At 37.6% G+C, this 72,089-nt stretch overlaps 1 protein-coding gene across 2 annotated transcripts; it reads right to left on the bottom strand.

The window, feature by feature from the left end:
* Positions 1 to 25,998: 25,998 nt before the first annotated feature.
* On the bottom strand, positions 25,999 to 65,963 carry slc7a11 (solute carrier family 7 member 11). Of its 2 annotated transcripts, XM_066720145.1 has the most exons (12): positions 65,332 to 65,962; positions 53,469 to 53,595; positions 52,885 to 53,000; positions 47,356 to 47,481; positions 46,944 to 47,043; positions 45,603 to 45,647; positions 35,665 to 35,788; positions 31,335 to 31,438; positions 30,338 to 30,434; positions 29,906 to 30,055; positions 27,130 to 27,304; positions 25,999 to 26,295 (listed from the first exon to the last, which is right to left on the bottom strand). In XM_066720145.1, exons 1-12 carry the CDS (start codon positions 65,603 to 65,605, stop codon positions 26,243 to 26,245), a joined length of 1,491 nt encoding a protein of 496 aa, XP_066576242.1. In that variant the 5' UTR covers positions 65,606 to 65,962; the 3' UTR covers positions 25,999 to 26,242. The 2 variants fall into 2 exon arrangements, with proteins under 2 accessions (XP_066576242.1, XP_066576244.1); XM_066720147.1 differs by lacking the exons at positions 30,338 to 30,434; positions 31,335 to 31,438 and having other exon boundaries at positions 65,332 to 65,963.
* Positions 65,964 to 72,089: the final 6,126 nt, after the last annotated feature.

The raw sequence follows: 72,089 nt of genomic DNA, 5'->3' as shown, positions 1-72,089 counted from the left end.
GAGCAAGGAGATTATAAAGAGGCCAATTGCAATTTTGCAAGAGATACAGCCTTTAATGGCCAAGACTGGACAAAGTGTGCATGTAACACACTACACGAAGCACTCCAGACATTTGGCCTGTATGGTAGGATGGCAAGAAGGAAGCCTTTAATGAAGAAAACCCAACTGAAACACTCAGGAGTTTCTGTAGCCATGTGGCAAAAAGTTTTGTGGTCTGTGACGAAAATTAAATGGAATGTTTCAGCCTAAATGCAAAGCGTTATTTTAGGCATAAACCCAACACAGCACATCACCCAAAGAACACCATCTGTGAATCATGATGGAGGCAGCTTCATGTTATGGGGATATTTCTCAGTTACTAGGGCACTGGATAGAAAGGAAAATGAATGGAGAAAAGTACAGAAAAGCTGAAACTGGGACAGAATATGGTAAAATATTGAAAAATCCCAACAGACTTTAATTGCTGCTTCCAATAGGTGCTTCCAACAAGTGCTTTCAATCTACTCAGGGGGGTGGAGACTTATCCAATTGTATTTCAGTTTTTGTATTATTAATATACACTCACCTAAAGGATTATTAGGAATACCTGTTCAATTTCTCATTAATGCAATTATCTAACCAACCAATCACATGGCAGTTGCTTCAATGCATTTAGGGGTGTGGTCCTGGCCAAGACAATCTCCTGAACTCCAAACTGAATGTCTGAATGGGAAAGAAAGGTGATTTAAGCAATTTTGAGTGTGGCATGGTTGTTGGTGCCAGACGGGCCGGTCTGAGTATTTCACAATCTGCTCAGTTACTGAGATTTTCACGCACAACCATTTCTAGGGTTTACAAAGAATGGTGTGAAAAGGGAAAAACATCCAGTATGCGGCAGTCCTGTGGGCGAAAATGCCTTGTTGATGCTACAGGTCAGAGGAGAATGGGCCGACTGATTCAAGCTGATAGAAGAGCAACTTTGACTGAAATAACCACTCGTTACAACCGAGGTATGCAGCAAAGCATTTGTGAAGCCACAACACGTACAACCTTGAGGCGGATGGGCTACAACAGCAGAAGACCCCACCGGGACCACTCATCTCCACTACAAATAGGAAAAAGAGGCTACAATTTGCACAAGCTCACCAAAATTGGACAGTTGAAGACTGGAAAAATGTTGCCTGGTCTGATGAGTCTCGATTTCTGTTGAGACATTCAGATGGTAGAGTCAGAATTTGGCGTAAACAGAATGAGAACATGGATCCATCATGCCTTGTTACCACTGTGCAGGCTGGTGGTGGTGCTGTAATGGTGTGGGGGATGTTTTCTTGGCACACTGTAGGCCCCTTAGTGCCAATTGGGCATCGTTTAAATGCCACGGCCTACCTGAGCATTGTTTCTGACCATGTCCATCCCTTTATGACCACCATGTACCCATCCTCTGATGGCTACTTCCAGCAGGATAATGCACCATGTCACAAAGGTCGAATCATTTCAAATTGGTTTCTTGAACATGACAATGAGTTCACTGTACTAAACTGGCCCCCACAGTCACCAGATCTCAACCCAATAGAGCATCTTTGGGATGTGGTGGAACGGGAGCTTCATGCCCTGGATGTGCATCCCACAAATCTCCATCAACTGCAAGATGCTATCCTATCAATATGGGCCAACATTTCTAAAGAATGCTTTCAGCACCTTGTTGAATCAATGCCACGTAGAATTAAGGCAGTTCTGAAGGCGAAAGGGGGTCAAACACAGTATTAGTATGGTGTTCCTAATAATCCTTACGTTTTCCCACTGACAAAGAAATGATCAGTCTATAATTTTAATGGTAGGTGTATTTTAGCAGTGAGAGACGCATTTCATAAAAGTTATAAATTGATTTGCATGTTAATGAGGGAAATAAGTATTTGATCCGCTATCAATCAGCAAGATTTCTGACTCCCAGGTGTCTTTTATACAGGTAACGAGCTGAGATTAGGAGCACTCTCTTAAAGGGAGTGCTCCTAATCTCAGCTCGTTACCTGTATAAAAGACACCTGTCCACAGAAGCAATCAATCAATCAGATTCCAAACTCTCCACCATGGCCAAGACCAAAGAGCTGTCCAAGGATGTCAGGGACAAGATTGTAGACCTACACAAGGCTGGAATGGGCTACAAGACCATCGCCAAGCAGCTTGTGAGAAGGTGACAACAGTTGGTACGATTATTCGCAAATGGAAGAAACACAAAATAACTGTCAGTCTCCCTCGGTCTGGGGCTCCATGCAAGATCTCACCTCGTGGAGTTTCAATGATCATGAGAACGGTGAGGTATCAGCCCAGAACTACACGGGAGGATCTTGTTAATGATCTCAAGGCAGCTGGGACCATAGTCACCAAGAAAACAATTGGTAACACACTACGCCGTGAAGGACTGAAATCCTGCAGTGCCCGCAAGGTCCCCCTGCTCAAGAAAGCACATGTACAGGCCCGTCTGAGGTTTGCCAATTAACATCTGAATGATTCAGAGGAGAACTGTGTGAAAGTGTTGTGGTCAGATGAGACCAAAATCGAGCTCTTTGGCATCAACTCAACTCGCCGTGTTTGGAGGAGGAGGAATGACCCCAAGAACACCATCCCCACCGTCAAATATGGAGGTGGAAACATTATGCTTTGGGGGTGTTTTTCTGCTAAGGGGACAGGACAACTGCACCGCATCATAGGGACGATGGACGGGGCCATGTACCATCAAATCTTGGGTGAGAACCTCCTTCCCTCAGCCAGGGCATTGAAAATGGGTCGTGGATGGGTATTCCATTATGACAATGACCCAAAACACACAGCTCAATGCAACAAAGGAGTGGCTCAAGAAGAAGCACATTAAGGTCCTGGAGTGGCCTAGCCAGTCTCCAGACCTTAATCCCATAGAAAATCTGTGGAGGGAGCTGAAGGTTCGAGTTGCCAAACGTCAGCCTCGAAACCTTAATGACTTGGAGAGGATCTGCAAAGAGGAGTGGGAAAAAATCCCTCCTGAGATTTGTGCAAACCTGGTGGCCAACTACAAGAAACGTCTGACCTCTGTGATTGCCAACAAGGGCTTTTGAAGGGGTCAAATACTTATTTCCCTCATTAACATGCAAATCAATGTATAACTTTTTTGAAATGCGTTTTTCTGGATTTGTTTGTTGTTATTCTGTCTCTCACTGTTAAAATACACATACCATTAAAATTATAGACTGATCATTTCTTTGTCAGTGGGCAAACGTACAAAATCAGCAGGGGATCAAATACTTTTTTCCCTCACTGTAAATGTATGAACCTCTGGGCCACTGACATCAAAAGTTCAAGGGGTGTACACTTTCTATAGGCAGTGTGTGTGTGTGTGTGTGTGTGTATATATATATATATATATAATCTGAATTCCCTTTTCACCTAACATCCTTGTTAAAAGTCTGTGGTCATGGTTAGATTTATTTAAGCTGAAATGTGCTTACTTCTGGGATAAATATGTTCTGAAGCTACCATTGTGTCCTTGAACTTAAACCTTCTACTCTCTGCTGACTCATTATCCAGTATCTACCTCAAACTACTATCTTAAACTGTGTATCATTCCTTCAAAGTCAGCTTTCTGGAGACTGTAATAAAGTTCAGTTGAAAACAGTATGATTTCATATTCCCAGCGGTTCCTTATTGTCCTTTGATTAAATTTGTTGTATGAAAAATAATAATAAAAAAACAATACAATATAAAGCACTTATTTAACATTTTCTGATTCACTATTCATTTTTCCGCTGCAGTACTGTATTCCAGTACTGTGATGTTATTTTTAATCGATCTTTAGAGGTTATAATGCTTGTAACTCTTTCATAGATACTAAGGTTATAGAACTAAGGCTTTCCATATTGCATAGGTATTGAGAGTTGAACAGTTTCCTACCCAAATATCCACATTGACAATATAACCGAAAGCTTCATGATTTTTTCAGACTGATCAATGTAGTAGCAAACGGTGGTGTGATTCAGTCATCAAACCAGCTGAGACGTGAATATTTAATTAAACTTATATCTAACTCAGAACTGAAAGCGGTCCTCGCTGATTCAGTTTACAGGCTATTGATTTCCATACAGTTACACAGGCAGTTGTGGAATGACTGAATAAGTTTGAAGTGGACACTGATGATATCAGTGTATTTATTTCTGACAATACGTCCTACATGTCCAAAGTATACAATCAAGTGCTTTAGGGATTACTGCCAAACTAACAAGAAATAAGTACACATACTGATATATATTCGTTCCATGCATAGTATGTGAAAAATGATACTTCACCCGCCATGATTATTGTAAAACAAATAACATAAAACTGTACATTTATGTATATGTTTCTTAGTGTGTGTGTGTGTGTAGTTTATATTTAAGTGCACATATTGAAGTGTATATTGCGCTGTACATTTTGTAAAGCACATATTGCTAAATATGTATTCCCCACTTCCACTTTAAGTATAGTTTTAGGCAAAGGGAAGTGGGAAGAAAGTGTGTTTATTACATTGTATTTGTGTATTTACTTTAAATCTTTTGAGAAGCTGGACATTCCTTTTAACTACTCCTTGTCCTGCAATCAAGTTATTTCCATCAAAAAGACCACTTTCCCAAATTACCGAAGAGATTATAACCGACAGGACCAGTCACCTTCCCAGTCTATCCTTGATCCCTCACAATAATTTAATGTTATTCTGTATTATAAAATAATGCTGAAATGTTCCAATTACACAGATAAAATGGTTTCAATCAATCATTTATTGTGTCTGGATTCTCCTAGTGGTATGGAGGATCAGGCAGCATTAAGATTATAAAAGCAGAGAAACATGTATAATTTCCCATTAAGCAAAACATGATATTCAATGTGACAAACGCATTGTGAAGTAGCAGATTTTGATTTTTTTTAAACACTGTCTTGGCATGAAAATGTGCTTAAAAACAAACAAAAAATAAACAGGAAGGAATAATGAAAAGGTCTACTTTGTCATATGAGATAGGCACATTTGTTACTGTTCCAGCAAGTTCTGCACAGCATGTTCTCTGTTTGTGTCAGCGTACCATTGTAAGATGTTGCTCTACACCGAAGGTTTCTTGTTAGAATGACAGAAATGCAACTCAAACACAGCTTGGGGAGTAAAGCCTTGACAACTTGCTGTGTTTCATAGGTAGGAATCAAGCCATTTCAGATGTGGAGATGTAGTCAGGCAATTGGCTAGTAAAGTAGTGGTCAGTGTTGTCAAAAACTAGAGAGAGAGCAATTTCATAGACCTACCATCACCAGGGACAAGTGCAGTCCTGGTATATCATTAGTATTTGTTAACACAGCTGCCTGATTTTATGTGCTCATCTGGCAAGACCACTTGAAAGATGTATTTTGCAGGAAGATGCTGAAGTGTCTGTCTTTCCAGCAGCTTTTATAACTCCTTACCCTGAAAGATAAGACTGAAACCAATTGGATTTTTTAAAAGGAACCACACTACTGTGATTTAATACACAGCCAAGAAATAGATAGCATGCTTTCACAAACATAATTCTTGGTTAGATCAGATCAAATCAGATTAATCAGATTAAATCTAAACTTGTCAGTAGGCCAATTGTGCTCCAATCATTCACTACTTGTGTTTGAAACTTTCAGTTCAATTTTTATGTTTTTCCTTCTCTTGTTGTTTTTATTAGTTGTGTTTTTCTGAAATCATCCAGATCAATAAAGTTATTGTTTGTATTTGAAATGCTTCATAAACGTCAAACAATGAGACATATAAAAGAAGATTTCAAAGCATTTTGTGGCTACAGTGGTTCCTTAAACATGTATAAGAAAGTACTTCAGCACCCTTTGTAATAAATGGTATGTCAATATTTCTTAAGAATGTGAATGGGATACAAATACATGCCATACTACAGTGTGGTAGGAATATGAATACCTCCAGTGATGTATAGTTCTGTAAAAAGTAACTGGACTTGAATAACGCTTAAAGTTGTAGTCACAATACACACATATACACCCACATATACAGCTCTGGAAAAAATGAAGAGACCACTGCAAAATTATCTGGTCTTAATATTTATAGGTATGTGTTTGGGTAAAATGAACATTTTTGTTTTATTCTATAAACTACTGACATCATTTCTCCCAAATTCCATATAAAAATATGAATGGAATGGAATGACTGCCATACATGTAGAGATGCTGATTTAAGAAAAATTTGCAGTGGTCTCTCTCTCTCTCTCTCTCTCTCTCTCTATATATATATATATATATATATATATATATATATATATATATATATATATATATATTAGGAGCAGCAGCAGCCTACATCGATCTACTGTTGGATGAAGGCCTCCAAGATGTTTCCACTTGCATTTACAGTATATGTGTGTGTGTGTATATATATATATATATATATATATATATATATATATTATATGTGTGTGAGTGTATCCTTAATATATATTGACAGAGTTTACATGTGTGTTTTAACCTTACTCGAGACAAAGAAGAAATTACCCTCTCTATCTCTGGGTTTCCATGGTTTTAGCTGCGTGGCGAGCTGCTGTTTACCTGATGTCATGCAAATTAAGGGCAAAGGAGTGAATTCATATTTAAATTAGCTCTACATACAGTTCTCCTTCTGTTTTTGAGGGAAAATCACAGATAGGGTGGTTTACTGTTCGGAGAACAGTACTCAAGACATTTCCATCACAGATTCCATGGCTGTCATGTGACAACATGTTCAAATTAAACAGTGTGCAGCTGTGGCTTGTGCCTCACATCTAGTTGTTTTACTGATCTTACTCGAGTGGGTTTTCACATTACTGATGGAGCTAGGCATTTATAAAGTTAGGATTACAACATGATGTACAGTACTGAACAGTGCACAACAGACCCACAACAATATAGAGAGCATAATGATAATAGGAAACAAAAAATAATAATAACAACTACATCTTACTTTACCTTAAAACCCACAATAAACTGACCAGTAATCTTGCAGATTTATAATAATTTATAATGTGGCCATTTAAGGATATATATGATTATCTCAGTAGCTTTTACACGTGGAATTCAGGTTTCCATGTGGAAATGGGTGTGTTTTAAATGTGTTTTCATCATTTTAAAGTAATTTACTCAAGTATTTGGGATTGACCCTGTCCTTCTCTGGTGCTGTTTTTGTTTGGCCACAACCCTGATTCTCTGCAGTTTTTGGGCCAAACGTGCACGTGCATCATCACTTCACGAGTCAGAAACACTGCATGTAAACTCCTTCATTCATGTTGAACTTTTTGACTGTTATGGATACACCTAGATACAACTCACTGTACAGCTTGATAGGATTTCTTGCTGAATGGTTGTACTCCTTCTTTTTATTCTTCATCATATTATTAATAGTAGAAGTAGCAGTAACAGTAGTATTGAAGCAATGGGAAAAACCTATGTAATTGTTTTTTATTGCATGCATGTTTACAGTATGACAGATAAATAATCTAATATGAGGATTTAAACTAAATGTAAAGGCTAATGAACAGTTAGCTTAGGTGTAAGCAATCACCTTCAAAATTACACACCAAGTTAAGTGGCCTTCAGCTGTATTGTATTCACATGATTTCAGGATAAATTAATCAGATCTTGTAGGTTCCCTCTGCCAGGTAGTGTATTTTAAAGCACAGACTTAACTATGAGCACCCTGGGCAAAGTTGTTGAAAGGCACAGATCAGGTGATGGGTATAAAACAAATGAATATTCCATAGAGCACGGTCAAGACAATTATTGAAAAGTGGATGGCACCAGCAAGACCCTGCCTAAATCAGGCTGTCCATCCACACTGTATCAAGAAATAGACTGATCAGAGAGGCTACCAAGAGGCCAATGGCAACTTTGAAAGAGCTACACTCACTCCTGGATCCTCTGCGATCTGGCTTCCGCACAGCTCACTCCACTGAAACTGCTCTCTATTGGCAGTCACTGACTCCCTCAGCTGTGCTCAGGCGGCCTCCCTCTCCTCAGTCCTCATCCTCCTTGATCTCTCCACAGCATTTGACACTGTCGATCACTCCATCCTCCTCTCCTGCCTCGCTGACATTGAAATCTCTGGAACTGTTCTCACCTGGTTCTCCTCCTACCTCAGCGACCAGACCTATGAAGTGGCATGGTGAGGTTCCTCATCCTCCCCCCAGCCTCTCCTCACAGGCGTACCCTAAGGCTCCATCCTGGGCACCCTCCTGTTCTCTCTCTACACTCGCTCCCTGGGCCCCCTCATCGCATCCCATGGTTTCTCTTACCGTTTTTAAGCAGATGATGCCCAGATCTTCCTGTCTTTTCCTTCTTCTGACCCTTTCATCCCATTTTGCATCTCTTCCTGCTTGTCTGCTATCTCCGCCTGGATGCACTCGCACCACCTCAAGCTCAACCTTTCCAAATCGGATCTCCTCTTTTTCCCCCCTCTTCCTCACCTTCTGCTGATCTCTCCATCTCAATCCCCTTTGAATCCACGACACTCTCTCCTTCTTCTTCCACTTAAAACCTAGGAGTCACCCTAGATCCCGCGCTCTCCTACACTCAGCACATCACCACGCTGACACACACCTGCAGATTCTTTCTGAGCAACATACGCCGAATCTGACCTTCCTCACCAACTACTCAACTCAGCTGTTCGTCCAGTCACTGGTCCTCTCCCGCCTGGACTACTGCAACTCCCTCCTGCCCGGCCTGCCTGCAACTACTACCCACCCACTCCAGCTCATCCAGAACTCTGCGGCTGGTCTGGTATTCTCTCTGCCCTGATTCACACACGCTACTCACGATACCGGCACGCATTCAGTTCAAGACATTGACCCTCACCTACCTCTGTCTCGACCAAATGGAACAAGCTACCTTCAGTCCCTGTCTCTCCATTCAGACCACTGCGGTCTTCCGGTGCCAGAAGACTAACTCTACCTCCTCTCCACTCCCCTTCCTCCAGAGCCGCTCCTTCTCATCCCTGGCCCCTAAGTGGTGGAACGACCTTCCCACTGAAGTCAAAACAGCAGAGTCCTTGACCTCCTTCCGGCGCTTACTCAAAACACATCTTTTCAGACAATACTTGTAATTTTAGTCCTTTACTCTCCTGTAGAATAGCACTTTACGTTTTAACATGCTTCTTGCATCACTTGTACTCATATTATTTTGATTTTCCCTTTGCTCCCTTTCCTGTAGCCCTTGACTGTGACCTAACATCATGTCCGCACTTAGCATTTACTACCCAGGAAGACCTCATTTACTGTATTCACTTGTGTAAACTGGAATTTGTAAAATGTATTATGCTTTGAATTGCTTTGTATTATATAAATCTGAATTTGTAGTGTTTGATGCCTTGTACTGAACTGTATTTTTGCACTTTGTATTGCGCTTATGTTTTGTAAGTCACCCTGGATAAGGGCATCTGCCAAGAAATAAATAATAATAATAATAATAATAATAATAATAATACAGACTGTTATGGCCAAGACTGGTCAAAGTGTTTATGTGACAACAAGCACTCCACATATCGGCAGTGAGTGGGGCACTTAGGGTAGGATAGAAGGGGAAATTAATGGAGCAAAGTATAGAAAAGACTTGAGGAAAACCTGCTGCCCTCTGCAAGAAAGCTTAAACTGGAATGGAAGGTCACCTTTCACCATGACAATGACCTGAAGCACACAGCCACAACTACAATGGAGCGGCTAAGGAACAACAATGGAAAGTCCTTGACTGACCCAGTCAGAGCCCAGACCTAAATCCAATTGAACATTTGTATTTTAATATATATATATATATATATATATATATATATATATATATATATATATATATATATATATATATATATTATTTAATGATTTAAAGTCTTATTGTTAAACATATTGTGTTTACAGTATATAAGTACTTAAAAAGTAGTTTAAGCAAAAAGTAGATATTTAACTCAATATATACCTTTGGTGATACTTGGTTCTTCACTTAATTTATGCCTATTATTTTGATTACTATGAAGGCAAAAATATAAAATTAAGGCTTGTTAATCAATAGGTGGAGAACTAAATGCTGGAGAACAATGTAAATTGTATTGATCAATCTTCAGTCACCTTGTTGTAAACTAAGAAATAGAGGTGGTCACCCATCAACATGTGCATTAAGCACTCTATTTCTAAAAACAATACCCATTAAGATGTCAAAAAGCAACAGGCAACTGTTTAAAAAGTGCACGATTCAACTTGCATTCAACCTGCATTAATGTTTCTTGACAGCGCTGAGGGAGCCAGTCAAACACATTCCAGAAAACTAGGAGAAGATTCCTGTCGCTGCTGTTGTATTGAAAGGTCTGTCTAATATTTTTAGACCCTGTTGCATGGTGAAAAAATCAACAAAAAGTATGTATTCATAACTGAGTATGACATAAAATGTCAAAAACTCAGTGGTTTGTATCTTTTTTGAAGCCCCCTTGTGCTTTGCTCCAGAGGTCTACTGTAATAACATATTTCCAAACCTGACATTTAATCCATGCAAACAAATCACCTTGGGGGCCACCTGCTCAGACCACTATGTATTTATAGGGCCAAACATAGCAGGCATAACAGAGGTACTAGATTGTACCTACTTTTGATTTCTGCAGTGGAAAAGAGTTACTTAAAATGTAACTGCATTTGTCATTCTTAATTCTTCCATTGTGTACGATTGTTTCCTTTGTTTTAACACTGATGGTCAAAATAATGGAGAAACCTGGAGACCAGACTGAGATTCTACCAAGAAGGAAATATCACTACCTACTTAAACAGCTAAAGTATAAGTTCCCTCCTCCATCCATTTTGAGATACAACAGTAGAGCTGCTTTCTACTGGCATTTTATCTTAGCAACTCCATAAAACTGGCATCCATTTTCATAGTTTTCATTTCCCTAGAAGTCTGTGAAGTCCTAGAAGGCTGAACATGGGTTTTAGAACTAACTGAGACAAGAGAGATTTTAAGAGCTTGAAGGAGCCAGCAGCACAGTCTCTGCTTCTCCAAATAGCAAAGCTGAAAGACAGGTAAGGGAGTTACCAAGGCTCAAATGAAGTAAATAATTTTAAGACAAGGAAATGATAATGATTGGTAAAAAGAGAAATGGAGAAGAGAGTAATGAAACAAGATATGAAAATATCACATGCACGTAATAATATGAGGATTTATTGTTAGTTTGCTGGTGAATAATCAGTATATACCCTACATAATTGTACATTAATATAGTGTATGTCGAATAGTATCTATCTGCAAGGGAGCACTGTCATTCCATTTTTCAATACCATACAGCAGTACTCTCAAGATGGATAAAAGGTTTGTTTTCAACACGATGATGATGCCATCAAACAACCACACTAAACCTAAATTACTGAACTCTTTTAGAAAAACAACAGATTTTCATATTCACGCATTGGTCTCACTAATGCCCTATTAGTAGCCCAATTTAAAAAGTGGAATGAGCATTACAGAAGAGTGTGGCTTACATAGATAGCTCTGGAAGATGATTTGGACTGAATTGCCAAAAATAGACAGTTCTGGTAATAAACTGCTACAGATGTGTGATAGCTGTAATTGCTTAGGAAGGAGTATATTTTGATAAGAAACATTTGCAACTTAATGACAGCAAAGAAATACCCACTGAATTGATTCTCTTTCTTCCTCATTAACACTGAGATCCATATGCAAAATAAGTGCATTAAGATTATGAATGCAGTCTGAATAAAAATATAAAATGCAAGTATTACTATTTTCAATGGTACAGTCAAAATCAATGTCTGTAGTGATCTACATATCAAAGACAAGCACAGAATCCCAGATAAACTATCTGTGTTTGCTTGGTGTTGGATGCATTTCTTCAGCAAAAGGGATACAAACGTGAACTGATGATACTGAGCCAATGTTATCAAACAGCCATTAAGTAACTACAGGTGAAGTAAGAGACATAAAATATGGGGGTTCTTCAAAGGCTACAGTGTGTTTCTGGATTCTGACCCATTCTGAGATAATTAGTCACTGAGTTTCACTAAGTGTATATTAAATTATTAATCATTACTATCTTTCCCAAGCCTTTAACAAGTGATTAATAAAAGAGAAATATAATAACTGCAGGATTTGATTTTGGGCACACCATATCTGAAGCATCACTTACACATTATATCTTATTTTTAAAAAAGTCCACCTATACTCAAAGGTTTATTACACAACTGTCTGAGAATAAGTCCAAAGTCTGACCCTCCGCTAATAGCAAATCACACACCTGAGCTCAGTGCAACTTTTGATTTTGTCAGAGGCTTCTTAAAAAAACCCTCCATGAAAGACTAGGTTATAGTATGCAATAAGTGGGTGGTACATAGTTTTGATTTAAACCCAGCCTTTAACTCAGTTGATAATAGTTCTAATCCATAGCCAGCTGACTAAAAACCTTGGTACAATAGTTATTGAAAACAGTACCAAAATAGGTATACATTTGCATGATAGAAGAGCAATACAGTGGTAAAATCATAGAACATACAAGTACAAATGCAGGGCTCATTCCAGGATTTTCACAGACAGATTTTAACTGGTGCTGACAGGTGATGGACAATTGCTTCACCTCTTGAATCATGCCTAAGGCTGTAACATGTGAAGGTTTTATATCCCCCATAGATGAGTCACTGTAACTTTAGTAAGAGAATATTTCTATATTTATAAAGTTAGTATATATATATATATATATATATATATATATATAAACATTCCCCCGTTTGCGCTTTTAATTGGTTGTTCCATGAATATAGAGCCATTTGTGAAACAGTACTGATCAAAGCATATTTTACCATGATAAATAATGTAAAATGCATTATTGTGTTGCAGAGCAGCAGCTCCAAACATTCATATGCCTCTTGTGTATAAATGTCATTGCATGCAGAAAATTATCTGTAATTAAAAATGAAAACTTAACAGAAATTGGCTAGGCCCTAGGTGTGTGATATATAATAAGTTAGTACATCATGAAAACATCATTAATACATTATTAATTATATCTCTTAAGAGACTCCCTTCACATGTCAAACTTATATCACAGTATGTGATTTTGAATGAACAAAATAATGTATGATATTTTTATTTGAGGGGTACATTCAATGAGAAACACGGCAGAGTTGAGTTGTTTATACTTAAAATGACTCCTACGTGGAGATGAGCTGTGTTGGTGCATGGGGATATGGTGTCCATACAAACCAGTCTGATTTAGTGTCACCCCAAAGTGTTATAGTGAAGTGAGGGCTATTAAAGACATGGGTATTCATTTTTCAAGAGCGCTCTAGCAAAACATCACTAATCAAAGTGCTATAGCGGGGACGTGTGTATATATTTATATATAAATATACAGCTCTGGAAAAAATTAAGATACCACTTAACATTGATTTCTGAACTTGGAGTGATCTCTTAATTTTTTCCAGAGCTGAATATACCTATAGATGTACTTAAATATACAAGTTTGAAGTCACTTAATAGGGTGTTGATAGAGTTGGAAAACACGGTCTCGGGCATCGTTCCAGAATATCCGCAAAAGGCTTGATTGGGTACAGATATCGTGACAGACAATGCCATGACATAACATTGAAAACAAGAGTTTTATGCTCATTATACAATTTGGCTGACCACATGTGCACTGTACATAGTAAGTTATTTATTTTGTTTAGCTTGTATAAAGGCAATGGTTCTTTTATTACATATTCACACTGGTATAAAAAGTTCGGCACAAGAATGAATTCCAATGAGACATTTAAAAAAAAATCTCAGTGAGTCTGTGTGATATGTAGGAATTCAAAAGCAACATTGTTTTTATCAGAATGTTTATACTTCCTGAAGTGTAAGCAGTCTGCAAGAGTTACAAGCTAATTTTCTAGTCAAACATAATGTAGGTATTAGTTACTGTCCACTATACATGGCAGAAACACCAAGAATGAGTAAGCTAGCCTCGACTTCAGATGATGCACTGTATGTTCTTAATAACTGTGGTAAAACACTAGTCTCCAAGGGAGGTCTCTCTGTTGCCCAAACCTCTAGGACAAGTCCATTTGTCTGCTGTAGAAAGAATAATAAGCTCTTATGTTGGCACCTTGTTTGAACTCATCTATCAGTTTGACAGAGAGTTGAAAACTGAGGAGTAGACTATTCTACTGAGATATGCCTGGCCTCCATATGGACACAACCCTGCATGATTGTATATGAGTTATTTATATGATGTATATTAACAGTAGAAAATTACAGACAAAAGGAACAAGTTGCATTTCTCACTGCAGATTAAAAATATATATATTTTAAAGAATAGTAATAATGTACGTTCTGGATCGTTCACTAGCACTAATTATCAGCAAGATTTCACCATCATTGTACTAAAGAAAACTATATCTGGAATACTACAATGTGGTTGATCTTTTTTTTCATCTTGTGATAGAAAAGTACACTAATATATAAGAAGTAGCTACAAAAGTGTGAGCAATGCCTTTTTGACAGTAACATGAAGTCCAGATAAATGGCGTACAACATTTTCTGTTTTATTGCAGTATGTTCAGAAGTCAGTTACTTCTTCTGACAGAGTATACTATAAATATAAAATGCCTGGCCATGCATGTCTAAAGGCAAGTTCAATTTAAACTTCATAAAAGGAGCACACAATGGAAAAGATGTAGTAGGGAACTGTTTAACCTCAAGTGAATTGATCTTTTACTCTGATGCCAAATGTGAAATGAAAGTGACCTTAAAGGCAACTTAGCTGAACTTGTGCTGAAAAATGAATGGCAATACTGTATGTTCACCATGCTGGATATGAAATGTCAGTGGTGCACAGCAAAGGAAGTGAGAAAGTAATGCAGTGCAACAGCAGGAGGTCCTTATGGGCTTTTATTTGAAGAAAGTTTGGTTTATAGTTTTTATTTTCACAGTGCAATTCATGTTTCAAAAAAGATTTATTAGGGAAAGCATAGTTTTCATTTTAGCTCTTGTGTCTGTTATATGTTTATTTAAAATGTTTCTTTCAGGACAGCTTTTTTTCCTTTAAAGTTCATCATTTAGGATATTTGAGAAATTATATAGACATAGGTAGTCATTCTATATATATATATATATATAACACATCAACAACATTACTTGTCAAAATATGATTATTTCAAATTATGTGATTTTTTTTAAGGATGATGTCCTTTATATTTCAGGAAAGTATGTTCTTTTCAGAAGGGTGTTGAAGGGAATTGTATTTAAAGAAACTAGACAAACAATGTAAAAATAAATACATAAATAAACTATGTAGAATGCTTTTTTAGTTATTCAAAGATTGATTTGTCAGATATCAAAATATTTTGTTTGAATGCACCCCACTTCCCTTTACTCCAAATACACTGCAGCCAATTTTCCAGAACTATCTTTTCCATACCTGTGTTGTCTCTGGTGAAATATGTTCTTTCAATCATTTATCCATCTTTCTCGTCTATACTTGCATATATAGACAAACACAGAAGTTATACTGTGAGCAAATGAAAAAAGCCATTCATGTTTGACAAGCCTGCATAATCTGTGCAAATCTTTTATGAGCTGATAAATCTTACCATTTGAGTATTCTTCCAGTAGCCTACCTAAGAGCCAGAACAGAAACATCCTGAAGGAGTGCTTAGTAAAGTTGATACTGTTTTTCTGTGTTACTATGGGATTTCTCTTCAAACACTAACTCCTAAAATCTGATTGGCAAAATATACTGTGGTGAACCTTAACACGTCTGCCTTCAGTTTTCATAATTAGCATGAATACAAAAATTAGCTACATTGGCTCGTTGAGAAGAACAGAAAGCAAATGTTTTTACAGGGTTGCTGAATGTGCTCTATTTTTACGAGACGGTGCTGAACTTCATGCTGGAGACTACTTTGCAGCGGCTCTGATAAGCCAGTTGTAAACTGATGATCCATCGGAACTCATTACCAAAGACATGCATTTATAACCAAGGCAAATATGCAAATGTTGGCATTTCCTCCTTGTGTCTGCGAACTGACCAATATTTTAATGAGATAAAGAGCTTACACCCTTCATACATGATACTAGTTTAAATGTAAAGCCATGGCACTTCATTGTATCATGTCCACATCACTGTCAATGTATCAGCGATAACAAATCTTGGTGGCTTTGTACTTTAGTAAGTGTATGTATGGAAGTGTTTTAAGCCTGCATACTCATTTTCTAGCTCACTGTGATCTGTTTCCCAGTGTAGTAATCTTGATGCTGGTAGTACACAGTATGATGCATTTACATTGTGTTCTCAAATCTGAATGTGGTTTGTAGGATTTTCTACTTTTAAAGAAAATACAACCCTTATAATGAATTGACTCTGAACCAAAAAAACAAAACAAAAAATCTTTTAAGCTTTTGCTTTCATTTGTAGAGAAAATTGCCAATGTAAAGTCGTATTCACATTTAAACTTCTGGTTTTCATCACTTACACTGTGTCTCATGAGAGTAGTCATCTTTTCATTGTAACACATAAGAATGTTTTTTGTTTTTTTGGATCAGGCCACAGTATTTTTGGATTGTAAGCTTGACAACACAGGTTGTAGTGTTGTGAGTGAAGACGTTGTCCTCTTACTAACTGGGTTATATTATTGCCAGTTCTGAATAAGCATTAAGTGCAATGGTGCATGGCATTTGGTTTTATAAACAAGATCTCTAAGCTCCACACAGAAGAGTCTATAGGTGAGCACAGCCATCACAACACAGAGGCATTATCGGTAATATGGTAATATGCACACAGCATGATCAGCATTACATTATTATGACTTTCATCACAGAATTAAGGTATATGTTTTTGATGTCAAATAAATAAATATCAACTTAACACACATTCAGATCCTCTGCATCCTCAAGAAAAATCCTCATTTATTTGATTACGATTTCACTGTCATAAATATTCTGGATACAATATTATTTTGTAAAATACTGATTTCGCAAACAAACACTGGTATTTAGAAATGTTCCAACTATCAACCTAATGCTACAGAACACTTGACAGCAGAATTGGACACTGATTTTCAATTGTCTCTGCATTTTTCTATCATGTATAACACTTGTTTAGCACTTGAAATGTAAGACTTTGCTTCAGTGGTTTTATTTGCAGAGTTGAAAGCAAACAAAAATGCATTTCCTTTATCCAACCATGAAATCTAAATACACCGTCATTATGCCAAAAATGTCAAAATGTACTTTCCAATAATACTACTATTTTCTTTTGTCATCATTTGCTGTGAATGTATGGGTTGAAGTGTTGTTTTTTTCGTGTTCTAGTTGGTCAGATTCAATAATGATCTACTGAAATATTTACTAAAAGCACTATTTTAATATTTAATTATATAATTTATATGAAATACTTAATTTTCCACATCCAAGATAACAATTTAAGCCTCATTCCCGATACTTACAGTAGACTACATTGGGCTAAATTTGAACCATCTGTCTCTCCTTATACATTTCAAATGGTATACTTTTTGAGGTAAGTCACAGATGGCAGCACAGAAAACAAAAGAAATATAAACATTAAAGGATATAATATAGTATACTGTAGGTAAGAAAGGTGATGGCCCAAGAGTACATAAATAGCTAGAGATTTGTTTTTAAAGGGTTTTGTTATTCTAGCTGTTCCCAGCTTTATTATTCAAAAAAATGCATTATTATTCTAAACGACGTTTATATACAGTTACTGTTGATCATACTCCTGATTAGTCAGCAATAATAATATGTTGCTGAAGGACAGCTAGCTTTTTATTTCTCCTTGTATTGACTATAACTGTGTTTCTATGTCTGGTGTTGATAAACTCAAGTTCTGTTGACAGCCCTTTAGGATGGTTGAGCAAATCTCTTTCGGGAGAAAACATTTATAGTTTTGGTATTCTGTCTATGGAATCTTGGTCTCATAGTTCATGTTTTTCTAAAGAGTAACACCCCCCACATATGAACCTATACAACACAATCTGATACAGCCTTATAAACAGCCTTCAACACAATACATTAGATTTGTAGGCTTCAGTTTGCTTGGAGCACATACCATCCACTTTTGTTTCTTATGAGCAAATCAAGATATACACACTTGATCTGGATTTTCTTAATATCATATTTTTCTTAAAAGGTATTTTATTAATACAATTAATATATGAATGTATGTGTATGTTTGTAAATGATAATAAACAAATGACCTACGCATGAAGGCAATGCTTTTTCTTTTCTCTTTTTTGATATACATTTTGATTTCCAGTTCATGACTTTCCAGATTGTGTTGTTAGACCATATAATGTGAACTGAATGCCTGATAAGTTATTCTATTGTGAAGCATTTGGGTCTTGTATCACACAGTAAAACTGACACTATTTTACTTTCTGTTTTGCTAGTGGAATCAGTCTTATTATTCTGCATCCTTTCTTTGTCCGTGGCCTTCACTGATTTGATTTCTTTGCCATTCCATTCTGAAAGTTTATTGTTTGCTTAATGACATAGAATAATTGGCTTATGCCAGCATAATTTCATCAGCAAAGGACTGAGTATAGCAAATGTTATTTTTGAACAGAGATATCATTATGGAGGCAATTACACTTACTTTGCACGCTGTTTGATTATAAAAATACAATTTAATCAAAACATGATTGTTACAAAAACTGTTATAAAATGGCAGCCTGATGAATATAGTTACTCTGCTCTTCTGGATATAGCTTCTGAAAACTGACATACTTGCGGTGGGATGATTATCTCAGCACATTAAACTAGAGATAAAACTTCAAAAGCATATTAACCAGATGGACTGTAATCAACCAAGAAAGATAATGTGAAGAAATTGTTATTTAGAATATCCTTAAGGTAAAGTCAGGAAGGTTTCAAAATCCATTTTCTTTCACTTAATTAGCACCCATAACCCTTTTGACTTATCCTCTTATCATACCATAGTATAATTTCTCATATCTAATTACTTTCCTTAACTTAAATGACTGGACAAAGAGCAAAATCATGATAAATTATTTTCTTCTAGGTTGTCCAGTATTATGAGATGTACATACAGAACATTTAGTAAACACATACATATATACATACATACATACGTACATGCATACATTCGTATTTGAACCATGCAATGCAACAACATAATTAAACACAGGGACAAGTTATTTTTCGAGCCTCCAAAGAGATTGATGGAAAATTAAATAAATTTTTAACAATGCAACAATAAATGCATTTGTGACATGTTTTGGAGAAGAATGTTTAGTTTAGGCTAAGGCATACTATTTCCAGTTCTTGTTAACACGTAGTATGTTCTTTGTGTGTTTCCCAGTATCAATGCTTGATCTACACTATGGCTCCCCCTTGTGACAGACTTCAAATGCAACCAGTTAATGTTTACCAGAAGTTCGGATCTCTTGATCATATCTTACAAACATAACACAATTAACTAAGCCAGTACCATTGAGCTTTTCTCATATTCATTGCATATTATATAATTATTCTACGTTATTGTGAATTGAAGGTGAGTTTTACCTTTAATTTGTCTTAAGGGAGTCTCCCTTTAGGGAAGTGCTGAATGTCACAGACTAAGTTCACTGCACATAGGTGTAACAACCTGTTTTGCCACAGCTGGATAGGACTAATCAAAGTTGGGAACAATTTTTTCTTTCAGAAAACCAAGGTTGCATCCTCAACCCAACATTATCATTCAATTGAATGTGTGCCCACGTAGTCGCAAGGGAGAACTAATGGGCAGAGACCGCAGGAAACACACAGTGGAACAGCGGAACACCACGTCCAAAGGACAAGTGCGAGCATCAAACAAAAAGAGCAGAGAGGAACTCACATCTGCTCTGGCAGCATAGCAGAACTAATTACAGGCAATGTAAGGGATGGAGCAGATTTCAAACATTCAGCCTGTAAAAACATGTGTGCAGCGTAGACCAGCTTGCCACAGTATAGACCTCAGTTAAGTGTACACCCCCAAAAAGCACCCAAGAGGTAGCCAGTTGGAATATGCTACTAGTTGCTGAGGCACCTGGAGGCTAGCTGACTCATAAGCCAAATAGCATCCACAATCCTGTGGGACAGGTGTTACTTTGACAATCCCTGTCCCAGTGTGTGATAACCATGGTGGACAAACAACTGATCTGTCTGGCACAGAACACATGTCCTGTCCACATAGCACATCAGAATCAGAGGGAACATATACAGGAGGCAGCGAGGCCACTGATGGACCAACATTTCCATGCTGTAGGATTGAGAACCACAGTGGGCAGTGTGCTGACTCTTGCGAGTTGAAAAGATCTGACAAACCGAGCTCTGGTAAATGTATTCAACACCTATGGATTGAGGCGCTATTTTGACAATATATTGTGGTGCTATTTTGATAAATAAGCCGAGGGGCTGTGCGAATACAGAATGAATCATCGCTCCATCATAACAGGAGAAGTGATGTGGGAGTCCGGAACCCCATACTCACTCAGCAAAGACTTCAGGAGCTGGAGTCCGAGTCTAATGAAAAATCCACTGTGAGAAATCCTCTCTAAAGCACCCAGGAAGGAGCAGATGCTGCCATCCAGTCCACGACTGTGAGATTTAGAGAAGAATATCAGGTATATAATAATATATATGTATATATAAAATACTATAAACACTAGTGGTGTGGAGTGAAAAAACCCGACACACACTGACAAACTTCTCTTGCGCTCATTGAAAAGGCAAAAGAGAGGTTTTGGCCTGTGCACAGTGAATATGAATATAGCCTGTGACAGGGTATGGGCCAAGGGGGTCACAGCCTATCAGCAGCTTTGCTATAACTGCTTCCTTCTGTAAAGAAAAGACAGTCTCTTGGGAACTGTTTTTTAATTGAAAAATAACTACACATAACAAGATGAACTGTCCAGTAATATACAAGTGTCCATCCACAGAAGCTGAATATAGACTAGTTATACTATAGTAACAAAAGTTAGGATAAGCACCACTTGATAATGGATTGCAGCAGAGGTCAAGTATTATAGTTTTCTTTTGAATGAAAGACATAATGACTGTTAGTATATACTGTCATATTTTGAGAAATAGCTCACTACTAGAATGGTTATTCCCAATATATCTATCAATACTGTCATTTTAACTGAGGGTGTAACAATGGTTCAAAGTGAATAGCTCTGAACAGTTTTCATTGCCTGCTCAAAGTACTGACAACTATCCTATAAACCACTTCTGGGGTCGACAGAAATGCACCAGGAAGAGATCACAGAGACCAGCTTCTTTTGTGTTACTGGAAACTACATCACAAGTAGTCCATCTATCATAAAGGCTGGCAACAATACATGCACAGGTAATATTCCCTCAACAATTCTGGTAATGTTTTACATATACAAATAAATATAAAGATACAACTATACATAGACAGATAAAAATTGCCTGCCAAAATAACTGAAAATATACATGTTTTTATGTAATACAAATTAAAATGAATTCATAGTATTCAGTTTTTTTCTTTTTTTCTTTTAAGGATTTTGCTATCCTATATACTAAGTATAGCACACAGCATTTAATATCTTACCCTGCCATGGAATTACTTATGGGATTCCTACATATACATTAGCTTAATCATTCTCCTCAATTGCTCACCTGTCATGCAATAATACACCCAATGAACCACTAAAACAGCAAGAATACATTTACTAAAGGCTTTGATGATCTTTTTCCACATAGCATTGCAAATAACTTTCCGGGAAATTAACCGGAGTTCAGTGCAGGACGCAAATGGTTTTGTTAGTGGTGCTGGGTCTTAGATTTTCATGATGGTTTCATAGACAGTTTGTCTACTGTTGAAATATTTGCTTCCATTCAGTCCCATCTCTGATGGCAATTATAAGATCACCATGGTAAAGCACCTGCCAAGAAGTTCCTAAAAAATACCGCAGTGTATGGATTAAGCCACTAATTGACTTCAGTTTTATTCCTGTAAAGAAGGGGATATCACCATGAAATAGTGTGATTATTGATAGTATGCATTCAAAAGGAAAGTAACAAAAGAAAATGCCATGTTCACTGTTAAGACTATTATTTTAGACAAGCAGCTTCCTTAAATCACTGTGTAATTTAACATTCAAATAATTACCACAATGATTTTCTATTTTTTAAAAGGTTTAGAAGAACGTATTCTGCAAAGAGTAATTCGATTAATACGTTAGATAATAGAAGCTTAGAAAGGATGTGTCTTTTCAGTCCATGGATGAGTCATAACCAGGGAAAGGAGGATGCTTCTGTAGTGTTGGTGGGCAACTATGTGGTACTGTTGGGGAAGGGAAATTCCAAACCAATGCACTACTATAGTGTTGATTTCACATGGGACTTTAATTTGAGATTTTAGTTTCTTGTGAGAATTCTAAATTCTATCCCTGGGCCTTGTTTTTAGTGCTTAAACTGGTGCCTAAAATAAAATCCCTACTCAAATTAAGTTTGCTAAATGCCCCACTTATTCACCTCATCTGCCAGAGGGTGACGCACTTCAGTGTTTGATGAAGGGAGTCCCGTTTTACCTGCAAAACACAGTGTGGTTCTCTGCAACTTAAAAACCCAATATCAATATATATTTGAATAATATTTCAAAGCGTAAACAGAGGTTATGCATAAAAGCATCAGGTCTTTGATGTGCATGCCTATTTTATTCCCCTGTGAGTGGCATGATGCTACCAAGACAAACACCCTGCATTTATTTGCATCTTACCTACAGCTATAAAACAGTCACCAGTGCCAGAAGCATTGGGACACACCTTTAATTGTATACCTACTGAAAACATCTTGGCTAGATTGCTGTGACTCTTCTGCTGAGGCTAAAGAAACTGAAGACATCTGTACATAAATTAAGGTGACCGATGCTGAAGCTTACTCAGTTTTCTTTTCAGTTTCTTTTTCTTGTTGTGTTTTTGGCAATACAGAATAAATCATTCCATGCTCATTCTGCTATATAGTGCAATTAGCATGCAACACATACAGTGGCTGAGATAACAATTGGCCAGATTTGCAAACTGAAAGAGGCTTCAACTGATTAGCAGCATTGAACCTGGTAAATGAATGGACTTCCAGTATTTTCAATATCAGGTCTCTCAAACATTTCTCTTTTAATGTAATGACAATTTTGAACATCTTCATTAATCATAATGCATAATCTTAATGCATATTCATGTGTTTCTTTCTTTCTTTTTATATAAGATGAACTGTATTGACTTTAATTAATGTAATGCAATGTAGTATACTCCAGACAATAGATTGCCTATTCAGAACATAAATAATGGCTTTAGATGTAGTCCTGGAATAAAGTACCTATGACAATAAGTTTAAAGACATACGCTGCACAGTGTCTCCAGAATAGCTTTATAATATGTATATAAACGTGGGCAGAATCGAATACAAAGATACAGAGATGTGACAATGGTGAATTTCCTTAAGTAGGTATACCAGCCAACACAGAGTACATTAAGTGACTAATACTTCTGTGTTGGTGTGTCGGAGCAATGGGGAAGTGTTCGTTTTTGAAAGGTTTCCGACCAAGCATTAATTTTGACAAGGAGCACAAAAAACCCTATTCAATTACTTTATGTTTGTTCTTGCTCCTGTAAATGCAGTATTTTGAACAGTTTGTGTGCAGAATTGAGGCTCATTGGTTTGCACAGGATAATCAGTGATTAGTGGACAGTGAAAAATGCTGTCCAATCAGTAGCAAGTAGCCTTCTTTTTAAGAAAGCACACCTGCATCAGTCACGCTTTTTGTTTTGATGAATGGCCTTGTAATACAGCAGTACCAAAAAAAGCAAGAACACAACCCCAAGCCAAACACAAACAGAATAATGCATTAGCAGCAAAGAATTACAAGAAAATAATTCCATCCTCCAGCATCAAATGCCACAAGAACATTTGCTGGAGTGTTACAGGCCAAAAAATGTAATTACTGTCACAGACAAACATTTCCACATACTTTGCAAATAACAGACATGTGCACACTGTTGCCTGCATATGTAAAACATAATCAAATATGTTATTAGTTATGTTATATAACTGTGTACTGTATACTTCACAGCTGTTTTTGCCATTTTTTGTGATGAGAGGGCCCCGGGAAGCTAGTTATGTCTAATGCTTTCTAAGTAACTGGTATAGGTAGTTTATATGTGTTAAATAACATTCCGTTATGGGTATTAAGCCAATGCCTGGAATATTTGCATTCTATGGGTAATGTGAACCTCTACAACATCTGTGAAAACTGTTACTCTAGTTAAAGTAATATTGGGATAAACCTGGATAAATATTTTTGAACAATGTTAATATTGGAACTGATGCAGGATAGTGCCCAATGCCCAACATTATTTGCAGCATTGTTGCAGCAAGATTGTGTAACCCATGTTAATATAAGCTTTGTGTATTTCTCCTGAGGGGCCAGGTGCAGTAGTTCTGTGTAACTTTTTAGGGAAAAAAACATCCAAGGCCATATAGAGAACAGAAGCCAAAGGATAAGTGTGTTAAAGTTTGGAATTCCTCACTGACGACCAATGGGAGTTATCTTCTATATGATAGTATGTTCTCCGGAGCGCTTTGTTATAGCTGAAAAAACTATTTTAGTATTATTCTAATTAAATCTAATTAATTAAAAGTGTCCCTTGTCTGCCGATCTATTGATGGAGTACATTTCTCCATATCAGGAACTATAGTTTCTATGCAGGACACCACAAGTGATCTCTGAGGGCCCTAAATCCCACAACACACTGATAGGGACACAGAAATATTTAATGTCTGACCTAAAGGCACATGTTGTGCTGGTTGGTACCTTTTTTCTTGTACTTGGGTACTGTGAAAGAATAATAATTTTGAGATAGCATTTATTTTGCCCATTGCAATCAAATACTGACATTATGCTGGGTTTGCCTCTCTTCCATTACATATCAATCTCTAGATAGATATAGACATCACCTGCCATAGGAGCCTTTGATTGTCTGGGTTCAGTGTGCACACTGCTTACAAACCTAAAGCATTTACCCTGTTGGGTTAGGGTGCCTGGGATTAACATCATAAGTGTTCTCATCATTGCTTTTAACCTCGTAACTCACATAATTATGTCACCCTTTAAAAACACAGTACCTTGATACGCTAAAAACACATTGTATATGGAATCTGCAAAGGATTTTTTTTTTCTTAATTTTATTTTAATAATTTTCACAGTAAATACAAACTACAACATTTAATAGCTAATACAGTGATAATGCAACATTTTGTAGCAGGGGGTGGATATTCACTGGAACATTTGGGATACAATTTGATTGATTGTCTGAGATAGTGTTAAAAGCCTAATGATACCACCAAGCTAGATTAGACAGTATGTCACAATTTTGTATTAATGAGGTAAGGCCAACTTGATACCAGGAAAGAGTATGACATTGATTCATGTTTCCATCACTTATATTGAGTCAGCATTGTGCAAACAAATTGAGAAACACAGGAGTTTTCCATGGGCATTGCAGCCTGCAGATTTGATTAAGTGAGTTCAAATAAAGTACATTTGTACAGCAAAATAAATAAAAAATAAAGGGCGTTACTGGCTTTAAACATTGTGTATTCTGTTTCAGTCAGGTTTGCAATAATTTCCACAACAGTGGAGGAGGGAAAAATCTTACAGTTATAGTTAAATCTTACAGTAAATCCTAAAACAATTACTCCTTATTAGTGACAAATTAGTGTATTGCATAATTTTTTGACTGTTATATCTTTCCCATTGTTATCTCCAGTGGTTTCCCTTTACCTGAGTGCATGTTTATTCTTAGACTTGTTAATCAAATTTTGTAATGTTTTAACTGGACTGTAGTACTGGGGCAACGGGAAATGGAATATATACAACATAGAGTTACACCAAGATTGTTGTCTTGGTTTGTTTCATATTTGCAGTAAATGGGCACATATAATTTAGTAACATCAACATCAACATTCAAATATACTTTTGTGAGTTTATTCTGTAACCTACTTCAATCCTTTGACACATGTCTAATACTAATACAGATATCATACTTTTAAGCCTTCTATAATTTTAAGGAGAATATAGAAAATAATATACCTCCAAACCTATTTTAACACAATTGCTTAGGCTGTACTGAACACACAGTGTTGTACTACCCTGTAGGGTAGATGACAGATATGGTCTACTTTTAAGTTCTTTGTGAAATATTAAATATTATTCAGGTGGAATAACTTGTAGAATGATCTGTAAGTACCTGGATATGGAATCTGTAAACAAATAAAAACATGAACAATTGTTGGTTAATAGGAGACTGCAACATATAAATAGGATATGCATTAATACATAACATGGTTCACAAGTTTTAGTCACAGGAGTTACAATATATTGATTTTATGAGCTTCCACTAGTGTGGTCTACTATTATAAGTAATCTAACATTGAGTGAAATGGCTTGCATCTCTTGATTTTCAAGATGTCAGTCATATCTGAAGCTGAAAAACATAAATTATAATTAGGTGTTCGGAATCTGGTAGAATTCTTTAATTATATTGGAAGGGATATTTAATATGTGTTAAAAAATAAATAATCAGGTAAAAAATGGGATGTGTTCAGAACTACACAACATCCACAAAGGAAAAATAAGAAACCTATTAACATACACAGTCTTAGCAAGAAAAAAAAACATATTGGGAGCTATTTTATATAGGCTTTGCAGGTAGAATAAAAGACAACAACCATGTCACCTTAAAATGAGAAACAAAAAAGGGAAAGTGGGCTATATATATATATATATATATATATATATATATATATATATATATATATATCAACATTTGTTCTATCAACGCCTGCTTTTAGTTTATATCAATACATATTGTCCATCAGTGTTTTTATTTGAATTGGATTGTGATTTTTGAATGTAATTATATGTTAATTTACTTAAATTTCTTATGCATCAGAGTAGAAAAATTAAAAAATATCTAAGGCTTTTAATTAGCAGCATACTGTACTGTATACTGCATACTGTATAAAATTCTCAAAGCAACAGAAGACACATGCAAGTAGGAATTCATCAATACATTATTTTAATTAATGTCATACCTGACATCTTTTGGAAGCACTTTGGCTTCTTGGACACAATGAAGAGGTAGTAGGCAGGGATACCGGTAAGTGTGATGGCAAATCCAATCCCAGTGTTGACTGGGTCAGAATAAAGCGAGAGAAAAACCATGAAGAAGCAGGTGAATGCAAAAAGGGCAGGGATAAACAAAGGAACCTGCAAAGTATTACAAAAAGAAAACAATGTTAGTTTGAGCCAATTTGATTTGTACATATATGAGAAATACTTTTTATTTTAAATAATAAACATTTGGAAAGATATGCTGTGCACCATACAGTCATAACAGTTTTTTTGTCTGCATATTGATTTGACAAAGCTTCCCATGCATGACAGAAAGAGGCCTGTACAAAATTGTATTAGTCACATTCAAAGATTATTTTGGGAGATCATTGATTTCAAAGGTGGAGCTAGCAATTATTAAATAATGTAAATTTACTAAATATCTACTTTGTATGGCTGAGTATATTTAATTACATTAAATATTGTTTTTATGTTTTATTTTTCTTTAAAGTGGAGATTACAAGTGGGGAAGCAAAATGACAGACTGAAAAATAAAAGGGGAGTTCAAAGCATGAGTGCGTATAATGCATGATTGGCACATGTGAAACTAACCTTGGTTATGAATGTTCACTTTAAAAATGAAGTCCATTGGAAGTAAGCAGTTAGAGTTAAACATATATACAGTACTGTGCAAAAGTTTTAGGCAGGTGTGGAAAAATGCTATAAAGTAAGAATTCTTACACAAATAGACATGTTAATAGATTGTTTTTATCAATTAACTAAATGCAAAGTGAATGAACAGAAGAACAATCTACATCAAATCAATATTTGCTATGACCACCCTTTGCCTTCAAAACAGCATCATTTCTTCTAGGTACACTTGCACACAGTTTGTGAAGGAACTCGGCAGGTAAGGTTGGCTGAAACATCTTGGAGAACTAACCACAGTTCTTCTGTGGATTTAGGCAGCCTCAGTTGCTTCTCTCTCTTCATGTAATCCCAGACAGACTCGATGCTGTTGAGATCAGGGCTCTGTGGAGGCCATACCATCACTTCCAGGACTCCTTGTTCTTCTTTACACTGAAGATAGTTCTTAATGACTTTTGCTGTATGTTTGGGGTTGTTGTCATAATGCAGAATACATTTGGGACCAATCAGATGCCTCCCTGATGGTATTGCATGATGGATAAGTATCTGCCTGTACTTCTCGGCATTGAGGAGACCATTAATTCTGACCAAATCCCCAACTCCATTTGCAGAAATGCAGTCTCAAACTTGCAAGGAACCTCCACCATGCTTCACTGTTGCCTGCAGACACTCATTCGTGTACCACTCTCCAGCCCTTCGGCGAACAAACTGCCTTCTGCTACAGCCAAATATTTCAGATTGTGACTCAACAGTCCAGAGCACCTGCTGCCATTTTTCTGCACCCCAGTTCCTGTGTTTTCATGCATAGTTGAGTCGCTCGGCCTTGTTGCTAAGTCGGAGGTATGGCTTTTTGGCCGCAAGTCTTCCATGAAGGCCACTTCTGACCAGACTTCTCCAGACAGTAGATGGGTGTACCAGGTTCCCACTGTTTTCTGCCCATTCTGAGCTGATGGCACTGCTGGACATCTTCCAATTGCGAAGGGAAGTAAGCATGATGTGTCTTTCATCTGCTGCAGTAAGTGTCCTTGGCCGACCACTGTGTCTGCAGTCCTCAACGTTGCCTGTTTCTTTGTGCTTCTTCAAAAGAGCTTGGACAGCACATCTGGAAACCCCTGTCTGCCTTCAAATTTCTGCCTAGAAGAATTGATGCTGTTTTGAAGGCAAAGGGTGATCACACCAAATATTGATTTGCTGTAGATTTTTCTTCTGTTCACTCACTTTGCTTTTAGTTAATTGATAAATATAATCTATTAACATGTCTAGCATTTTGAAAGCATTCTTACTTTACAGCATTTTTTCACACATGCCTAAAACTTTTGCACAGCACTATATATATTTTTAATTTGCATTTAGAGACTGCAGTTCTCTAACAGCTATAATATTCATATTTCATATGTTCACCCTCCTCTATTCATACTGCTCAACTTGAATTAAAAGTGTGCCCTCCCTTAGGGAATTGCAGCCAATTACAATTGCATAGGATTAGATGTCTATATAGCCTCCTAAGCACAGCCCCTGAGACGTGTAATTGCATACTGATTTACAAGTTTTCAAAATCCATTACATTGGGTTGCTACCTGGTGGCAACAATCATCTGTAATAACATGAGTTTTTACAAACCTACTGAAAAATAATGCTTATTAGATTTAAAATTAACAAAACAACAAGATAAAATTATAATCTGTGGACTCTAAACCAGTGCCCTTGGTCTTCCATTACTAAACCTGTAATTATATGTGGTCCTTTTAGTGTTGCTTACATAAAAATAAAAGGAGTGCTGCATTCCAGTAAAGTATAAACAAATTAGTAACTGAAGGCCATGGATGTCCTATCAGAAACATTATCATGGCCATTGTATTGATACACAGTCAAATGTTGCTGCTGCTTTCAGTCCTTGGTGCAATCCACTCCACAGGTCCACAGAACAGCTGCAGACAACACACTTACTGCTAATGTAAAGCAAAACATCCTGTACTGTCGTCTAGTTTTTGTTCCACCTCATCTCTTAGATTAATTGTATGTATTTAATTTACTTGCAAAATTGAACCAATGCAGCATTGTTTCTAGGTTGTTAGAAGGTGGGCATACCATTCAGATTTGATACATTACCTTAAAAGGACGATGCATTTCAGGGTGCTTGTATCTGAGGTAAATAAGGCCAACGACTGCAATTCCAATAAACAACCATCGCATAAAACTCATAAAGTTCAGCAAGCTGTAGATGTCTCCTAAGAACAACATCAGTAATGTCAAAGGGTACTGCAGACAAGAGGGGAAAAGGAAGAATGCGGGTAAGTATTCAACACTTGGGGGGAAAAAACCCAAACAAAAATAAAAAATAAATATAACAATAAATTATAGGGGCAAATTACTGAGGCAAACAAATTGACGTTGTCAGCATTTGGGGGGAAGCGCCTGTTCCCCCTCCTGTCCCCCACTAAACCTACACCTATGAAAGCTGAGATTATACAAATTTAATAATAACGAAAAATATAATTGTGTTTTGTTTGTTTTGTGTGCATCTTATTGTTTTATACTTACCAGCAATATTACTGCAGGGACCGGTGTATGCCGGCGAATATGGATCATGGAGAGTATTTTTGGAAGTTGACCCTCACGAGAGGCTACATAAAACATCCTAATTGAAAACAGTTGTACAGAGGTTGTTACACAACAAGTGGAACAGTGAAGTGCAGTGGCATGCTTCCTTCCAAATAGAGTCAATATAAGCCACAATAGTGGAGGGAATGAGCCTGTCTTACATATCTCATGCGTTTACATATAACATGTTAACTAATAGAAACTTAGACAATCTCATATTAAAAGATACATTGACTATTTAATATTAATTGGATTAGCATAGTATTGATTAGTTCTATTAACAACAACATTGCCTTCTAATAATATTTGTTATTTAACATACTACTGCTGGTTCTAAACATTGTTTATTAATGTATTTATTTTAAGAAATGTAATATTTGACTGATAATTTGATCTCATCATTCTGTAAAATGAATGCTTATTTTTCAGTTTTCATTCACTTTCAGTATTTTGTTAAATGTATTCCATGATCAATACAACTAAATTCATAAATACATAAAATACATCTTGATAGACTTGTTACAGTATTTTAACAAAAGTCACCAAATTGTATTAAATGGAATAGACATGGAGTACACTACACAGTTTTTGTGCAGCCTTGACAAGTGTCCTCATAAATAAATAAATAAATACATACATACATACATACATACATACATACATACATAAACAGCTGCTACGATGCATTAAATTCACTCATGTCAATGCTTGAAATGTATTCAGGTGTGGCAGATGCTAATGTTATAAGAGATTTGTGGAGGCTGTCAGCTTTCACTTAAATAAATTACAGCATGAAATGGGGATGTTCATTTGTCATAATGGGTCTCAGATCGAATTTTCAGTGTAAGTTGAGAACTTAAGGAAACAGAACATATTTGTTGCAAAGCACAGGCTATTCAAAATATTCAAACCCAGCAAATTATGTATGGCTACCCACCTAGAAATGGCAAACATGCTTCCAGTCATTGAACCAATGCAAGACATCGAAACAAATATTGGAACAGCTATTGAAAACTTTCCCATCAGCTTCTCTGCAAAAGTCTTTCAAAAAATACATAGTTATTTAGTATAATCTAACAATATTTTTCATGAGACTATGTTATCTTGGCCCAGTGTGCATCTCTGTTAGATATCACTATGTATTAATTATATTCTGATGAAATTGTATGTCAGGAAGTAAAACAAAAACAAACAAGGAACAAATGGTCATCATTCATTTAAAATCTGAGCAGTCCATAGCCAAGTCACCTGACCAAATCATAGTAAAGCCAGATACCAAATATATTCCCAATTATTAGTTCTGCATCCTGCCTGTTACATACTAATTGACTTAAAATGTTGACCCACCCAGAAATAGCAAACAACAATCATGTACTTGATAGCATTTGAGATCAATTAATCCACCAATAATTACAGGTTTATTGTACTCTACCAGCAGGGATTTTTCGGTATGTTTTAATCTGGATCTTTGATTGCTCAAAGTGCATCTCTGTAATGGCTTTTTATGTGGAAATGTTGGAGAGAATCGAATTTACTTAAGCTGATGCTCTAATTTAATGCATTTGCTAAACAGTTACTATTCACTATATAGTTTTTCCCTTTTTCAATTCTGCTAAATGTATTATGAAACAGATTTCAAAACATTCCAAAATGTATTTTTGATGTCCGACTAAAATAACGTAATACATTTAAAATAGTATTTGTTTAAAGCATTTAAATACAAACATTTGCAAAATGCGCAAAATTGTTATGTGGATAAGCAAATATTATCCATACTCCATTAAATACAGTGCCCTCCAGAATTATTGGCATCCTTGGTAAAAATGTCAGCTTGATCTTACACTCAAAATATGAGAGAAATCTAACCTTCAGTTGAGGTTAAATTATTCAAAGAAAAAAAACATCTTCATGAACAAATTCATATTTTTCTCAAAAACATGTGCATTGCCTTTTTTCTCATCTTCACCAAGGTACCAATAATTATGGAGGGCACTGTACACAGAAAACAGAATGTTTGAAATATGAAATTCAAATGTTTTTGGATTGATATGAAGCATAAATGTTTAAATGTTTCAGACATATTTTTTTTCCATTAGCATCATATCAAATCAAAAACAATCAGACAATACAAAATGACACCTTTATAACTGACATTTTTATCAAAATGGTTTACAATACTCCTTTCCTTTTTCTACTTCTTTCCCACATGATAAGTAAGTGATTTATAAGGAGAATTCTATCTTTCCACATATTTCCTCACATTAAGAGGAAGCCATCATCTTAGATGGATAAAGCAATATAAAAATCTAATTATGGACCCTATACTCTAGCAGGACTTATACTTTATCACGTGACATGACTGAATACTTTCTTCAGGCATGTCACATTTAACTTCTTAAAGTTAAAGTAAATCCCTGATGTAGGGATTCTTAAAACCCTTTTCTACTTATAACAGGCATTGAATCAAATAACCACAATGTAAAGTAAAATGTAAATACTTGAAAAGCAGGATCATATTTTGAATTGAAATAAAGTTGAACATATAATACAAACATTCCAAAGATCCTATGCTCTATGATGGACAAAATATTATGTTGTTCGTATTTTTTATTTATTTTTAAAGAGATGATAACACTGTGTAACATTTTTTTTTGGTTCCTGGGTAGTAAATGTTATTTCCGAATTGCTTATGCCTCAAAAGTATAGAAAATGGCAATTTTTCCACCCAAACTTTGCTTTTGTGACCAGGACAATGATATTTTGAAATTTACCTATTTTCCAGAACATTCCAGACAGATTCAGTGCTGAGTAAACTTGGAGTAACTTCTAGAACTTTCTAGAACTTTCCAGTAATATAAATAGTAAAATAAATACAGGGGTCTTCAGCCCACCAGATCAGTTCAGTTCCAGCTGTCTAATTGGATACATACTGTATCTGCATTTTTCTGAGATGGCATCAAGAGGCTGCAAGCATCTGGCAGACGCATTTTGCTATGTCTGCGGCCAATATATCAAGACAAAAGTGAAAAAGTACTCCGTGGAAGCATCTGCTAAGATGTGTGAGGCCTACAAGGCATATTTCGGCATGCCTGTCAGGGATCAAGACAAACCCTGGGCACCTCATTTCACCTGCGAGCACTGCAAAAAAAACATTAGTCATGGGTGAAATAAATGTATTTTTGTAGGATGGTACAGGAGGGAAAAGAGAGCCATGAAGTTCGCTATCCCAAGAATTTGGCGGGAACCCACTGACCACTCAAGCAACTGTTACTTCTGCATGGTGGACCCTTCCAAATGTTGCACTGGCAAGAATGCACCTGCTATCATGTATCCGGACCTTCCTTCATCCATCGCCCCGGTGCCACACTGCCACGAGCTCCCCGTACCCAGTCCTCCGCAGAGAGAGCAGCCGTGTTTAGAAGAGAGCAGCAAGTCAGAGAGCGAGGAAGACATTGTAGATCCAGATGACATTTTCAGAGGTGGAGCTGTGCAGAGAAACCCATACTACCCCAACCAAAAAGACCTCAACGACTTGATTAGAGATCTTGGTCTCACCAAGTCCAGTGCCGTGCTTTTGACGTCTAGGCTCAAGCAGTGGAACTTGTTGGATGAAAGTATGCAAGTCGCAGATCAGAGGAAGCATTACCAACATTTTTCCAGCTATCCGTCTGTTCCCCTGGCTCACTCGGTGCACCTCAAAGAGGATTACAACAGCATCAGGACCTTGCTGGACGTCTTGAAGTATGATGAGTATGGCTGGGAGGTCATAGGAGACTTCCTGATGGGTCTCCAAGGCGGTTTTACCAAGTTTCCCTGCTATGTTTGCCTTTGGGACAGCAGGGACACCAAGGCGCACTACCACAGGCGGGACTGGCCACAGGGGACCGAGTTCTCTGTGGGGAGGAACAGCGTCAAGTGGGAGCCACTGGTGGACCCCCGGAAGGTGCTGATGCCACCACTGCACATCAAATTGGACCTCATGAAACAATTTGTCAGAGCTCTAGATAAGGAGTCGGCAGCCTTCAAGTACCTTCAACACTTCTTCCCTAAGCTGTCTGAGGCAAAGGTCAAAGCCGGTGTCTTCATTGGACCAGAGATGAAGAAGATCCTGGAGTGCAATGAATTCCCCAAGAAGTTCACTAGTAAGGAGAAAGCGGCTTGGAACAGCTTTGTCGCAATGGTTCGGGGCTTCCTGGGCAATCACAAGGCCGAAAACTATGTGGAATAATAGCCATTTTCTATACTTTTAAGAAATAACACTTACTACCCAGGAACAAAAATTGTGTTACATAGTGTAATACATCAGAATTTCACCCACGCTCCCCCAAATGGGTAAAGCCATTTATGCACCACCCTACAAGCCTACATGACACACTATGCACTTCATCCAATGCACTGACTGGGATCTTCGAACTATTTATAACAATTTTGTGTGAAAGCAGTGATGCTGCAAAGATAATGAATGTATTATGCATTGATGTTTTTTGTCTCTGACCTAAGAGTAACTTGCGTACCGTACCTGTCTATGTCCCACATTTTAAGCATTACCTGTCTACTCTACCCAGGAGAAGACAATACAATTTAATAGCTTATAATCAAATATCTTAAGTATATAATTGCCTCCTCCCTCCATGGTACTTTCATAATCATAGTCTGACTCAGTTCCCTAATGCGTTTATATCACCTATATGTTGCTGAGGACTAACATTATGAGTAATTCAGGTATTGGAGTGAAAAGGAATAAACACTGTTTGACATGTGATATTTAGATTGACTGTAATATTTAGATGGTCAGAAATATGCACAGAATACAAATGGGTAACACTTAATAATAAGGTACTATTAATGTGTTATTAATAATTTATACATATTCAATGTGTGGTTATAAACACATTCTGAATTATATATAAATCAGTTATAGCAATATATAGAATGGTCACAAAGTCAAACAGATAGCTAATAAGTGTCCTTCTTTCAAATAATTAATGAACAGATTATGAAGCAAACTTCACTACTGCTTTGACATTCATCAACATAATGTATAAGTGGGACACTCTTTAGCTACTTGTTTGACTTTGTGGCCATTCCATGTATTTCTATATCTGAGTTAAACTAATTTATAATGCAGTACTAATGATTTATAAAGTATATGAATAATCTATTAAACGTTTATACATAATTAATAACACGTTAATAAGCAGCACAATGTTATAAAGTGTTACCAACAAAGGATTTGGCAATATTTCTTACACATTTTGATGACTTACCACAGCAACAGCTTCTGATGCAAGCAGCTCCTCAGCAGTCATTACAGTGTAATAGGCTACATTTGTTAACACGTAGCAAAAAGTGACAACTGCCATTGAGATACAAATAGCAAGGGGCATAGTTCTGAAAACAAGATTATACAGAAATGTTTTAGAGCACACATTAAAACTCATAACACTAAAATATGTACACAATATTTTAATAAGAATAGGTTGTATCAAACAACCTAGTCTGAATACCATTTGGAAATAACGAGAACATTATAAAAAACTGGCATTTACCATCATTTCTCAAAATACATACCACAGATTTTAATACATTATGAATTTAAAGCATATGCATTTCAAACAAATATACTTTAATTGCAAACATCAACAAATTGCAAACATCAACATAAATAATAATATAAAAAATAATATAAAAACAAGCATATATATTTCTAAAATGATCAAATATGTTAATAACATGAATATATAATTACCTTCTCAAAACATACTACAAACATTGATGAGCATGTTGTTTGTAAGTGTAATGGAAGCTCACACTTTTCACTAGGAAAGTTGCACAGCTTTGGACTTTGTCCTAAGACACTTGACATTTGATTTAATTGTTTGCTCAGAAGACATATGTCAGATATGATAAGATATGTGAGAATGAGAGAAGCACTTCCTTGCGCACACTTACAGCAAATTATCAGACTCTGATCAAAACAATCTGCATCAGAATCACACACCTGGCAGTGATACGCACCTGCTGACTATAAAATTACTTTTCTCCTGCTCTATTGGTGCATTGTACCACAAGGGAAGTGTAGGAGGGCAAAGGATTGTGAAAAGAAACCCGATAAAGAATAATCAGAAAGAGTTTTTGGAGATCTCAGGTATGTGACAACCCCCTTGGAGTACTCAAACTTGGATTGACTACCAACTGCACTTATTGAAGTGTAAAGACATTCATGATCTAGGTCCTAGGATGTTCCATTGCAAATACATAATTCATAATTCAGATGATTAGTGAAACTTTTTTTTTTTGCTACTGATTGTTTGATACAGGAAGAAAGTTGAATTAGCATCATAATATAAGAGGGGAAAAAGGAAAGAGAAATTATTGCAGTTAAATATTGGAAAATGTGAGTGTTATATCTACCAAAAATTATTATTTCTTTCAGAACTCATTTCAAGTAATGAAAAAGTTATTATTGATATGTTTAATGTAGTTGAAAGCTTTGACTGGTGAATTTAGAGCTCAATACAGCATGGAAACCTATCAATCCTGGGATCGTAGTTTGAGACTGGCAATTTGGTTGAAGTTTTTATTTAATCAAGTCTAAACTGATGTTGTATTATACATATTCTACGGACGCCAAGGAGTGCAAAAGCAAATCAAACTCATTAACATTAACGTTGCAGCAACCACAGAAGAGAAAGGGCTGGTAACATTTGAAACACGTCAACAGCATTCGCAAAAAGGCGTTGCTGCAACCAGGATGGAGAGGGGTGGTAACTTTGAAAAAACATCAGCAACCAGTGGAGAGAAAGGGGTGGAAACATCTGAAAAATGACAGCGGCATTGAAAAAACACCAACACATCCCAGAGAAAACAGCAGTGACATTTAGAAAATGTGTGGCTGAAATAGGGTCCTGTGGCGGAAATAGCTGAGGTGGAAATAGGATTCTGTGGAGGAAATAGGATTGTGTGGTGGCAAAGACATATTCCAAGACGCTCGCCTAGTTTCCCATTTCTGCCATTTTGACACATCGCTCTCAATGTTTGTGGACAATTTCTGCTATGTTTAGGGTTACCATGGCTCCAAAAATCTTGTTAATATCTAAGTAGCCAATATGTAAATACGATCAAAGCAACATCCCTGTGTTCTGTAGCAATTCCACCACAGGATTAATCTCAGCAAAGGTTTAGCTAATGCAAGTTATAGGTAAATATACTTTTCAGTTTAGGTGGAATTTGGAAATCCTGTTCTGTCTCAAAGCATCCCTATACAATTATCTGGAGCCATATGTAGCTCTAGTTACTGATGTAGGTAATTGCAGAGCTGTATCCTGGTAATGGGCTATTAGCTTAATAATACTCTTAAATAAGTGTTTATTATTATATATTTATTTATTTAGTTAGTTAAATGGTTCATTTACACATTAATGTAGTTCAGTTTAGTCCCAATCCCGTTCGGTCTCACATCCTCCGATTAATGCTGGGTCACGATTTTAAACCCGATTTGGCCTTCACGACGAATCAGCCCTGATCGTCACAAGCATCTGGTCGGGCGCGTCCCGCTGCCGATGCTCGTGTATTGAGAGACTCACGATCGTAAGCTCGTCGGAGCCGCTACGACTTTATTAAACGTGTTTATATTTACGACTCGATCAGCGCCGATCGTGGAGAGTGACGTGATCAGCAGCCAATGAGAGCCGAGCTGACTGAAGAAGAGAAAAGAAACAGAATAATAAACATGACAGGAGAATAAGATTTTCATACGTATTTATTAAAATACTTCAAATACCAATGGTTGTTTCGGCGCAGGTTATTTAAAATACTCTAATACAGGGAAAATAATATTTTCAAATACCAATTAGTATCTGTAATTGACCAGGTCTGCGCTAAATTTCGACCCTACAATGCGATGATCATACTGTAGGATGGATAGAGCTGTGTGTTACTCAGCTGCAGCTCTCACGGCCGTGTCTTCACACTCATCCTCTTTTCTCTGCGCTTTGTGTGTTTGTCCGACACACGAACACGGACAGCAACAGCCGTTTGTAGTCGTGTTCTTGTTGCGCAGATTTCCGCAGTTTTGCACAGATCTGCAGAAATCCACTGATCCCATTGGTGGAGCAGCGCAGATCTGCGCATGACTGTGGACATCTGCACTTTACGAATGTGACCTGTACATGTGCATGTGTCCGTGTGTGTTGACCTTTTATCTGGATGGATCACTGTAATTCTGCAAGATGTGGGGAGTTTGGAGGCTGTGACGCAGGTCGCCACGATAAGGGTTTCAGATCAGTGGTGCAGTGTGTGTCCTATACTGTGTGTGCGCTCCTTCACGACACAAAATACATACTTTCGGTGCAAAATAGTGGTTAAGTGTCACCTGCGCACTGTTCACAAAATCGGGTCAGATTGTAGAAATCGCGTAGTGTGACTCCAGCATAATTTGAAGCCACGGTAACCGTAAACATAGCAGAGATTGTCCACAAACATCGAGAGCGATGTATCAAAATGGCAGAAATGGGAAACTAGGCGAGTGTCTTGGAATATGTCCTTGCCGCCACAGAATCCTATTTCCGCCACACAATCTTATTTCCGCCACACAATCCTATTTCTGCCTCAGCTATTTCCGCCACGTGTTTTCTAAATGTCACTGCTGTTTTCTCTGGGATGTGTTGGTGTTTTTTCAATGCCGCTGTCATTTTTCAGATGTTTCCACCCCTTTCTCTCCACTGGTTGCTGACGTTTTTTCAAAGTTACCGCCCCTCTCTCTCCTGGTTGCAGCAACGCCTTTTTGCGAACGCTGTTGACGTGTTTCAAATGTTACCAGCCCTTTCTCGTCTGTGGTTGCTGCAACATCCTGTTAACGAGTTTGTTTTGCTTTTGCACTTCTCGGCTTCCGTAATATTCCATTGCTAAAGGGACAGATGTATATGCTAAATGATCTTGATGATGATACACAGGTTCACTAGTTGTGACCTACTGCTCACCATTTTCAAATGTCCATATTTGAAGAAATCCATATTAAAAGATCTCTAGGGACCTGTAAGAAGAGGTAAAGTGACAGAGAAAGGTTAAAAAGAATCAGAGTCTAAGAAAAATTGTTTATGGAATAAAAAATAAAAAAATTGATTTAATAGAAAAGTATGTACTGAGATCATACAAAATAAGAAAAAATATATATATTAAAGCTTTTGACGAGTCAAATGCCATACCAATGGCTGTTATTAATATTGTTGTTTGAGTTCTTACACATGTACTTTTATTTGTGCCCAGTAAACATTATTTAAATCATCTATTATAATATTTTCAATTAAAACACAAGTTGCTGAAAGCTCAAGAATATGTAATTTTCTGTCTGGGACATCTTTGTAAATTTGTAAAGTCGAAATAAGGAGATAGTTTGTCAAACTTATGAGATAGTATCTCATAATTATGACTTACTAAGTCGAAATAACGAGATAGTAAGTTCTAATTATGTGAGAGTAAGTCCTAATTACAAGAGACTAAATCAAAATGATGACATCGTAAGTCAGGTACTAAGTCAAAAGTATGAGATTAATTGGTTGATTGGTGTGCTTGTTTTATCCTTACCCTGGTTATTATGCATATGAAAATACGTGTGTGTAATACTGGCCCATCTGTAATTGCTAATGGTGGATTTACAATGTCATATGAACATTAATACAGAGATGTGCACATCCTGTTTTGTATAGTGCTAAATGAATTATATCCTGTGTATATTGATTATTTTGGGGTGGTGGGTTGTTAATGTATACTGAGGCAGGGTTTTTGGGATATGGTTATATAAAATTGGTTTCTATTGGAAACTGCATATAATTCCATTAGCACTAACTTCAATGAACTGAATGATGCATTGATAAGGCTTTGTTGAACATTAATAACATTTGTTCAGTTGGTAATAACTGTTTATGCTAATACTATTGTTCTTGTTTTGTGGACTGCCAGCTTAAGAGATAATGCAGGCACACTTATTTTCTTGGACACATATGGACTTTTCCATGGATAATTAATGGACAATTGTATAAGGAACTATTGGAATGGCCTTGTTTGTGGTCTATGAAATTATGATACAAGTCTTTGTTGGTCTGATATGGGCTATGTTGGCACAGGGTGCAGCAGTATTACTATTTTCTATTCTATCGTGTATGCTGGTGGTGGTTGTGTTTTTTCCTGTATTTATGGTGGCAGTTACCCACATGGCATCCGAACACTAATACTTTCGTTAAGCATGCCGTCGCAAGCTCATAGAAGGCTTCCTCTATATCCACCCCTCTCTCTCTCTCTCTCTCTCTCTCTCTCTCTCTCTCTCTCTCTCTATATATATATATATATATATATATATATATATATATATTCTGTGTTTGTTTCATATACATTTTCAAAGAATAAAATGTCCTTCAGTGTCAAAGTGATTGCTTCTTAAAGTTTGACAATTAGGCCATGTCCTTACCATCAATACATTATTGCCAAATATATTCAAGTTACCAGTACTCAGATATGACCATTAATGGAAAATAGACTAGCCCCACTCTTGGATAAAAAATATTTAATTTCCATAATAGCTGTGTACCTTACACAACTGGCAATGAAGGTTGACAGGTGGAGGCAACAGATTGCAGAAAAACAGTATCCAAAACTCTAATACCTTGGGAACATATTCAAATGATATTTACACTTCAAAATGAAAGCGTACCACAACATTTAGGAGGCTGCTGTGTTGTAGTAAAATATTCCAACATTTTGCTAGTAAAGGAAAACATGCATCCAAAATGCCTAATCAAATAAAATACAACATCTGGATTTTTTTGTCCTGTGTAAATTATTGAAAATATGTTGGGTTTTTTCTGCAAAAAACGCTTCTTTATTAAAAATGTGATATTGGCACAATATTACGTTTTTTCTTAAGGAACTGGCTGCAGACTATCTTTTCATTTGGAAAAAAGTTCTGAAGATTTCATTCATATCAATTTGACAAAAGATGTGACTAACACAAGACACCCTTGCTTACATGACCTCAATCAATAGTGAATTTAGGTGTAAAATTGCACATAGGTTTGTATTACTGCTACTGATTCCAGTTTGGGGTTTCAAGTTGGTAGTGGTGTGTGTGTGGGGGGGGGGGGGAAGGGGGGATTTTTTTTTAATTCAATTTTAGACTCTCCAGTTATTTTATCTTTATTTTATCAATTACTAGACTCAACTGAATGCTATAAATTGCATGGAATACATGTTGTCAAAGCCAACTGCTATTTCTTTCACTGCCAGAGGCCAGAATGAAATGTAGGATTTGATGTAGATAGAAGAGCTAACACCCTGAACCTGGAGGAATCTTGGGTGCCACAGGAGCTGTTTATGTGAGAACAACCAACTATTCCCCCACCAGCTCCAACCCGTCTTTACCTGACAGTGCTTAGGCAATTGTGCACTGCCCCCCTGGGAACTCAGTGCCATGTGCTGAATTCAGGATCAGAAGGTCCAGTCTATAGAACACAATCTGCCCTCTGGAAGAGTGCTTTTACATTCTGATTTTAAAATAATAAAACAAAAATCTATATATCAGTGACACTGTACCTGCCAAAACAAAAACCCTGCAGCATAACTCATATTATATTGTAATACTAAGACTTTTGATAGAAATTGGACTGAATCTAAAGCTATCCTGGTATTCTCAATATATGGAAAAGCATTTAAACAAGTAGGCCATAATATGGTGCATCACACTGGCCTAACTCTTTTTGTTGTTTTTGTTGTTTTCTTTTTGTGTTGTATATTTTTCCTCTGAGTCTCCTTTATTAATTATTTCCCCCTTGATTTGGTGCCTTACTTTGGGCAAGTGGCACACGTATACGTAAAAGGGAGGTAACATCCCACTCCCATTCCAATGCAAAAAGCTTTCTTTGTTATCCCCACCACACTAACATAATAATAATAATAATAATAATAATAATAATAATAATAATAATAATAATAATAATAATAATATAATATGCAAGGCATTGTGGTTGAAAGTGAAAACGTTATCCAGGTAAGGTTTTTCCACCAGGAAACAACAATGCCTAAATGTTAGCCTGTTGAAGCTTCTCCAGTGATACTGGGTTTATTGTTTCTATGATATCCAATGTAATTCAATTCCTAATGTGCTATTATTACCAAGGAACAGTGTGTCACTTCAAAATTCTGTTCACTTCCAGGGGAATGTAATTTAATTGCATTGGTTTATTGTAATTATCATGACACACAATGTAATTACATTCCGGTCACCTTTTATTACCAGGGAACAGTGCACCACTTCAAAATACACTTTCAAATAGGGTGACCAGATTTTCAAAAGTAGAAAATGAGACATATTGAAAAAATATTAATAAAAAAAATTACATCACTTAAAATATGGTATTTGGTATACATATATGGTATACAGTCCCCATGTATGCTGTACTGATTCAGTGTCCTAACATAAAAGTTTCCTTACACAGTATTATGAATACGCCTTACAACATTCTGCGATCCATAACTTACTCAAACTGTTTTTCACAAATTCAGTGTTAGCAAATTCAGAGTTTTCCTGAATAACTTCCACATAAGCTTAATCAATTAGAATAAGTGTCTGCTAAATAAATTAATCATAAATCTATAACATCATTTGAGGCATCAACTTTTATTTTCTATGGGATTCCTTTTAAAAAAAAACTTGTCCTGACACAATTGTCAGTGGATCAGGTAGTGGTTGTATCATCAAACATTTTTCAAGGTTGTGATTTATTTCTGGACCGCACACATTTTAAAAAACATCTGCCTGTCATTAGTCAAATTTGCGTTGAGGGGCACACAACGTTGACGCATGCTCATTCAGTGCTTTTGTTTGTTATTATCCAGAAAATCTTAGCATTACCATATTACATTTAAAATGCGCAATTGTTAATGTGATCGATTTACATACAAACATCCCTTGCATATTTTAAGATTTTAAGTGAGTCTAAACAGGGGGAAGCTAAAAAAACGGGACATTTAAATGATTTTGAGAGAACTGTCGGGACGCTGTGACGTTTAATTAAAATCCGGGACTGTCCTGGTAAAACTGGGACGTCTGGTCACCCTACTTCCAAAGGAATTACATTGAATTGCAATATTTGTATTATAACTATCATGATACATATTGTAATTACATTTACAAATGTTTTTCCGTATCAGGTACTGCTGGTGTATGTCTTTCATAATATGCTTAATATTAGTCAGGGCTCTGGAGCAGAGTTGTGAGCTCAGTACCAGGTGGGGGACACTGCTGTTGAACCCTTGAGAAAGGCACTGTACGTAGAATGCTCCAGTAAAAACCCAGCTGTATAAATGGGTAATTGTAAGTTTAAAACAATGGTATATAGTTTAAGTGGATAAGGGCATCTGCTAAGATAATTAATCCTAATAATAAAATTGAACAAAGATTTAAAGTTTCAAACTCAAGTTTTCATCTAGAGCCGATATACTTTTAAATATAATCTGGGTAAAGTGGAATTCAATATTGTTCATATCACTAATTAAACAAGATAGTAATCATGTAATTAAATGTATTCACTGCATTAAGTACACTGTAATTATAGTTTTTTTAATCATAATGTAATTAAGTTTAATGTTGTATCTAGTAATATTACAGTGTAATTACTGGCTCGGTTATATGTTTAAACAGTACTTACATGCCTTCACCATGTTATCTATAATGTAATTACAGTGTACCTGTACCTGTATTTTGAAGTGTATCCAACTGTTCTGTTGTTTACAATTTGTGTAATTATATGAATTAATCCTCTTCAGGTATGGTACTTAATTAATAGAAGTTATAGTTGGGTTCATCTAATATATTCCCTTTCCAGTCAAGGTCACTTCTCTCTGTATTCTCCTAGATGCACTAGATCTGGCCCATAGGTTTAATTCCTGACCTGATTAGAATCCTCCTTGCACTTGTTTGTGGTCTGCACGGTTGAATCTGCTCTTTATTGACTGCAAAAGAGTTTTCCTCCTGACCTGAAACTGAACCTCTCTGTATGAAGTGTGAAATCCAAAAGTTCCCTTTTCCACACAGAATTCTGCATACTGTTTAAAATGTCCTGGTGACTGACAGCTCCTTTTGTTTATGTGAGGATACCTGTATTTCCACCTGATGTTTATGTGCATTAGCAGTGACATTGAGCTAGTGAGTCAGTAATGTCAAGTGTACCCGAGTGTTAAGGCACCCTGGAAAGATGCTGCTAAAGACAGACACATTTCTAAATCATTAAACACATAGGCTAGTTCAACAATGTGAAAAATGATCAGAACACAAATGAGATTATTGATATATAAGTAATGTTTATTGAGGGAGAAGTAATACTAACTTTAAACTCAACATCATTAATTTAAATAATAAAAAATATATAATATAGCTATTTGAAATATTTAGATGACAATGTTGATTACTACAGCATTACTATTCCTATACTTTAATAATTTAGCAAATATGGTGGCAGCTGCTTTCAATAAGGAAACAAATGATGATAAGTGATTTGTTGTAGTGGCAATTTGCTAGCAGAATTAATGTTGGCAGAGCTTTTCTTTGAGTTTATATCAAAGTATATATAGGTATGTAATAAAATGTGCTTAATGTCTTGTAATGCTATTCAAATGGACCATCCCAAAACTCAAAATACTGAACCTAATTTGTATTAATCAACAATACACTGTATATACTTAGTATATAGATAGAATGGTGCTATTTTTTAATAGAAAGAACATTAGTGCCAGATAAGTAGTGAACATCTAAGAAAGCCTTGGCCAAAACATGATCTATTCTATTTTAGATGAAGTAGTTAATACCATTGCATGCAGGTACACCATAATAAGTGCAATAATTAAAAAATAAAGGGTCAGTTCCAATAATCATTGAGAATGAATACAAGTCATTTGTAGTAAATTGCGGACTAGTAATTAAAGTAAACACATTAATTGGGGATCAGCTAATCTCCAGGTTTAGTAAGAAGTGCTTTTGCACACAAACAGTTTGATTCCTGATCAGTGGTCCTAACTTAGTGTAGTCCTGAGCCACTAACTGTAGGAACATCTACCACTTGTTGTTTGTTGCAATTGACTCCATGGAATAGTTCATGTCAGCTTGGTGACTTTTTTTTGTGAAAGTGTATTAATAGATAAAACATATAGGTCTTACTTTTCTGGATTCTCCACTTCCTCTGTAACAAAATTCAGGTAAAACCTACAGGGAAATATAGGTATGATATTAAGGACAGGAAACCTAAAATATTGATATACAGTTGTTGTGGAAAGTATTCACACCATTCATTTGTAACAATTATACTCTGTGATGCGTTTAGTTTATTGTTTATCAACTATATACTTTTAAAATGATTTTTTATGGTATCCAATTTCAAAAATATATATCAATGTTGTTTATTATTTATTTTTAAAATTAATGTTATGTTGTTGTTTTATGGATGTAAAATAAGAATACATTGTCTATGATAAATGTTATACTTGACAGTGATACATTGAAAGATGTTTTGTTTTGAGCTACTGGAAGATTCCAGGTCATGTAAGGAATCAGCATTATAATGTGGAATAAACACATGTTTCTTGCATTATATTCCAATGTTGACACTAACATAAAGAGTAACTCGTTACTACAAAACAATTAAACAAAGGATTTTCTACCTTGCTGCTATGGTTGTATTTAATGATTATGTAAGAATACCAAGTTCCAAAACACCTTCATAATGCCACAATGCCACTGTACCAGCCAGTGTCGTCTGCAATTTGTCTTGGAAGTAACAAGTGCACATAATACATTAGTACACATACTGATGTCCAGGACCAAGGTTTGATTCCAGCAATGGGTGCCTATATTTTAGGAGTTTTCATGTTTCTACCAATGGCTGGCTGCATTTCCTCCCACATCCCAAGGACATGCTTCTCAGGTTGACTACCTACTTTGTGTGTGCGTGCATGTGTGCGTGTGTGTGTCTGCTGTCTGCATCCCATCCAGGGTGTACCCTCCCTTGTGCCACGTGTTTGCCAGGGGAGTGTCAGTAGCAGTCCATATGGTACACCCTCACATTAAATCCGTCCTTGCAAAACAAGCTCCAAGGCTCTCGGCTAAATAAACTCGGTACATTATGAATGTTGCTGGAACATGGTATTATTATACACTTATTAAATACAATCATTGCAGCAAGTAATGACATAGGAATAACATATAATAACATAATTATATACTTACTGTATATAACAGTGCTTCTGTGCCAGTATTTTAATTGTCATTGTAACATTTGCCAGAAGGTTAATCTTCAAAGTGTAAACAATGTCACATTTAACAATTAAATGACTTTGAAACTTCTTTATAACATCATAATTGTTACCAAGGACATACAGCAATACATTTTTTGAATTGTTTGTCTTGTTATAGATACTAGTATGCTTTGTAAAACTAGGTGATCACAGGTCTACTGAATGAGATGAGAAAATACATTATTTAGTGGTACATATTTCAACTTACCATCCAGCATAGGCATACATCCCAGAGTAAAATGCAAGAGGTAATTCAGTTAATTTAACCTTATTAACCTCAAATGCATTCTCAAAATTCTGTGTTTCTCCTGAAATGACAAAGAAAACAAATACATTAATTATAGTAATATTTTGACTAAATACAAATATCAAGGATTTGCATCAGTTTTATGGAGATTTAAACCTGTTCTGGATTTGTATTTGGCCCAAGAACAGTTATTTAATAATATAAACAGCTGCATGGCATTAAGAGAAAAGTGGGTGGTCCTTGGGAAAGTAAACTTTCACCATGGAAACTGAATACTGTAAAACAAAAGATTAACTATATGGTTTGAGAAGACCCAGAGTTACACTGTTGCAAAGTTTACATCCTCCAACTAGAAAACAAAACAAAACAGTACCTTTAAAGAGCTGAATGATCCCAGGTATGATGATACATGCTAAAGCTGTGAGTTTACAAAAGGTCAAAAAGATCTGTATCCTTGCAGTCCAGGTAACACTCATGCTATTCAAGTACATCACAGAGGCTGCAAAAAAATAAAAATAATAATAAATAAAAAAGATATTAGCAAAGTGATCAGTATGAACAGATTGTGCCAAGATTTGCGTTTCTCTGTTTGTTGGCATCAGCTTTGTGGTTCTCAAGAGTCCACAAATCCCTGGTGCTTTGGGGTATCACGTGTTTTTACAGTGTGGAATGGGTGTTCAAAGTTGTGACTGAGAAAGCATTTCAAATCGGTGTTACAAGGTATGGGTATGGGTAAGTCAGATAAGCCCATCCTGCTTCTTAGCAAGAGCTTACCCTATACACATGAATGGAATAAGTCATTTTGGTTTCTATCTGACCATACTTCACTGAACATATTCAAGGTTTAATGAAATAATATGAACTGAATGGGGTAGACAAATTATAACCATAGCAACACTTGGTTTTACGCATTAGCTACCTCATATCTTTTTATCTCCATCTGTGTAAGTGAGTTACTGCCAGAAGTGTTAACTCGGCTTTAGCAGTCTGTTTCTCAAACTGTTAACTATGACGATTTTCTACAAACAAATGAAAAAAGGGGAGAATAGCCTTGTTAAAACCTCCCTACTTGTTACAAAAGACTGTTTTCATTAATTAGGATTTGAAATATTTTTAAATAATTATTAATTTAGAAATGTTTTTTGTATTTATTATTATTTATTTATTTTGTTTTCCTTGGAATTTGTGTAATTCAAAGATCTGTATTCCACTATTTTCCTTTGAAAAACAAAATATCCAAAACAGTTAATTTGTTCTGCAAGTTTAATATTGCTATGAATACATTGTCTTGCAGACTGCACATTTCAGAATCAATCCAGGTGGCCGATAAATTGTACTTGTGGCCCTGGTCAAAGCACTAATATAAAGTAGAATCTATCATCCTTCTTTCTTTCTATTGAGGTTTTGACTGGACCCCTATATTTTATATACATCTATTGATCTGCAATCGGTCTTTCACCCAGTTACTCAATATTTCATTGGATTCCTGTCTTGAGATATCAACTCACCAATAAATTCCAAGTCTTCCTTTTTATATGGGAAACTAAAAGTCACACAAACAACTAGATATTCTAGTACATTCATCTTTCTCAGTGCCACTCCACACGAATATCCTTGTCTGCCTATCAATCAGTTAATTGAATGTATACCTGTGTCCATCACTCAATGTCTAGGGATTAAATAGTATATATATATATACACTCACCTAAAGGATTATTAGGAACACCTGTTCAATTTCTCATTAATGCAATTATCTAACCAACCAATCACATGGCAGTTGCTTCAATGCATTTAGGCGTGTGGTCCTAGTCAAGACAATCTCCTGAACTCCAAACTGAATGTCTGAATGGGAAAGAAAGGTGATTTAAGCAATTTTGAGCGTGGAATGGTTGTTGGTGCCAGACGGGCCGGTCTGAGTATTTCACAATCTGCTCAGTTACTGGGATTTTCACGCACAACCATTTCTAGGGTTTACAAAGAATGGTGTGAAAAGGGAAAAACATCCAGTATGCGGCAGTCCTGTGGGCGAAAATGCCTTGTTGATGCTAGAGGTCAGAGGAGAATGGGCCGACTGATTCAAGCTGATAGAAGAGCAACTTTGACTGAAATAACCACTCGTTACAACCGAGGTATGCAGCAAAGCATTTGTGAAGCCACAACACGTACAACCTTGAGGCGGATGGGCTACAACAACAGAAGACCACACCGGGTACCACTCATCTCCACTACGAATAGGAAAAAGAGGCTACAATTTGCACAAGCTCACCAAAATTGGACAGTTGAAGACTGGAAAAATGTTGCCTGGTCTGATGAGTCTCGATTTCTGTTGAGACATTCAGATGGTAGAGTCAGAATTTGGTGTAAACAGAATGAGAACATGGATCCATCATGCCTTGTTACCACTGTGCAGGCTGGTGGTGGTGGTGTAATGGTGTGGGGGATGTTTTCTTGGCACACTTTAGGCCCCTTAGTGCCAATTGGGCATCGTTTAAAAGCCACGGCCTACCTGAGCATTGTTTCTGACCATGTCCATCCCTTTATGACCACCATGTACCCATCCTCTTATGGCTACTTCCAGCAGGATAATGCACCATGTCACAAAGGTCGAATCATTTCAAATTGGTTTCTTGAACATGACAATGAGTTCACTGTACTAAACTGGCCCCCACAGTAACCAGATCTCAACCCAATAGAGCATCTTTGGGATGTGGTGGAACGGGAGCTTCGTGCCCTGGATGTGCATCCCACAAATCTCCATCAACTGCAAGATGCTATCCTATCAATATGGGCCAACATTTCTAAAGAATGCTTTCAGCACCTTGTTGAATCAATGCCACGTAGAATTAAGGCAGTTCTGAAGGCGAAAGGGGGTCAAACACAGTATTAGTATGGTGTTCCTAATAATCATTTAGGTGAGTGTATATATATATATATATATATATATATATATAATTTATTTATTTATTAGCAGACACCCTTGTCCAGCAAAACAAAGTGCAATAATACAGTGCAGTTCAGGCATAATACATTTTACAAATTTAGAATTTACAGAATTTAAGTGTAAATGAGATACAGTAAGCAATATATAAGGTCTTACATCCTAGACTGTAAAAGCTGATAAGTGCAGACATATATACTGTATATATATACACTCACCTAAAGGATTATTAGGAACACCATACTAATACTGTGTTTGACCCCCTTTCGCCTTCAGAACTGCCTTAATTCTACGTGGCATTGATTCAACAAGGTGCTGAAAGCATTCTTTAGAAATGTTGGCCCATATTGATAGGATAGCATCTTGCAGTTGATGGAGATTTGTGGGATGCACATCCAGGGCACGAAGCTCCCGTTCCACCACATCCCAAAGATGTTCTATTGGGTTGAGATCTGGTGACTGTGGGGGCCAGTTTAGTACAGTGAACTCATTGTCATGTTCACGAAACCAATTTGAAATGATTCGACCTTTGTGACATGGTGCATTATCCTGCTGGAAGTAGCCATCAGAGGATGGGTACATGGTGGTCATAAAGGGATGGACATGGTCAGAAACAATGCTCAGGTAGGCCGTGGCATTTAAACGATGCCCAATTGGCACTAAGGGGCCTAAAGTGTGCCAAGAAAACATCCCCCACACCATTACATCACCACCACCAGCCTGCACAGTGGTAACAAGGCATGATGGATCCATGTTCTCATTCTGTTTACGGCAAATTCTGACTCTACCATCTGAATGTCTCAACAGAAATCGAGACTCATCAGACCAGGCAACATTTTTCCAGTCTTCAACTGTCCAATTTTGGTGAGCTTGTGCAAATTGTAGCCTCTTTTTCCTATTTGTAGTGGAGATGAGTGGTACCCGGTGGTACCCAGAAGGTCCGCCTCAAGGTTGTACGTGTTGTGGCTTCACAAATGCTTTGCTGCATACCTCGGTTGTAATGAGTGGTTATTTCAGTCAAAAGTTGCTCTTCTATCAGCTTGAATCAGTCGACCCATTCTCCTCTGACCTCTAGCATCAACAAGGCATTTTCGCCCACAGGACTGCCACATACTGGATGTTTTTCCCTTTTCACACCATTCTTTGTAAACCCTAGAAATGGTTGTGCGTGAAAATCCCAGTAACTGAGCAGATTGTGAAATACTCAGACCGGCCTGTCTGGCACCAACAACCATGCCACGCTCAAAATTGCTTAAATCACCTTTCTTTCCCATTCAGACATTCAGTTTGGAGTTCAGGAGATTGTCTTGACCAGGACCACACCCCTAAATGCATTGAAGCAACTGCCATGTGATTGGTTGGTTAGATAATTGCATTAATGAGAAATTGAACAGGTGTTCCTAATAATCCTTTAGGTGAGTGTATATTTTAGGGATATGAATCTGTCCAGTTAGGAAGCCTAAGTGATTGTGAATCAATGTCACCTGTTTTGGTGCAAATGAAAGTGACAACAGGTGCACTGGAGAGGTAACAGCATGACAACCCCCAAAAAGGGAATGGTTTTGGAGGTGGTGGCCACAGACAATTGCTCTCTCCTTATCCTTCCTGACTGATTCTTCTCTAGTCTTCTTTGCGTTTTGCTAGTGTCCTTGTCACTACTGGTAGCATGAGGCGGTATTTGCAGCCCATTCAGGTTGCACAGGTAGTCCAGCTCCTCCAGGATGGCACAGCCATATGTGCCGTCGCAAGAAGGTTTGCTGTGTCTCCTAGTACAGTCTCAAGAGCATGGATGAGATATCAAGAGACTGGCCATTACACGAGGAGCGCTGGACAGGGCTGTAGAAGGGCACCGTGCAGCTCGATTGGCATCTGCCAGTAAACACCAGAATTGGCAGGTCCGCCACTGGCGCCCCGTTCTCTTCACAGATGAGAGCAGGTTTGAATTGAGCACATGTGACAGACGTGAAAGAGTCAGGAGATGCCGTGGTGAACGTTATGCTTCCTGCAACATCGGTTTGGCGGTGGGTCAGTGATGGTCTGGGGAGGCATATCCTTGGAGGGTTGCACAGACCTCCACATGCTAGCCAATGGTACCCTGACTGCTGTTAGGTACCGGGATGAAATCCTCAGACCCATCGTCAGACCTTATGCTGATGCAGTAGGCCCTGGGTTCCTCCTGGTGAAGGACAATGCCCGGCCTCATGTGGCCAGAGTGTGTAGGCAGTTCCTGGATGACGAAGGCATTGATGCCATTGCCTGGCCCTCACATTCCCCAGACCTGAATCCAATTGAGAAACTTTGGGTTGTTATGAATCAGTGCATCCGACGCTGCCAAGTAGCGCCACAGACTGTCCAGGAGCTCACTGATGCCCTGATCCAGGTTTGGGAGGAGATCCCCCAGGACACCCTCTGCCGTCTCACCAGGCGCATGCCCAGACGTTGTTGGGAGTGCATATAGGCACGTGGGGGCCATACACACTACTGAGTCAATTATGAGTTGCTGTGATTAAATTCACGCAAGTTGGAACAGCCTGTGATTTCAATTGTTTACTTTGATTTTCGGTGTGAGTTTGAATCCAGCCCTCAATCAGTTGGTGATTTTGGTTTCCATTGACCGTTGTTACGTCATTTAATTCTCAACAAATTACACAATGTACAGTAAAGATTTTGAGCTTTAATATATTTAGTTCATCGAGATCTGATGTGTGATTTAAGTGTTCCCTTCATTTTCTTGAGCAGTGCATTTCTCTGTGCAATGACTATAAATACAGCTCTTCATGGAGTGAGACTAACAAGCACCTTTACATTAGCACAGATTTTTGCTTTTCAATGATGATATATATTTGGGTACACGAAGTAAGCCACATGGGTTTTAGAGGGAAGATGGGGGCAAAAACAGAACTGTATTGGTTGGAGCTTTAAAATAATAATAAGGGAAAACTGAACTATTTATGGGATACTTACTTATTCCAATGGCTGTGGTAAATTTCACTGCAAGTTCAGGAACTCCACATGGCGTGAATATGGGTTCTAGTATGTAGCGTCCAAATGCTAAGGCAAGAACAGCAAAACCTGCAGGACTGTAGAGGAGAATATAATGAGCAAAATCATTAATTCACTGGGTTTTGTGCAATAACACATCCAGTAGGAAATTCTGTATTCTGTACTAGAAGCAGATGTAGGTGTGTGTGGGGGGTGGGGAACATACAAAAGATTTTGAGGGGAAATGCATATATATCATTGCCTTTGGTGTAGGCCTATATAATGTTTCCCTAATGGACACCAATGCTTTCAAAATATCTAGTGAAGTTCTCAAAGTAAACACATACATATACCACTCATTACATCACAAAGAGCAGCATGAAAAAAAAGATATATATATATTAACATTTGCGATTCATGTTTTAAGTTCATTAAGTACAAACAATGAATTAATTTTAATATACTTAAAAACAAAACATATTACGCAAGTATGCAATTTTAGAACTTAAAAATTATAGATATGGTCATTGATTTATAAGATTAAATGACTTATTTGTATCACTAACCGTATTGCAACTAAGTCTGCCCAAAGTCTTAAAAAAGCAACTTGTGGACCAAATGCTTCCAGGACATAGGTGTAGTGGCCTCCCGATTTCTTGATGCAGGTGCCTAGCTCAGCATATGACAAGGCTCCTGTGAATGACATTAATAATATCAAAGATTAAAATACTTGCAAAAGAGAAGATCCTACTTGCAACTGTTTAAACCACAGATGGGAAACAAAAAATGTAGTAAAAATATATAGAATGTTTAGTATTATCAGAAATTCGTCTTTCTTGGTATCTCTTCATTCCAACACTAAAGATGTTTTTGTTTGTTTGTTTTCAGAACATTTGTTTCAAGTTCAGAAAATTGTTCAAGTTCAGAAAATTGCCTGTGAGGATTCCCAAGGTTTCCTTTTGCAAAACATGGAGTCTATTTTTTTAAACAGTTGGGAGAACTGAATATTGATTTTTAATACTGTATTTTCTAAATCAGAATTTTGTTGTTTTACTTATATAATAGTGTCCCGAGTGGTGCGTAACTGCATTAATCACTAATTGGGTTGATTTATCACTGATTGATTTGTATATTTTTTTTATTTGCTTACATTTACTGCTGTTGCAAAGGAGTCTACTTTCTCTGTCGAGATATTGGTGCAAGCAGGAAGCGGGCAGAGCAGCTCCTGAAAAGGCTGGTACTGGAAACCGAGGTTATATATGCATTGTAGAATTAAATGAACAAAGCATAAACACAGTGGTAAAGAGACGGCTTTATTGAGGGAACAATTATCCCGTTTCATTCTCTTGGTTGGAATTAGGGTATTGATTGCCTTTCCCTCTGCCGGAGAGACTGTCCATTGCGGTGACAGGGTTTGCTGCCACAGCCGCATCTGAAGGGAGAATTGATATTATTAGACTTTTTATTAGCATTTTTCTATTTCTTGGTTATTATTTTTTGGCTTTGGTTATAGTTTTAGGATTTTAGGTACCCAGATATATTAAAGGCATTTTAGCTAGTTTTATTATTATTAGAGTTTATTATTAACTACTTTTATATAACCCTCTGTGTATGTAATTATTGTGATATCTTGTGTTTGCTTTGGACTGAATAGACTTTGTGCCCTTGTGAACTTGTTTCTTACCTTACTCATCCATGTTGTGGTGCCTTTTGGTCCATCGCGCCCACTCAGGGAGAAAATTGTATTGGGTGTGACGAGCTCTTCACTCGTAAAAAAGGAGTGGCGTAGTCGTGTTTGGTGTGGTCACCCCTAGCACCCATAGGCGGTGACAATAGGAATGGTTTTGGTTTCACTTTGATGCACAGCCCAGGGGTATGTTTTTTTTTTCCTTTTTTTTTCATGAATCTTTTTATTGAGTTAATGCAATAGTTCACACAGTGCCAAGCAAGGATACATTAATATAATATAAAATGCTGAAACATCATAAACTTGCCAAGCACAGTGCGCTTTTTAAGACAAAAGATTAAGTATGGGATGTATATACATTATATCCCCTCCCACCCACCCACCCACCCACCCACAATTAAAAAAATCAATCAATCAATCAATCAATCAATCAATCAATCATAATAATAATATATACATACAAATGCACACATTCACACATATAATAAATAATATTAAAAATAATAATAGTAATAATAATATTAACTGAAAAAAAAGATAACTATCATGTGCAGCCAGCAACAAGTGGAATGAAAGGCAACCAAAAAGGGATTAGGGTATCTCAACCTCCAGCTAAGGTAGGGAAGGGAGGCTCAATTTATCAAAAACAGACAAAAAAAGGTTGCCAAATTGAATAAAACTTCTCAGTGGACACTTGGAGAGTGTATTTGATTTTTTCTAATTTGAGAAATTGCATAGTGTCCCTGATCCAGTGAACAAATGAGGGTGGGGTAGCCCGCTTCCAATTGAGAAGTATAAGGTGTCTAGCCAGAAGAGTTTATGTTCAGATTGCACTTACATTTAAGCATGCAGGCACGTCTCTCTGTGTTTGGAGGAGACATGCATTTTGACAGTAGGATTTATGGTCTTAACTTAACATAATGTAATAACAAGCTATCACCTGAAAGGGATTTCAAAAGGATCTTTCTTTTTAAAGAAATATTTAAGCTGAACAAAATGAATAAATCAAAAGAGAAAAGCAGTTTTATGGTACTTTACTGAAACATTTAATTTACATTCATGACAGTTTTAAAAATATATGTTTTTAATCCGTAATTTAAAGCACAAAGTAAAGCAAAGGCCTTTTCACACTGGATCCGAACATGCTTCTGATTTTTCCCATGCATGAAAAGTGAACAAAAGCATTCCTGTGTCACCTTGCAAACTGAGTCGGTTAATGTTGTAAGATGGTGATGCGCAATTTTGGAATCGAAACGAGTTCGGTACAATTTTATATGTGTTAAAAATTACATTGACCGATGACATATTTGAGGAAGACATGGATTGATGGAAGAATATATAATCTGCATGTCTAACCATGAAGAATTGTACAACAAAGCAAATAAAGACTACAAGGACATTGAGAAGAAAGGCAATAAATGGCAAGCTATGGCAGAAGAACTGGACATGAATGGTACCTATTGATGTAGCTAGAATTATCCTAAGGGGTCTGGTAAAGCACAGATAAACAATACAAAAGTGAACCACATTATTTCAAATTTATGTCTTTATAGTGAGATGTACTTTGTGTGCAATAAGGTTGTTGTTTTTTTACATCATTGAACTTGTGGAGGTAAAGAAACAGTAGCATACCTTGTGAAACACAAGGAGGGGAAAGACTGTGTACCTGGTGCAGTATTAACGGATCCAATGTGTAATGTCCTTGATGGACAACTTTTCAGATGACAGACTACAAATGACATATCAGATCCAGTGTGCAAAGACCTTTACTTCACACAAGAACATATCGACTTGCGTTATTACGAACACTACAAGAGTGCATATGAAAAATGGAAATCACTCAATGATTGGAAAAGGTTGAACTTTGTAAACTTTATGGTTTAGAGAAATATTAGATTGCATTTAATGGAAACAAAAAAATATTTGTGTATGTCAAGTTTCTTCCCTTCAATATTTGCAGCTTCTCCACTTGAAAGAGACTGATTCATCTACCTGAAGATTTTTAACTGGATTCCACTCGATGACCATTTTTTTTCCTTTTTCTCCCTTTATTTTGGCAGATTCAGCAGTTTAGTTTCATAGTTCCATTCCATTAGTCATTATGCATTAGCATTTAGCATTTAGCATCTAGCATTTAGTTGAAAAATTGTATGCCTCTCTGGATTTCGTAGATGTCTCAGTCCTGCACAGTGTTGCTGCAGATCACAATACTATTATACTTTTTGCTGGTGTCATCTCCGAGCGCTGTGTTTTTCACTTCCGGATTGCTCTCCTGTGTGATGCTGTGTGTTGCCTTCAAATGCGCCGGGCGACACCTAGGTAGATTGGTTTAATCTGGTTCGCTTTATTATTTATTTATATTATTTATATTTATCTATGTTGTATAGTTCTGTGTCTGTCTCTCTCCCACTACACACCCACTTTTCTGATTCCACGTGTAAAACATGTGGAACAACTCTTCCCTCACCCTGCACAGCCACTTTTCTCTCTCCCCCACAGTCCTTTGCGTATCTCAGAATGCTTTGCAGAGGAAACAGTGACATCACCCTCGCTGCTTGGTAACCCTACACTCCAAAAGAGGAAGAGGAAGTAGAGAAGTGAGGGCTGAGCCAATCCACATGCACATCCAGGACACTGCCCTCTGCTGATTGGACATTATTCACCTTTTGTTTACAACTGTATAAAATACAAAACCCGGAAGAGAACTGTAAGAAAGCTGGTTGAGCACGAGACTGAATTGCGTTCACTCTGTTATTCTTCCGGGCCGGCCTGAATAAAGACTTATTTTCCATTTGCAACACAACTGCCATTGTGCTGCCGTTTTTCATCTTTTAAGAGGGTTTCTTCATAATGTTTCCCAAATGGCATACTAATACCACTCAGTATAATCATCCCAGAGATTGTAAATTAACAGAGCAGGGCTGCACATCCAATATAACACAACAAACCATCAACTTTTTAGTACCTAATGTCTGCAATGATGCATTTGATCCACTGAAGTTGAAGTTGCATCAAAGCAATAATAATAAAAACACCCCTACAATTATGAGATAGTGAGAAACCTTAGATACAATTTATTAAACAAACATAAATACATATTTTCATGCATGTATTTATTTTGCAGTCTGTATTAGCCTATCTTTGCTTGTGGCCTGTAGCCATGGCACAGGAAACTCTTCCACTCCCACACAGGTAATCTTAATGGCCTCAAGTTTGAAAACACTGCGTGGGTGGCCTCCAGGGTGTTGATGCTGTTTCCCTTCATGCTATGTTAAATTTGCTGTTATCTTACACATACTTAATTAGTTAGTGTTAGGGGCATCATTGCGACCTAATGGTTAAATCAACTTTTTACTTGTTAATTTATTTGTATATACTCAACTTGGTTGCTCTGATAGTATTTAATTGATAATAATTAAAGAAAACATGATGACACTATGGTATTATGTGCATAAACATATATATATTTTATATGTAAATGTATAACATAATAATGAAAATAATAATTACTTGTGGGTACAGATAATACAACGTTTCAGATTGTCTTCGGTTCCTGTTTGGTAGAACACCAACAATGCTTAATCCTAAGTACTGTACTAAGGAGGGCAACAGCTACTCTTCAATTTGTTTTGAATGTATATTGTTGTAATTGAGTATGTAATTGGAGATGAACATGAGACAGAACCACAATAGCTAGGACATGCCTTAGTACTGTGCTCTGTACTAACTGCAGATTTCTTGCAATTTACCTGTTGGAATTCATCCTAATTGTGCCTGTCCTTCCAAATGGCTACTTCACCTCTTTTAACTGATTTTTAAGTCATAAATTGGAATTGTAGTTTTATATTTGCAGCATATCCTATAAAAAATGTTCATAAATGGTAACCCACCTCCATAATTGCGACTGAAATCTAGGTGTCAGAGAATCTAAAATGATTTCCTTTGCTGTCCAGCTACTGTATGCTTTCCCACAGCAAAACTCATACTTTTGCATTCACTGGTGATTTTCAGTGAACCACCAACCTGTTTTTCAGTCTGAAACCTTCAGAATGTCGATTGAGTATTGCCTGTGAAACTGATTTATAGAGTAACTGTGCAATGTTACAGATTAATTGTAAAATTACTATTAATAACCAGGGACAATTATATTAGTTCTACAACAAGCCCGGTTGCAACAGATGCTCTAGGTGTCACGATTGTACAAAAATTGTACAAAATCTTTTAAATGAATGAGTAATGTATCTCTAACCATATAACTATGTAAATAAATAAATTAATACATGATTGCAAGGAGACCCAAGCCATATTACTCTCCTGCCTAGACTACTGCAAAACCTCCTGCCTTGCCTGCCAGCAGCACCGACCTGCCTGCTCCAGGTCATCCTGGACTCAGTTGCTTGCCTAATGTTCTTCTCCATTTTGTAAACACTACTCCCTTAATCCATTCTCTATATTGGCTCCTGGTTGCAGCTCTCATCCAGTTGAAGACTATTTTCTTTCCTACCACTGTCTCGACCAGACTGCATCCAGTTACCTCCAGACTCCTGTCTCTCTCCACCACCCTTCCAGAGCACACAGGTCTTCCAGAAGTGGAGGACTGGCTGTATACCACTATCAGAGGTGCCTCCAGAGCTTGTTCAGCCTCCAACTTCACCCCCAAGTGGTAGAATGGCCAACCTACTAAGCTCAGGATTACTCAGTCCCTCACCACCTTCCAGCACTTGCTGAACACCTTGCAGTACCTATTTTTATGCTGTCTATTTGTCTGTGTGTTCATATTATTGATTTGTTTGCATATTTACTTCATTCATTTATTCAATTTATACTTTTTACTTTAAGTTTTTATTCTGTCCTTACAATGTTTTCTTTCTTCCCTTTCCAGATCTCTGACCCTTCAGAGTCTGGTCAGTTCTAGCAGGACATAAAGTGCATCAAAGATGTATGTTGAATCTAAGTCCACGGAGTGGGGAGGGGAGGAATATGGACATCTTGATATCAAGCCATTCAGGAGATGGGCCCTCAGTCAACTCGACATGTTTTCACACAATGCTAAATCTACAACTCTGTTCTGGAAGGTGTCAATCACACCCTCAACATCAAAGAGAAGATGAGGTCATAAATCAGCCAATCAGCAGGTGATGTATCTATCCTATGTGAGATCCAAGATTCCAAAATTGGAAGTACACCAATCAGCGCTTGTATTATTTCTTCCTTAGAATGTGGAGGCCCAACATAAATCAGTTGCTCTGTGTGCTGTACAGGCTTGCCAAATACACAGAAAGCTGAGACTTAGCCAAGTACCCAGCTCCCTTCAAAACGCAATGCAAGTCTGTGTTTCATGCTGCATGACTCTCAGAATGAACTCTGAACCCAACCAGCAGCCCAGGCTCAGCAGAGGAGACCATATTCAGAATTCTTCACACAGTTATCAAACTTTGTGTATAACAGTACGTTACTCAAACTAGAATTCTTGCCTAATCACCGTGATCATGCCTAGTTTGAACATTTTCTACCGTCAAACTTAATTGGAATAATGCAGTCCAGTACTAGTTAATCACTCTGCACTAAAGACTGTTTATCCTCGCTATACCAGTAGAACACTCATCTTACCCGAGACCATGAACAGTGGGGAAAACTACTTGCTTCAGTAGAATATCTAAGTGATTTATTCTCCGTATTTGCATGATCACCTTTCAGATTGATATTTGAAAGACCAGAGGAACCTGACCTGACCGGACTGTCGTTCCTCACTGTGCGGACACACTCATTGGTTGAATTCCTGCCTGCATCCTTATCAATCTCTAGACTAGTGTGGCCAACAAGTGTTAAAAATGTGATAAATATCTGAACATTCACTATGTGTTACTTTTGAACTTGAGAAATACTGCAATTTAAATGATTAAGTGCTGCTGATATACAATAGCACATTACTTATTGTATTTTTGCATAATCTAGTTCTATTAAACATTAGAATATTTGTTATACATGTATGAGTATACTATCTGGTATAGATTGATATCTATCAATTTATCTATACATCTATATGTGTGTATATCGAGAGAGATCTTCACCATTCTGCCATTAGCTATTTTAGAATAAATTCAATATTAGCTAGTAATATAGTTGTGCTCAATCATAAATTGAAAGGTTACTGAAGAGTCTAAAATAATCCAGAGAGAGCTGCATAGTCAATCAAAGGGAATTAATTACGAGAGGACCAAGAGGCAATCTCAAGAACAGTCTTAGACAAATACAGGCACTTTTATGCAGACCAGATTGGAGAGAAAGATAACAGGGCCCACATATCTGTCCCGTGATGAGTGGGAGTTTGGTTTCTGCCTGACAACTTGTTATTAACAACCTTATATGGTCAAACCAGGTAAAATTAAGGTATATGTAACATTTAATATAAGGGGGCTTGTATGATGTAGCACACCCAAATTGCTGATGAAAACTGGTTCTTATTAGGCTTTGTTCTTCTGGGTATCATAGTTAAACTATAGCACAGCACAAATATCTTGCAAGAGTTATTTAATTGGGGGAAACCCACTCTTACTATATCATTCTACTACAGATGGATAAGATGAAGAGAGAGAGAAGGATCTATCAAATACTTGAGTTTTACTCTAGGCACAAGTATAACATTACCTGTTCCTACAACTTAGAGCCTGTGCACAACTAGGTTTTGCATAAATGGGATTGATCTTGTTACAATATTTGTACATAGATGCTAGGGTGCCAGGCAAGGATTGGGAAGATACTTTTACTCTACTGATGTTATATATTTGCGGCGCATATGGTGGGAAAAGTCTTCACCTGAAGAACTTGTCGTCAAAGAAGTGGGGAATTCCTTTTTTCCTGAGACAATGTCACGTAATTGGTTCAGAGAAGTTAAGTGATACATTCATTTTCATGTGAGAACATGCCTACAAACTAATACATTTGCCCTGGGGTCAGACATCTGGGAAGTTTTTTTTATCAAAAACAGTATTGCCTGTAACAAGCCAGGACCAAACATCACAGTAGATGAGCAGCTGTTTCCTACAAAATCACACTGTATGTTCACCCAGTATATGGCAAACAAACCTGACAAGTTTGGCATCAAGATTTGGATGGGAACAGATGTAATTTAAAAATATCTCCTCAATGGTTTCCCCTACCTGGGGAGGAATTACACTCATCCTGCTGGCCAGAGACTGGGAGACAACGTGTTGCTGAAGTTGACAGATCCATACCTTGCAAAAGGAATGTGACAACGCAACTGTTTTTCACTTCACTGCATTTGGCCAGGGAATTGAAAGTTAGGCAGTATGTGGTACATCCTCAGGAAAAGTGGAACCATGTGTTCTGTGTGGACTGTACTGAGTAGAAAGCTGCCAGGTAAGTTGGCTATATAAGGTAGTAATGTTATGTAAAAGCTTTATATGTTGAAAAAATAGTTTACACAGTTTTGAAAATGTTTACTTTTGCGTACTTTTAATGTTTTGATAAATGCAAGTTATTTTTTAACAAAAATAAGTATTGCATTGTGCATTATTCAATATTCAAGTTCACACTTTTTCTTCCTTTCGTTTCTTTAGTTTATTGTACATGGTTATGTAACATGGTTCATATTTCCTTTTAGATTCTGTTTATGCTATATAAATGTGGGATTTGATGTTTATAAATAAAACTTTGGAGTTTTATACAATCTTTTGTCTTTCATTATCATACCACAGCTGTTAAAGAGCTATTGGTTAAAATGACCGGTTTTGGCTCTTGTAGGGAATTCGAAATGTCAGCGCTTCTTATTAATTTGACTAGCATATTGTCTCGAGTAAGGTTAAAACACACATGTTAACTCCACAAATGTTTTCAGACCCCTCTTATATGCCACACAAATATGTATTTACAGTTTAAGTGCCCACACAAGTTGTACCAACCACTTCACATAGCCTATGTAATTAAGGGAAAGCATTATGGAGAGGAAATTGCTTAGGCTGTATTGTATTGTAATAATATTATTATTAGGATATGTATAACATTTCACTACCTCAAAACAAATCCTCATTATACACATTCACGTGTTCATGGTTAACAAAATATTTCTTCCTAATCTAAAAATACAATATAAGCAGATGAATATGAGATAACAGATTTAAAATGACAAACCTTTCCTCAATGTTAGCTTGATTTATGGTTAATTGCTACTTTCTTTTAATTATACATAAAACCACTCTCAATTTTGGGTCTGTAGTTTGCTATTAGTGGGTTGGGTAATTATATTTAATTATGCTCCCACTATCTGTTTTAGTTTAAATAACAACCAATATGATTGGCTAACAGTAGTTTTCTCACTGCCTGCCAATTTCAGAAGCCACACCCACAAAGCTTGCGGTCTCCCTGTACCCAGCTCCTGTTATGAAGTGGCTGAGCAATATTCAGAATTGCGACTAACTTTTCACATAAGTGGCATGCAAACATTTTAAATGTAATTGGGCCCCATGTCTAGTTTTTCTCTGACAATATGTTGCAATACTTATTTGCCATTATTTTAAAAATAAACGCCTCGAAGCTCAACATTTCATTTTCACCTTGTACCAAATGCATAATTGTTTAGCAATATATAAGGCACCAACTTACTCAGAATAAGTCACTCATTTTAATAATTCCATCGACAATTTCAAGTTCATCGAAAAGTTCCATCACATTGTGTCTAAACTAGGGTTGGTTGCCAGGGATTTAAGGTCACATGCTGGAGTCATGGGCCCCCTGCAGCTGCATTGCTAGAAACATCTTTATTGTTCTATTTTTCAAGGTTAAACATGTTTTTGTTATAAACTGGAGCCACTTGATGGGATATATTGCAATTTGCAGAAAGCACTTGGCAATAAAATATTAAACCACATTTGGCTTTCACATTTTGCATATAATGTTTGAGCATAAAGCTCAACTTTAATATGGAAATACATTATTTTAATGTATACCATGCCACTGCAACTCAGTTCTAACAGGATTGACATTTTTTCTGTCTTTTTACCTTTTCTCAGAATTAAGAACACATAGAACATGAATCTACTATATGTGTACTTTATGTGTTTGAGTTATCTGTAACTATATATATATATATATATATATATATATATATATATATATATATATATATACAGTGACCTCAATTAATAATTTATGCTCAAGAAATGCAAAGTCATCATGATTAGGTTGAAAAAAAAAGAAATTAGTCTTCCTAATTTGTACAGCATTATGCAGTGCAGTGTTATGAACACTATGATTCTCCACTCTAGCATACACTTAAATACTAATAATAATGTCAGATTTGTACACATTTGGATTATTTGGACTAACATTATTCAAAATGTGTTTTAATTCCCCATTTGTGACACAACAGCTGTGTACACATTTTGTACGTCCTACTATATTTATAATGTGTATATACACATACTTTTTGGTTTGTATTTTGTTTACCAAGATTCAAACATATGGCAGTCTTAATGCAAGCACACACACAATCTCATTATGAGAGGACAGTTTTGATTTTTTTTAAATTATTACAGCACATCAAATTATTTTGATGTATTATTTCAGTGAATAATGCTAACTGGTAACATTAATATTCATTACATAATAGTTGAGTAAGAAAATGCAATGCCATGATCCATGTGAAATGTTGTATTCATTATCTTTTTATTTAACACTTGTTAATAAAAACACTAACTGACTGATCTATTGATTTAAAGGGTGGATTTACTGTTATCATGCATCTTACCAATGTAAAGTGATCTTTTAAGTCTGCTTATGAATATTTGGAGGCATCTACTTCATTGTACAGGGAGTTTTTCCAATGTTAGTGGTTCTACAATTTATTTTATACTGAAATAAAAAATGTACACGTCTACAGTGCCTTTTATAGTGATAATGAAAGGAGTATTCTTCTTAAAGAGATCTCTAGACAATACATTTATTTCTAGGATATAACTTTACTTATGGTGTATGTGTACCTAGTTATCATTTTATCAGTATAATTCAAAACAGTTGTCTCATTTGCTGAGTAAGAGTGTTTGCTGAGATGTAAATAATAATAATAATAATAATAATAATAATGAAAATATGTAACTATTTTAAAAGGATTAAAAATAATCCTACTGGATTTTACACTCTTGTGGGCAAGTGCATTTTCCCACTTTGAACCAGTCAGTTATGATCTCATCATGTGAGTAGAACCATTAAAGGATAAGATAAGAGGAAAGTAATAGTTTCACATATCTTAGTTTATAAAAAGGCATGCTGATGAGAGGTATCATACATTTATTTCTTAGTGTATAAATAAGTCTGAACATGTATATTGTCATTAAAATACCAAATTCCATATGTAATACATACATATATATTTTATACTTTATATTTCTTCATATATGTAAAATTATGTGGCCACTCCTAAGTATCAAGTAATAAAGGAGCAAATACATTGAAATGTACAGCACAAGCAGCTGGATATTAGATAATCCTGTTAGCCTGAACAAAAGTAATTCTTTCTGGTTTGTCTAATATAAGACTATACAAGTTTGAAATGTTGTAATACAGAAAGAAAACAACTAAAAATAACCGCAGGGGGAAAAACTGATTTTAAAATCAAGAGACACTACAACTTGAACAGATTATTATATAGAATGAATACATGTAGGAAAATATATAATTCACACCTTATATAGATATAAAATGAATGGAAAATACCTTCTCCTTACCAAATAGTGACAGGACTCCACATGCACTCCAAATCACAAGAGACATTCCTACACTTCCAGAGTTTTTCAGGATACCTTTGGGTGAGATGAATATTCCCGCTCCGATGATGGATCCAACTATAATTGAGATCCCTCTCAGCAAAGTTACCTTTTTCTTTAGTTCCACTTTATCTGTGGCTACAGGGTTCTTGGAGTCCTCATATGGGAGCTTCCTTTTGGAGTCCCCTTTACTGATACCAGACACATCATAGATAGTAGCAGACTTTCTGGACATGATGAAACACGACCCTTCTCTCTGCAGACCGACACAACTTTAACTGGCTTAGCCTTGAGCTCTGATACACTTGATAGAAACTGTGGTTTCTCTGAAAAGAGACTCTGCCTCCCCAGCTTATTCTAAGCTGAGCCTATTCCCTATTGAAATCCTGCATTCTTAACTACCAGCTGCCTTGTCATAATGATCTAGCTCCTGCTACTGTGTCGATCTCTTGCACTCTGAACTGTTGTTCATAATTATGATGCAAAATCTACAGGTTTGCATCAGCCAAATGGATGCCTTAACATTACTCAGCACTTCTGAGTAAGTTTACAGACACTTAACTTTCTGCTTTTACAGAGGAAACTGTAGTGAGGGCTGGATCTGTAATAACTTAGGAAATTATTTATGACTATCAGGCACCTTCTCTTCCCGTAACTTGTGTAATTGCAGCTTACACTTCCTTGTTTTACTGAAGGATTTTTTTAGTTTTGGCAAGGCACATACTGTTCAAACAGAGTTTCCATTTTTTGAAAGAGTGAAAGAGTAAACATAACAGTTTATTTACTGAGCAGATGTATATGCGACTCCCTTTGGTGAGAAATAATCACTATTGTAGTTAGGAGAAGTATTAATAGATTATATGTGCTACTGATTATGTATATAATTTTCTGTAATGCTCCATGCACCACCAATTATATTGCAGAACAAGTATTTTCATTTTGTGCTAAGTTAAACAATCCCCAAAAGTTAAGAAGTATAAAAGTATTGTATGATTATGAATATTTTTTCCTCAGAATGTTTATACTGCTTTGACTCTTTGAAGGGGGGAAACAAACCTGCAATTACCACACCCATATCACCTTACAGCACAAGCTGAATGCAAACCAGGAGCTGGGCAAATGTTGCATAGTATGATATGTATATATCTGATGAAAACCATACAGGTCAAAACACTGCATAATAAACACTTGGGAGCAATTATTCATGTGTGGGGGTATCTTTTCAACTTGTAAATTTCATACCCAGCACCTGTACAAACTTTATATGGATCTGTGTAGACTACCTTATTTCAAAATCAAAAAGTATGACAATGACAGATAACTGAACAGGACATTCTGTTATTTGAACAAGATCTTTTCCCATAATCATTCCAGTGAAGCAATCTGTGTATTTGTCAATTGATTTCAAGTTACAAAAGCAAGCCTTGTTCTATCCCAAATTAGATTCATTATTTCGTAATCTGTAGTTTCTGAGGAATTTAATCATTAGTCTTTAACACAAACCAGCACTGATTTATATACAAATATTAAATGAATGTAACAATATATATATATATATACACACATATACACACATATATATACACACACAGGGTGGGAAAAAAGTATTTGATCCCCTGCTGATTTTGTACGTTTGCCCACTGACAAAGAAATGATCAGTCTATAATTTTAATGGTAGGTGTATTTTAACAATGAGAGACAGAATAACAACACAAAAATCCAGAAAAATGCATTTCAAAAAAGTTATACATTGATTTGCATGTTAATGAGGGAAATAAGTATTTGACCCCTTCGACTTAGTACTTGGTGGCAAAACCCTTGTTGGCAATCACAGAGGTCAGACGTTTCTTGTAGTTGGCCACCAGGTTTGCACACATCTCAGGAGGGATTTTGTCCCACTCCTCTTTGCAGATCCTCTCCAAGTCATTAAGGTTTCGAGGCTGACGTTTGGCAACTCGAACCTTCAGCTCCCTCCACAGATTTTCTATGGGATTAAGGTCTGGAGACTGGCTAGGCCACTCCAGGACCTTAATGTGCTCCTTCTTGAGCCACAACTTTGTTGCCTTGGCTGTGTGGATGGGTATTCCAGCATGACAATGACCCAAAACACGACCCATTTTCAATGCCCTGGCTGAGGGAAGGAGGTTCTCACCCAATATTTGACGGTACATGGTCCCGTCCATCGTCCCTTTGATGTGGTGCAGTTGTCCTGTCCCCTTAGCAGAAAAACACCCCTAAAGCATAATGTTTCCACCTCCATGTTTGACGGTGGGGATGGTGTTCTTGGGGTCATTCCTCCTCCTCCAAACACGGCGAGTTGAGTTGATGCCAAAGAGCTCGATTTTGGTCTCATCTGACCACAACACTTTCACCCAGTTCTCCTCTGAATCATTCAGATGTTCATTGGCAAACTTCAGACGGGCCTGTACATGTGCTTCCTTGAGCAGGGGGACCTTGCGGGCGCTGCAGGATTTCAGTCCTTCACGGCGTAGTGTGTTACCAATTGTTTTCTTGGTGACTATGGTCCCAGCTGCCTTGAGATCATTAACAAGATCCTCCCGTGTAGTTCTGGGCTGATTCTTCACCGTTCTCATGATCATTGAAACTCCACGAGGTGAGATCTTGCATGGAGCCCCAGACCGAGGGAGACTGACAGTTGTGTTTCTTCCATTTGCGAATAATCGCACCAACTGTTGCCACCTTCTCACCAAGCTGCTTGGCGATGGTCTTGTAGCCCATTCCAGCCTTGTGTAGGTCTACAATCTTGTCCCTGACAACCTTGGACAGCTCTTTGGTCTTGGCCATGGTGGAGAGTTTGGATTCTGATTGATTGATTGCTTCTGTGGACAGGTGTCTTTTATACAGGTAATGAGCGGAGATTAGGAGCACTCCCTTTAAGAGAGTGCTCCTAATCTCAGCTCGTTACCTGTATATAAGACACCTGGGAGCCAGAAATCTTGCTGATTGATAGGGGATCAAATACTTATTTCCCTCATTAACATGCAAATCAATTTATAACTTTTTTGAAATGCGTTTTTCTGGATTTTGTTGTTGTTATTCTGTCTCTCAATGTTAAAATACACCTACCATTAAAATTATAGACTGATCATTTCTTTGTCAGTGGGCAAATGTACAAAATCAGCAGGGGATCAAATACTTTTTTCCCTCACTGTATATATATATATGTATATATATATATATATATATATACACACACACACACACGAAAAAGATGAAAAATACCAGAAATTTTCCATATGCACATTAAGCTTATTTCTGCAAATTGTTTACATCCCTGTTAGTGAGCATTTCTCCTTTGCCAAGATAATCCATCCACCTGACAGGTGTGGCAAATCAAGAAGCTGATTAATCAGCATGATCATTACACAGGTGCACCTTGTGCTGGGGACAATAAAAGACCACTCTAAAATGTGCACACAACACAATGCCACAGATGTTTTGAGGGAACAGTCAGCATGCCAATTGCAGACTCCCTCAAAACTTCAGACTGGAAATCGATGGATTAGGGCCTAATGAATGTATTTAAATTGACTGCATTTTCCTTGAACGTTTTTCATATTTTGTTGTCTCAGTGCCTCAGTTTCATGCATCACAATTAAGATATTATATCCATTAATGTAAATACCAAATTTCACACTGTTAAGAGGAAAAACGTTTTTTATTATTATAATAATATTAAAAATGAATACTGCGCACTGCCATAGGAACCTGATCGAAATGTCACTATCAAAGCTGCCATTGGTCCCTATGCTCGTCACTCAGAACAGGTCCCTTCCCACTTACTGTTCTATAAAATGTGACGTCAGCACAGGTTCGTCCTCTTGCTGGGAGCTAGCACTCCTGCACGACCTTGCAACCCTTGGGCAGTGCTTCCTTTATCAGACAACCTATCGTTATCTTTCAAGTTGGAAGCACTGCCCAAGGGGGAGGGGTTATTGTATAACACACCCATCGCAAGGGAGGAGGCAGCGAGCTGATTTTTGCCCAGAGGTGTACTGCTAGGGGCCTCGGCAACACAACTCCAGACAGTAACTTCAGGAGCCCCGTTCAGGGGCCTCACCTGAACCGCCCAGGAGCGAGGACCGTAGTCACACTCTTACCGGGAACTGTCTAGTTTCAGCATATACAAAGCAGGGCTACAGAGGTTAACTCTTATGCCCTCCGCTTACAATAGCAAGGCCATGTGCTGTACTAGTGCAGCTAGGAGCAAGGCCAAATCTACTTGCACAATACTTGGCGTGGGGCAATCAAGCAACTTATCCGGCCTGCGTGCATTATCATGGCAGTGGACCCCTGATCCATAGGAACGGGGCCACAGACCCAATGAAAAACAACAGAATAGTTAGCCAGCCATGGGCTGCCGGGGACCAGGGTGGCCGGGGCAGGGTGAACGGGGCTGTGATCTGGCCTGTGGCCTGGGCTGTGGCTTGGGAGCCGCGGTCAGGGGGCCTCCCCGCTACAGACTACATGTGCTGCTGGGCCTGGGGTGCAAGAGGATAAACGCGGGCCATCTGCAGGGACTGCTCTCTCTCGGAGGGTGTGTATGAGCATCTCCTCCACAGAGGGGCCAAAGGTGAAGCCAAGTGAGATAGGGGTGTCCATGAGGTGAGTCCTATCCACCTCAGGAACTCGCCGTTCCTGGGACAGCCAGAGTCTGGCGGCGCGCCGCCACACTGGCTGCCAGAGATTGCCCAGTTGGCCTTGCCCCCTGGTGCATCACCGCAACGAGCTGGTCAGGACGCCACTGCTATCTCAGCGATCATGCTCCGAGGGCTCCACCAGCTGGGCCAAGTACAGGGCCAGCAGGCTCTCAGTATTTCTGAGGCGGGCAGTTTGGGCTTTTACCTCATAAGCCCTCCAGAGCAGCATCCCCATCACACGACACTGCCTATTGGGGCAGGCCAGGTCGTGTAGCTTCATGGACAGCAGAGGCAGGGAGACGAAAGCAGCTATGGTGGAATTAACCCGAGAAAATTCCACCAAGCCCGCTTCTGCCATGCCCTGGGTCCTGGCTTAAGCCTCCCCTCTCCTGTCTAGGGTGGGGGCTGTTGCCGGATGGTCCCAGGTGGCCCTCAGTTCTTTGAGGTGGTCAGGCAGCAGCGGGAGTGCCCGTTTGGCCCACTGCGAACACTGACCCCTCTCGAATCTGGAGTGCGGCGAGGGCCAGGGGAGTTGGAGAGCCTCCACAGCCCTTTGGATTACTGCTCCGGCACTCTTCCCTGTCGGTCACGTGCATGCACAGGGGTGCACGCATGGCCGTAGCGTCACGCACCACAGGCACAGCAGACAGGTAGGGCCGGCTACCGCAGGGGGAGCAGCTGCCATGGTAGGTGCAGTAGCGGCAGCCGGCACAGCAGTGAGTGTAGGTGGAGATACAAGCGCGGGAGGCGCGGCAGTCTCCATCACCACAACCCAGGAGGAGGAGGCGGAGGGGCTCGGGGAGAGTCGGAGATCCAGCACCCCTGAGGCCCCCCCATCGCTCGCCAGAGTGGAAGACCTTCGGGCACGGCGGAGATTGCGCTATAGCGGAACCAGAAGTCGCTACCAGATTTCGCCTGCTGTCGGTGCCCAGAGAAATGGGGCATAGGACCTCCCCACTCCAGACGGGCAAGGTGTGTTGGCTGCAACCAGCACGGTGGTGGGGGCGAGAGGAGCTCATCGCTGAGTGCACACTACAGGGAAACGTGCAGCAGAGGCGCCGGTCAATGTTTGCACCAGGGGCACACAACAACTGAAACGCCTCTGCCTTGCCGCTGTAAGTGCGTCCGGTAAGTGCGTCTCCACCCTGTAACATTTATGTGCACGGGGCACTTTAACACCAACCAAATGCAACCTAGTGGTTGCTGGACTGAACGCTGTGTATGCGATGCACCAGGTGCTGGATACAAGAGCCATGTGGGCCCGTAGGCTTAACCACACCTTGTGTGCCGGGATTTCTGGGGACACCGGGTGACGTGGAGCCAGGGGCCGAGGGTTGTAGGCCACCAGCCATAGCGGGATCTAAAACCGATAATAATTGTTAAATAACAATAAGGGTCTAATGCACAGACAAGACACAGAGAGCTCACGTTCTCAAGTCCAGGTGAAAAGAGGACAAACCTGTGCTGACGTCACGTTTTATGGAACAGGACGTGGGAAAGGACCTGTTCTGAGTGACGAGCGCAGGAGCCAATGGCAGCTTTGATAAATTGACGTTTCGATCAGGTTCCTACAGCAGTGAACAGAAACCCCTCCCCCTTGGGCAGTGCTTCCAACTTAAAAGATAACATAAATCTAAAACCACCTTTAATAAACTGGGTGATAAAACTAATAAAAACCCTACCCAAAATAAAAAGTTAAAGCTGAGTTAAGAAATAAACCCAATTTCCATAAGCTAAAGCACCATTAGCAGCAACCATTAATTTAATTCAATTAAAGAAAGGTGCAATTGCACAAGACTAATTCCCCAGTTCCATTCAGCAGTAACCAAAACCCTGTCGGCCAGCTGGGACCTACACCAGGTAAGAAACAATTATTAATATTAAGTCTCAGATTGCACAAACCCAATGTAATTGTTCACTATCTTTCTCCTTTCGATTTGCAGGCACGGATCCGCAATAACTATGAAGAAAGGAAGCCGACAACAGTCTCCATAACCCAGCACAGGGACCCATCTCCGTCCAGGTAATCAACAGAAAGAAAGGTCTCAAAGAAGATTT

This window comes from Amia ocellicauda, chromosome 13, assembly GCF_036373705.1.
Source record: "Amia ocellicauda isolate fAmiCal2 chromosome 13, fAmiCal2.hap1, whole genome shotgun sequence".
NCBI classification, from domain to species: Eukaryota; Metazoa; Chordata; class Actinopteri; order Amiiformes; family Amiidae; genus Amia; species Amia ocellicauda.
The sequence above is the reverse complement of the archived record's forward strand: the minus strand, read 5'-3'. Positions and strand labels throughout refer to the sequence as shown.

Coding starts and splice junctions, on each gene's coding strand:
- slc7a11 (XM_066720145.1), bottom strand. CDS start 65,605: ATGTCCAGAAAGTCTGCTACTATCTATGATGTGTCTGGTATCAGTAAA. Junction 31,439..35,664: donor CATCAGAAGCTGTTGCTGTG/GTAAGTCATCAA, acceptor ATTTTTTGAAAG/ACTTTTGCAGAGAAGCTGAT. Junction 27,305..29,905: donor AAATGCATCGTCCTTTTAAG/GTAATGTATCAA, acceptor AATACTTTGCAG/GTTCCTTTGTTTATCCCTGC.